Source organism: Malaclemys terrapin, chromosome 23, assembly GCF_027887155.1.
Source record: "Malaclemys terrapin pileata isolate rMalTer1 chromosome 23, rMalTer1.hap1, whole genome shotgun sequence".
NCBI lineage: Eukaryota > Metazoa > Chordata > Testudines > Emydidae > Malaclemys > Malaclemys terrapin.
Window position 1 is genome coordinate 8,054,143 of NC_071527.1, and position 68,638 is coordinate 8,122,780.

General features: G+C 60.7%; 2 protein-coding genes across 2 annotated transcripts; one reads left to right on the forward strand and one right to left on the reverse strand.

Moving 5' to 3' along the window:
• Positions 1–4,269: 4,269 nt before the first annotated feature.
• Positions 4,270–8,010, reverse strand: LOC128828527 (protein mono-ADP-ribosyltransferase TIPARP-like). The gene is made up of 6 exons (XM_054013264.1): positions 7,969–8,010; positions 6,769–7,124; positions 6,347–6,518; positions 5,502–5,689; positions 5,151–5,411; positions 4,270–4,718 (listed from the first exon to the last, which is right to left on the reverse strand). The coding sequence occupies exons 1-6, from the start codon at positions 8,008–8,010 to the stop codon at positions 4,277–4,279; spliced, it is 1,461 nt and encodes a 486-aa protein (XP_053869239.1). The 3' UTR covers positions 4,270–4,276.
• A 5,392-nt stretch (positions 8,011–13,402) lies between these two features.
• Positions 13,403–31,966, forward strand: COPZ1 (COPI coat complex subunit zeta 1). Its single transcript, XM_054013201.1, has 9 exons — positions 13,403–13,537; positions 24,165–24,233; positions 25,053–25,134; positions 25,867–25,958; positions 26,687–26,742; positions 28,112–28,189; positions 29,509–29,560; positions 30,175–30,213; positions 31,818–31,966. The coding sequence occupies exons 1-9, from the start codon at positions 13,403–13,405 to the stop codon at positions 31,863–31,865; spliced, it is 651 nt and encodes a 216-aa protein (XP_053869176.1). The 3' UTR covers positions 31,866–31,966.
• Positions 31,967–68,638: the final 36,672 nt, after the last annotated feature.

Genomic DNA, 68,638 nt, shown 5'->3' on the forward strand with positions numbered 1-68,638 from the left:
AGGCAAAGGCACAAAATGAGCTCAAACTAGCTACGGGAATAAAAGGAAACAAGAAGACTTTTTATCAATACATTAGAAGCAAGAGGAAGACCAAAGACAGGGTAGGCCCACTGCTTAGTGAAGAGGGAGAAACAGTAACAGGAAACTTGGAAATGGCAGAGATGCTTAATGACTTCTTTGTTTCGGTCTTCACCGAGAAGTCTGAAGGAATGCCTAACATAGTGAATGCTAATGGGAAGGGGGTAGGTTTAGCGGATAAAATAAAAAAACGAACAAGTTAAAAATCACTTAGAAAAGTTAGATGCCTGCAAGTCACCCGGGCCTGATGAAATGCATCCTAGAATACTCAAGGAGCTAATAGAGGAGGTATCTGAGCCTCTAGCTATTATCTTTGGAAAGTCATGGGAGACGGGAGAGATTCCAGAAGACTGGAAAAGGGCAAATATAGTGCCCATCTATAAAAAGGGAAATAAAAACAACCCAGGTAACTACAGACCAGTTAGTTTAACTTCTGTGCCAGGGAAGATAATGGAGCAAGTAATTAAGGAAATCATCTGCAAACACTTGGAAGGTGGTAAGGTGATAGGGAACAGCCATCATGGATTTGTGAAGAACAAATCATGTCAAACCAATCTGATAGCTTTCTTTGATAGGATAACGAGCCTTGTGGATAAGGGTGAAGCGGTGGATGTGGTATACCTAGACTTTAGTAAGGCATTTGATACGGTCTCGCATGATATTCTTATCGATAAACTAGGCAAATACAAATTAGATGGGGCTACTATAAGGTGGGTGCATAACTGGCTGGATAACCGTACTCAGAGAGTTGTTATTAATGGTTCCCAATCCTGCTGGAAAGGCGTAACGAGTGGGGTTCCGCAGGGGTCTGTTTTGGGACCGGCTCTGTTCAATATCTTCATCAACGACTTAGATATTGGCATAGAAAGTACGCTTATTAAGTTTGCGGATGATACCAAACTGGGAGGGATTGCAACTACTTTGGAGGACAGGGTCATAATTCAAAATGATCTGGACAAATTGGAGAAATGGGCTGAGGTAAACAGGATGAAGTTTAACAAAGACAAATGCAAAGTGCTCCACTTAGGAAGGAAAAATCAATTTCACACATACAGAATGGGAAAAGACTGTCTAGGAAGGAGTACGGCAGAAAGGGATCTAGGGGTTATAGTGGACCACAAGCTAAATATGAGTCAACAGTGTGATGCTGTTGCAAAAAAAGCAAACATGATTCTGGGATGCATTAACAGGTGTGTTGTGAGCAAGACACGAGAAGTCATTCTTCCGCTCTACTCTGCTCTGGTTAGGCCTCAGCTGGAGTATTGTGTCCAGTTCTGGGCGCCGCATTTTAAAAAAGATGTGGAGAAATTGGAAAGGGTCCAAAGAAGAGCAACAAGAATGATTAAAGGTCTTGAGAACATGACCTATGAAGGAAGGCTGAAAGAACTGGGTTTGTTTAGTTTGGAAAAGAGAAGACTGAGAGGGGACATGATAGCAGTTTTCAGGTATCTAAAAGGGTGTCATAAGGAGGAGGGAGAGAACTTGTTCACCTTAGCCTCTAAGGATAGAACCAGAAGCAATGGGTTTAAACTGCAGCAAGGGAGGTTTAGGTTGGACATTAGGAAAAAGTTCCTAACTGTCACGGTGGTTAAACACTGGAACAAATTGCCTAGGGAGGTTGTGGAATCTCCGTCTCTGGAGATATTTAAGAGTAGGTTAGATAAATGTCTATCAGGGATGGTCTAGACAGTATTTGGTCCTGCCATGCGGGCAGGGGACTGGACTCGATGACTTCTCGAGGTCCCTTCCAGTCCTATAATCTATGAATACTTGTGTTATTTGTTTATATTCATCCTTTGTAATTTGACTGAGTTTCCACTTTTTTGTAGGACGCTTTTTTGAGTTTGAGATCATTGAAGATCTCTTGGTTAAGCCAGGGTGGTCTCCTGCCATACTTCCTATCTTTCCTACGCAGTGGGATAGTTTGCTCTTGTGCCCTTAATAATGTCTCTTTGAAAACCTGCCAAAAAACCTGCTATATGAGGGTGGCAGACTGAAAGTGCTGCTCGACCCAGCCTGCTCAGGCGTACTCTATCCCGGTGCGGTGCCCATGGCATATGAGGGTGAGAGCTTGGAGGTGCTGTTTGACCCAGCCTGCTGAGTCCAGGGACATATAAGAGGTCAGCTTGGGAGTGCTGATTGACCCGGTCCTCTCAGATGTTCTCTGTTAATGTGTGTGTGTTCTCGTAAGATTCTGGGGCTGGAAGAACCGAGGTCCTGCAGGATAGCTCCATGGGGAGGGAATTTACAGCAGGGAGAAGTAGAGCTCTGTATGAGAACACAAGTGACACAAGCAGTACATTGATAGAAGTACAGAACCCCACCCCCAGAAGAATAACCCTAATAAATGAGCCTACCTCAAAGCTGGTAACAGGGGGGCGGAGCTGCCACCTGAGGGGCCCCGCCACCCGCAGGGCTCAGTCTCTGGGGCTGTTCACGCCCCACCCCCCAAGGCTGCCAGCTGGGGGTGGGGACCTGGTTAGCGCCAATTGCAGGGTGGTTTGGGGGCTGTGGGCAGTCTCTCTATGGGCAAGCCAGGCTCCAGACACCGGCAGCTCCAGTCACCCAACCTGGGGCAGCTGCTGTCAAACCTCCAGCTCCCCACTTCCTCCTCTGGGCTCCCTGTGCCCCTCTGGCAACCCCCCTGACTGATGCTCAGGAGAGGGGGAGGGATAGCTCAGTGGTTTGAGCATTGGCCTGCTAAACCCAGGGTTGTGAGTTCAATCCTTGAGGGGGCCACTTGGGCATCTGGGGCAAAATCAGTACTTGGTCCTGCTAGTGAAGGCAGGGGGCTGGACTCGATGACCTTTCAAGGTCCCTTCCAGTTCTAGGAGATGGGATATCTCCATTATATAAAAAAGATGAAGGCAGTGCTAGGAAAGGGGCTCCTCCCAGCCGTGCTGTCCCTCCTGCCCCCAATGATGTAGCCCTGAACCCTCCCCTCCCATCGACACACCAGGACCAGGGGCGCCAGCACCTGTCGCTCAGGGGGCAGGGGGATGATCTGGGCCCTGGGGAGGGGTGGGCTTTTCTGCAGGGCTTAGACAGGAAGCAGCAACACCCCAGCTGCCTGGGCCTGGGGGTAGGGGGACAACTTGGCCCTGGGCCCGGGGGTAGGGGGACAACTTGGCCCTGGGCCCATGCCCCTGATAGGAGAAGGACCCCAGAGATGTGCCCGCAAGCGGCGCTTACTTCCCACCAGGAATCTAGCAGAGGCATGGCTGATGCCCCAGTTTGTGGGGGAAGCTGGCTGGGAGGGGGCTGGGCCAGCTTCACAGGAGGTACCAGACTGACACCAGCCCATGGATTGGACCTTCTCAGCCCAGCAGTGATGTGGAGCAGTGGGCGGATGACGCCTGGAGTCTGTGACAGATCCCCCCCATCATCACACAACCCCTCCGTTCCAGACTGTGGGCTGTGCAGTGCCAGGAGCCCCATGCTGGCCTCGGGGTAAATCCCCTGTTTCTCTGGAGCTGGCAAGAAAGGAGCTGGCTGGCAAGGACCCTGGTGGCCATGGGGCACAGGAATTTGGGGAGTTCGCAGGGCCTGGGGCGGGGGGGTGCAGGACAGGAGTGACCCTGGACAATGGCTCCTCAGAGACCTTCTCCCCCTCCCTGGCGCGGGGGGAGCAGGCCGAGCCTTTCTGGACAGCAGGATCTGACAGCAGGTCTGTGTCAGGCCCATGGCTCCAATTGCCAGCTGAGAAGGGGAGGACAGTGCGATTGACCCCGCCTGGAGCGCCGGGGCCCAGACACCGAGCTCTATTCCAGTCAGTGCCGGGGGTGGGGGTGGGTATTCAGGCTCTTCCGCACACTCCCACCCCTGAGAGCAAGCTACCCTCTTCACTTGTGACTAAAGGTTGCCAACAGTCCCTTATTACAATGATTCAGTTGGGGTTGGTCCTGCTTTGAGCAGGGGGTTGGACTAGATGACTTCCCGAGGTCCCTTCCAACCCTGATATTCTATGATACAAGGGACATCCCTTATTTTTTTCCCCCCATCTCTGTACAGCAAGCCTGGGAGTCGCTGAGTGCTGCTAAAAGCAGCCAGAAATCCCCCTGGCGAATGTAGGTGAATCCTTAGTAGTAGTAATAATAATAATGATGATCTCAGGAGGAGGGGTGGGGCTAAGAAATCAGTCCCTTATTTTTGAAATACAAAGTTGGCAAGCTGACCTCGGACTCCCAGCGCTCCCCCATCACGAGTCCACGGCCACGGGCTCAGAGAGCAGCTTGTAGCGGATCAGGAAGTAGGGGTAGCACTGGCAGCTGTCAAAGATGACGAAGATCTGCGGCTTCTTAGCACGGTCCGTGCAGGAGTCGTAGAGGCGGCCGTCGTGTGCCGGGGGGGGGCGCCGGAACATGGGATTGCCCCGCACCGAGCTCCCCACAAGCACCTTGACCAGGAACATGTGGCACAGGCTAGCCTCGTCCACCTTGGCGTAAGTGTGGGAGTAGGAGGCGTCAGTGGCGAAGTAGCTGCCCTGCCCGTAAGCCTCGCCGTTCTCCCCTGACACCCGGGGATCAAAGTTCATCTCGCAGATGGGCTGCACTTTGCTGGCCCTGGTGCCGTGGAAGAGGTGTCTCTCCAGGCAGCACCGCGCCACATGGGGACGGCTTTGGGCCATGAACGTCTTCTGCCTGGAGGGTGGACAGATGGGGGGGGGGGTGTCACTGACAAGCTCGAGCCCCACCCACCCGCTTCCTTGGTGCATTGCCCCAGGCTTGGGTATGATGGGTCAGGCACCAAGAGCAGCCAGGAGTCACCCCAGTAAGAAGCCGGGATTGCCAGCTGGCTAGGGACGGGCAGGATGCCCCGGATGGTTCGTGGCTCCAGACCAGCCTCATCCATGGCCCAGAGCATGGGGACCAAGACCACAGAACACCAGCTTCTGGGCGAGTCCCATTCCTGGCCCAGGAGGAACCACGCCCCAGAATCCATGCACCAGAGTTACAATTCCAGCTACCAGCCCCGTCCTGTGGCAGCAGCCAGATGCAAGGGCACTGAGGGAAAGCCCAGAACCCACTAGCAGCCCCCCATGCCCAGCCTTGCCCTATGCCTGCCCTCCTTACCCACAGTATTTCTGCCACAGGTAGTCATTCCGGACCCGGTAGATGGCCAGCACCAATGCCTTGTCCTCTGCCAGGGTTTTGTGGAACAGCGTGCATGTAGTCTCATAGGCCCTCTCTGCTGGTGCCACTTCTGCCAGCGTGAACATGGTGCCCACTGAGGCCTTGGGGACCCAGGACGCAGGGTACGGGCCCCAGTAGGTGTCCTGGGGGTCCTCTCCAGGGACGGTGCCGGGGGAAGAGAGGGTGGTGCCCGGTCCTGTCCTGCCAAGAGAAGACAAACAAGGGCATGGCTAGTGGCGAGAGCCTCTTGGGTGCCCAGGGGCAGGGATGGCACTTGGCCAGAGCACTCACCGCAGGTGGGGCGCCAGGCGCCACGGCGGGCGGAAGATTGGGCGGTGCAGGATGCGCCGGGTGAAGCCCGTACGCACATTGCGCTGGGTCAGTTTCTTCAGGTCCACGTTGTACAGTTGGCCACGCAGCTTGAAGGCGTGGTTCCACATGCCCTTCTCGAAGGCCGCCAGCAGCTCCCACCGCACCGGCTGGGCACAGAGAGACGCCATCACGGGGCACCCCTCAGCCACGCTCCTCCCAGCCACGCACCCGTTCCCCCACAATGCTCCCCCAGCCATGCAGCGCCACCACCTTCCTCAGCTACACCACTCCTCCAGCCACACAGCCCCTCTACCAACCATGCCACTCTTCCAGCCACACAGCCCCACAGCGCCAGGCCACCCCTCCAGCCAGGCACCCCCTCCCAGCCCGTGCAGCCCCTCCTCCTTCCCAGCCACACACAGCCCCTCCCCGCTTCCCAGCCAGGCTGCTCCCCAGCCACACAGCCCCCCCCAGTCACACAAACACCCCTCCCCAGCTACTCCAGCCACCCCTCCCCCTCCTCAGCTATATCACCTCCTGCAGGCAGCCCCTCTCCCTGCACAGCCCCCCCAGCCCAACAGCCCCTCCCAGTCATGCAGTGCCACAATCCTCCTCAGCTACCCCAGCCACACAGCCCCTCCCCCAGCAACCCCTGCCCCTCCTCAGCTATGCCACCCTCCGCCACCCCTCCCGCTCCACAGCCACCCCACGTCCCCCTAGCCACACTGGTCCTCACCCCAGGCCAGGCCTTCCATTTCTCCCACCCTGCTGCCCATGCATCCCCCACACCCGCTCCTCTCTTGGAATCACCCCCCTTCCCTCACCTCCTCGTACACGAGCCACTCGCCGCACTCCTCCCAGTACACCTGCCACTCCATGGGGAAGTAGGGGTTGCGGCTGGGGTCACTGCTGTTGGAGAGGCGCCGGACACGGTCATAGAGCTGGCTGGGCTTCAGGTCCATGGAGTTCAGGTTGAGGGTCCAGGATGAGCCGGCCCTGGAAGGGGGGCAGCAGAGACGTCACCAAGGGGCAGGGGCCACAGGCAACGCCCCCCTCATGCTGGCAGTGAGTAGCTGGGCAATGCACCTGCGAGCAGGTTTGCCTCCATCTCTCCCTTTATCCTCAGCCAATGCTCTCCTGGTGGGAGGGGTTGGGACTGGAGCAGCTGAGAGCTCCCCCCACAGCCAGTGCTCCCGCCCTGCCCCCATAGCGCCCCCTGCTGGGCCATGTCCAATCAGCCACGTACTTGTCCATGAGCTGCACGTTGTCACGGCTGGTGCTGCAGTAGAGGTTCTCCAGGTGCTGTTGGGCCAATGTGCCAATACTCAGCCACACCCCGTCTGCCGTGCGCCGCATCTGCCAGTGGAAGGGGTTGGGGGTGTGGTGGCGCAGGCAACGCTCCCCCTCCAGACACTGCCCCAGCAGGAAGTTGTCGCAGATCAGGATGCCGTCTTTCTGGTGGACGTGGACCTCCTCTGGGCCAGCCAACTCCAGGACCTGTCCACCCAGGCCACGCCCCTCAGGCTCCAGCGTGAGCAACAGGGGGTACTGGGCCAATCCCAGATGTGGGCGCTTGGGCTTCTCTGCCATCTTGATCAGGCCCTAAGGAGGTGTGGGGGGGAGGGAAGTCAGGGCAGAGATGGGACCTGATGGGAAGCCAGGCCAGGGCTGGGGACAGACTGGGCCTGGGATTTGGGATATTGGGGGGCCTCTGGGTGCCATTGGCTGGAGGGGCACTAGTGCTGGAAGGAAGAGCAAGGATCTTAAAAGGGATGCTGCCCCTGGGGTCAGGAAATCACCTGGGGGGGGGCGGTCAGTGTTGGCAATAGCCGGCCCCAGCTCTAGAGCAGCCCGGGGCTGATCATGGGAGGCCTCCCATAGGACCCCAGCATCAGGGGCAGGGGTGTCATCCCCAGTCTACAGATGGGGAAACTGAGGCTCTGGGCCAATGCAGGGACTTGCCTAGCAGGTCAGTGGCAGAGCTGGGAGAGGAACCCAGGTGTCCTGAGTGCCAGCCCACTGGACTGGCCTCAATACTTTGGCCTGCTGCAGTCCCACCAGTTTGCAATGGGAGCTGCCGCACCCCCTACCCCCACTGCTCCCCTTATTATATTGGAGAACTACCCCGAGTCTCCAATCAGCAGCCCCTCCCCCCAAGCTGAGTCCCCCAGAGACCTAGGGAGCCCCTGCACATCCCAACTGGGCCCACAGAAGGGAGGCCAGGGGGTACACAGCCACAGAGGCAGCCCTGTCCAGATGTCAGGCTCCTAAGGGAGACAGAGCGCCCCATCCCTCCCAGCAGCCTCATGGCATTGGCCCTGGGGGTGGGATGTGGGCCTGGGTCCCCAAGGCAGATAGAACATCTCCTCCTCCCCCCTCAGGGTGCACTGATCCCCCAGCCTCACCTCTCACCTCCGCTGCTGGAGTGTTGTAGCTGCAGACTTACTTTTGTTTTTGCTTTTGGCTGAGTCACAGGGCTCTCTCCCATCAACCCCTCAGCATGCCACCGGCATGCACGGAAAAGAGGGAGCTAGGGCTTCCCAGGCTGGGGTTTCCCTCTGGCTCCTACACTAGCTCCTGTTCTAAGGCTCTCCCTGTCGCTGGATTTCAGTGATAGAAGTAGCCCAGGGCCTGGCCCAAAGCCCCACCACTAGGATTGTCAACTTTCTAATCACACAAAACTGAACACCACGCCTGCCCTGCCCCGCCCCTTCTCTGAGGCCCCGCCCCTGAGTGCTCCATCTCCCCCACCCTTACTCACTTTCACCAGGCTGGAGCAGGGGATTGGGGTGCTGCAGGGGGGTGAGGGCTCCAGCTGGGGAGCAGGCTCTGGGGTGAGGCAGGGAATGAGGGGTTTCGGGTGCATGAGAGCGCTCCGGGCTGGGGCAGTGGGTTGGGGGGTATGGACTCTGGGCTGGGGGTATGGGCTCCAGCTGGGGCTAGAAATGAGGGGTTCAGGATGCAGGAGAGGGCTCCAGGATGGGGAAGGAGCACAGGGGAGGTGAGGGCTTTGGCTGGGGGTATGGGCTCTGGGGTGGGGCCAGGGATGAAGGGTTTGGGGTGCAGGAAGGATCTCTGGGCTGGGGCTGAGGGGTTCAGAGTGTGGGAGGGGGTGTGGGCTAAGGCTGGGAGTGTGGGCTCTGGGGTGGGGTCAGGGCTGAGGGGTTTGGAGTGCGGGAGGGGGTGTAGGCTCTGGGGTGGGGTTGGGGATGAGGGGTTTGGGGTGCAGGAGGGAGCTCTGGGCTGGGGCTGAGGGGTTTGGAGTATTTGGGGGTGTGCAGGCTCCGGCTGCTCTTCTGACTGGACTTTTACGGCCCGGTCGGCAGTGCTGACAAGAGCCACCAGGGTCTCTTTTCACCCCGGTGTTCTGGTCAAAAACTGGATGCCTGGCAACCCTACTCACAGCAGGTCAGGGGGCAGCACTGGGAGTGGAACCCTTAGTACATATGAACTGATGAACACCTAGTGAGTCAGTGGTAAAGTAGGTAAATGAACCCAAGAATCCTGATTCCCAGCCCCCCCTTCCCCATTCTAACCCACTAGATCCCACACCCTACCCAGAGCCATCGATAGAACCCAGGAGTCCTGCTTCCCCCTCCCCCACTCTCAGCACTCCCTTAAAGGAGTAAACATTTTTACCACCAGGATTTGCATTGGGGTGGCTCCAGGCACCAGCGCAGCAAGCGCGTGCCTGGGGCAGCAAGCTGCTGGAGGCGACGTGCCGGTCGCGTGCCTGCGGGAGGTCCACCAGTCCCGTAGCAATTCGGTGGCAATTCGGCAGCGGGTAGCCAAAGGCACGGGACCGGCAGTTCACCCACAAAAACGCCGCCCAATGGTGGGCAGGACGAGCTCTTGGCTACTGCAAACTATGGCAACCTCCTTTGGGGAACATTGTGTGGGAGTTTGTTCTTCCCAGGTGTTTAACTATGGTGTGGCTTGATCTCTCACCACCCCGCACCTGCTGTGATCAGAGCATGCGTAGGCAGGCATCCCTAGCCTGGCCTAAGCCAGGTGCGAGTTGGGTTTCCAGGTGCAGGTGACAGATCTCCCAGCATGCAGGTGCATCTCAATTTCATACCTCGCCTCTGGATGAGGCCTGAGGTTTCTTCTTTGTGGATCATGCACAGAGCAGGCTGGGGATCCTCCACCAACGAGAGTCCTAGCCCTGGGTTTGTAGCTGTGGGCAGCGCGGTTCTCCTGATTGCACAGCTGGACCCGCTACCTTCCCTTGCCAGTTTGCAATTGAGAGCCCCTGTTAGAAATCAGCTAGGCCCTGCCCCAGCTCCCACTCCCAACTCAGCGGCTTCCTCTTTCAATGAACTGAGGGCCATCTGCCTTCCTATGGATCCGAGTGGTGAGAGCAGAAGTGTCTACTCTCTCCATCTGCAGGCGCCTTGTCAGCCAGTCTCTTTGTCCTTGGCAACTGTTACATGTGTCCATCCTGTGGTGGGGAGGGTTGCCTTGAAAGAAGAAGGGCAAAGTGGCTAGTGGAGCAAGGCCTGGGTGCTCATTTGCAGTAAGGCCGACCCCAGATTGGCCTAAAACCCATAAGATTTTCTTTAAAGGGGATATTCTGGTTTTGACCCCAGAGGGTTTGCTGACAAAGATCCAAGATGCTGCCATTCTTCTCAAGCTCTGAACACTCCATGTTATGGCAACTCTACAGAGACTGGGCAATCATGACTGAGAGCAGATCTGAGGGGACTGCATTTCTGTGTGTGTGTTGAAGTATAGAAGTGCAGACGTTCTGTTGAAACCTTGCATTTACATACATGCAACTGCAACAAAGGGCTGGAGGTCTATGTGAGGCTTCCTACCTATTAGCTTTTGTATTAAAACTTTTCTAGTACTGTAAACACCGTTTACAATGCATTTGTGTGTAGTAGATGTTTGTTTACTATGAAATTATCTAAGATTCTCTCTTTGAACAGCTGCATTTGGAGTGACCAGGCCTACTGTGAGGACAGGCAGAGGCAAACCAACACAATGGAGATAGCCTTCATTTTTTAAACTTTAAGAAGGAAAACCCCCAAAATTGGCAAGAACGTAAATAATATGAAGCAACATCAAATACTTGCTTAGGAAAAAAACCCTAAAAATTACCATCATCACACTAAAAGAAATTTCTACAGAACAGTGTGGCCCCGAGACAGAGCTGGCTTTAGGAAGTGCGGGGCCCGATTCAAACAGTTTTGACAGGGCCCCGGCAGGGATGACTGAAAATAAAAAAAAACACGTAAAAAAACATGTGGGGCTTGTTCTCACCGGGCGGCACTCGTAGTCTTTGGCGGTTTGTCCTTCACTCGCTCCGGGTCTTTGGTGGCACTGAAGGACCTGCTGCCGAAGACCCAGAGTGAGTGAAGGACCCGCCGCTGAAGTGCCACCGAAGACCCGGAGCGCTGCCGGGTGAGTAAAAATTAAAAAGGAGCCTCTAGCCAGGGAAGGGATTCTCGGCCACTTGCCCCCACCCCGGTGGCCCTGCCACTGGGCGCGGGGCCCGATTCGGGGGAATTGGTGGAATTGGCCTAAAGCCGGCCCTGCCCCGAGAAGCTCCTCCTCCCCCTGCTGCAAAATCTAGTTTCCCCCTCTCTCTGCTTTGCACTGCTCCTTTTATTCAACACTGCGATGCCCGCACCTCTTTCAAACAGGTTCACCCGTGATCATGATCGACATCTCCTGAGCGAGAGACTGAGCCACACTTGTTGACTCAGGCACCCAAATCGTATTCCCTCTCTCAGTGTCCCAAGAGTCAGCTTCACCGGTCATACGCTCTTTGCCCCTCGCACGGCTCTTCAAACTCCAGCTTCCTCTAGCACAGCTCTTTTTACCCAGGGCCATGTCTTTTTACTTCCTTTTCTATCCAGCTTCCAACTGCCTCCTCCCCAGCAGAGGCTGAGCCTCTCAACCTCGGAGCTGCCCTCTCATTGGGTGTCTCTCTCCCCAGGCAGCATTCGATGCTGCTGCATCACAGCTGCAGGCCCTAACACTCCCACTCTTGGGCCAAACTGCAGGAGGTCCTAGGGCTGGGGTTAGCACATAGTCAGGGTTTTACACATACTCGCCCTCAGATTTAAGTAGATCATACGTCCCATTTTGGCCAGGACAGTCCGTTTTTTAAGCCCTGTCCCGGCCGTCCCAACTTTTTTGGCAAGAGTGGGCATTTGTCCCATTTGCTCTTGGCGACTTGATGAGTTGGCAAGAGCAAATGGGATAAATATCCACTTTTCTCAAAAAAAAGTGGGGTTTGGTGTGGAGGAACATGCGGAGAGGGGGAGGCAGGGCTTGAGCAAGCAGGGAGGCCAGGCTCGGGTGAGCTTTGACCCCAGCCTCAGGCAGGGGGCAGGCAGGGGGGCTTGGGCCAGCCGTGCACCATGTCCCATTTTCCCTTTGGTAGGGTTACCATACGTCCTCTTTTTCCCGGACATGTCCGGATTTTCGGCAGTCAAACCCCCGTCCGGGGGGAATTGCCAAAAAGCCGAACATGTCCGGGAAAATTGCGGCTCTGCTCCTCCCCAACTCTTCGCTCTGTTTAAGAGCCGGGCTGCCCGAGCGCTACCGGCTTCGGGCAGCCCCCGTGCCTCCAGACCCTGCGCCGCTGGAGCCTGGGAGGGGAAGTGCCCCGCTGGGGGCGCAGGGTCTGGAGGCACGGGGGCTGCCCGAAGCCGGTAGCGCTCGGGCAGCCCGGCTCTTAAACAGAGCGAAGAGTCGGGGAGGAGCAGAGCGGCGGCGGCTGGAGGCTCTGTGTAACTGACAGAGTGTCAGTTACGCAGAGCCACGGCAGCTGGAGGCTCTGCTCCTCTTCGGCTACCGGCTTCGGGCAGCCCCTGTGCCTCCGGACCCTGCGCCAGCGGAGCCCGGGAGGGGATGTGCCTGGCTGGGGGCGCAGGGTCCGGAGGCAAGGGGGCTGCCCGAAGCCCAAGCGCTACCGGCTTCATGGTTTGCCGGGCAGCCTCCAGACCCTGCGCCCCCGGCTGGGCGCTTCCCCTCCCAGGCTCCAGCTGTGCTGGGGAAGCGCCGGCTGGGGGCGCAGGGTCTGGGGGCTGCCCAGCAAACCCTGAAGCCGGTAGCACTGGGGCAGCCCTTTCCACGTGGCTGGGAGTGGGAGGGAGGAGGGGGCGGAGTTGGGGCAGGGAAGGGGTGGAGTTGGGGTGGGGCTAGGGGTGGGGAAATGGGCGGGGCCAAGGCCCCTCTCTTTTTTTATTTATGAGATATGGTAACCCTACCTTTGGGAAATATGGTCACCCTAGATTTAAGGCCGTGTAAGGGAGTGAAGCAAGGGCGTAGGAGGAAGTGGTGTTACTCACAATACGTCTTACTGGGAGTCAGTCTCATCACCCCATTGGGCAAATGGGGAAACTGAGGCACGGGGCGGGGAAGTGAGGAGTGGAGGTCGCAGCAAGGGGCCGGCTGAGGGCATGTCCCACACCCAGGAGCTGGTAGTCTGCATGGCTAGAGGTGTGGGGTTTGCAGGCCCCGCCCACCAAGGAAGCCCCATGGGAGCCAGCATGGCCCCTCCCCCTGCTCTCAAGGTCATGACCCTAGAGAGGTCAGGGTGCCTGGGTTAGGGTCATGACCCTACGGCGGCGGGGCCCACACACAGCGGATAACGACTCCTTCCGGTCATGTGACATGTAATCCCGCCAACCACAGCACAGGGCTGGAGAGACGCATTACGTCACCGCTTACCTGGTCGTCATGGGAACTATCCCGCCCTCCCACGCTAACCCCGCCGGAAGGCGGGGCCTCAGCGAGTGACCGAGAGGGGCGCCTTCGAATCACCGACCACTAACTACGAAGGCTGAGGGGCGGGGCTCTCTGGGACACGCCCAGTTATTGGAATGGAATTTCTGGTTGGCTGGATGTGATAGACGGGTTAGCCAATGAACGGTCAGAATGGGGAGGGGGCGGGGCCTGGAGCTGCGATTGGCAGGCGACCAACCAATGGCGCGCGGCCCCTGCCGCTGCTGCTCCACGTCGGCAGCATCGTTGAGGGCAAGATGGAGGCGCTGATCCTGGTAGGCGCGGGCTCCGGGCGGGGGGGCTGGGGGAGCCCTGGGGGAGAGACTGAACCCTGAGGGGAGAAGTGGGGGTCGGACAAGGGGGGTGGGCACCGCCAGTAGTGGGTTGGGCACTGCTGTTGGGACATGGGGAAAGGATGGGCACTGCCAGTGAGGGGAATGGGGGATGGGCACTGTCAGTGGGGGGGATGGGCACTGCCAGTGAGGGGAATGGGGGATGGGCACTGTCAGTGGGGGGGATGGGCACTGCCAGTGAGGGGAATGGGGGATGGGCACTGTCAGTGGGGGGGATGGGCACTGCCGGTGAGGGGAATGGGGGATGGGCACTGTCAGTGGGGGGGATGGGCACTGCCGGTGAGGGGAATGGGGGATGGGCACTGCCGGTGAGGGGAATGGGGGATGGACACTGTCAGTGGAGGGGATGGGCACTGCCGGTGAGGGGAATGGGGGATGGGCACTGTCAGTGGGGGGGGATGGGCACTGCCAGTGAGGGGAATGGGGGATGGGCACTGTCAGTGGGGGGGATGGGCACTGCCGGTGAGGGGAATGGGGGATGGACACTGTCAGTGGAGGGGATGGGCACTGCCGGTGAGGGGAATGGGGGATGGGCACTGTCAGTGGGGGGGGATGGGCACTGCCAGTGAGGGGAATGGGGGATGGGCACTGTCAGTGGGGGGGATGGGCACTGCCGGTGAGGGGAATGGGGGATGGGCACTGCCGGTGAGGGGAATGGGGGATGGACACTGTCAGTGGAGGGGATGGGCACTGCCGGTGAGGGGAATGGGGGATGAACTCCACTGTTGGGGGTTGGGTGCTGTTGGGGAAGGCGGAGGATGGGCACCGCCAGTGTGGGGGATGGGGGATGAACTCCACTGTTGGGGGATGAGGGATTGGGCACTGCTATTGGGGAGGATGGGCTCCATTGTTGGGGAGAGATGGATGTTGGGTACTGCCGGGGGGAAGATGGGCACCACCAGTGGGTTGGGCGCTGCTGTTGGGGGAGGGGAGGAATGGGCTCTGCCATTGGGAGAAGCAGGGGAGGGATGGGCCCCGCCATTGGGGAGGATGGGGGAGAAAGGTAATAGTGTCAGTGTAATGTATTTAGACTTCTGTAAGACATTTGACTTTGTACCGCATGACATTTTGATTAAAAAACTAGAATGATATAAAATCAACATGGCAGACGCCAAATGGATTAAAAACAGGCTAACTGATAGGTCGCAAAATGTAACGGTAAATGAGGAATTGTCATCGACTGGGTGTGTTTCCAGTGGGGTCGTCCTTTGTTGGTTCTTGGCCCTGTGCTATTTAACATCTTTATCAGTATCCTGAAAGAAAACATAAAATCATCGCTTATGAAGTTTGCAGATGATGCAAAGACTGGGGAAGTGGTAAATAATGAAGAGGACAGATCATTAATACAAAGTCATCTGGATGACTTGGTAAACTGGGTGCATGGAAACAGTATGCATTTTAATACAGCTAACTGTAAAGCTATGCACTTGGGAACAAAAACTGTCGGCCGTACTTACGGGATGGGGGTCTATCTTAGGAAGCAGTGACTGAAAAAGATTTGAGGGTGATGGTGGATAGTTAGCTGAATGTGAGCTCCTAGTGCAACGCTGTGGCCCCAATGGCTAATGCAACCCTGGGATACATAAACAGGGGAATCTTGAGTCGGAGCAGAGAGGTTATTTTATCTCTGTATTTGGCCCTGGTGTGACCACTGCTGGACTCCTGTGTCCAGTTCTGTGCCCACTGATCAAGAAGGATGTTGATAAATTGACAGAGAGCTCAGAGAAGAGTTATGAGAATGATTAAAGGATTAGAAAACCTGCCTTGTAGAGATAGACTCAAGGAGCTCAATCTATTTAGCTTAAGAAAGCGAAGGTTACATGGTGAGTTGATTGTAGTCTATAAATATCTACATAGGCGACAAATAATTGATAATGGGGTCTTCAGCCTAGCAGGGAAAAGTATAACACCATCCAATGGCTGGAAGTTGAAGCGGGAACTAGGGCATAAATATTTACCAGTGTGGGTAATTAACCATTGGCAAAACTTACCAAGGGTCATAGTGGATTCTTCATCACTGATAATTTTAAAGTCAAGATTGGATGTTTTTCTAGAAGATCTGCTCGAGGAAGTTCTATAGCCTGTGTTGTACAGGAGGTCAGATGAGCTGATCACAGTGGTCCCCTCTGGCCTTGGAATCTAGGAGTGGGCACTGCTATTTGGGGGAGGGGAGGAATGGGCACCACCATTGGGGATGGTAGGGGGAGAATGGGCTCCATCATTAGGTACCCCCTGCCATGCACACGGTAGCTGTGGCAAGTCCCTTTCAGCCTGGGATTGGGCTGTGTGAGGCTCTGGCAGGGGAGAGGTTGCCCCAGGCCTGGTGCTCCTGGCACGTGAGGGGGGAGGGCTGCCCTGTGTCACCTGTTGGTGTGTGGATAGCAGGGGCGTATGCTGGGTAACACTTGCTGTGTGTGTGTGTGTGCGGGGGGAGGGTTTGATTACTTCCTGCTCTGGGTGGGAGTTCCCCTTCTGTCTGGGCGGGGGGAGGGATTCCAACTTTTGTGGGGGAGGATCTGTATGATCTGGACAGGCCATTAACCCTGGGGGCTGGGTCCTGAGAGATCAGCTGTGACTGTCATGTGGGGCCCAGGGTGCTACTCTGTAACACAGGGCAGCTGGGACGGGGGTGGGGGGGGCCTCTCCTCAAAAACCAGCTGCACCATCTCTGCGTGCTCTGAGACAAGTATCTCAAAACCTCGCATTTGGGAAGAATGTGGGAAAAACTGAATAACTTAGGCCTGGGTCTGCCGAGGCCCTAGGATGCTAGCTCAGACAGGGGCAAACCAGCCCCTGTTTGGTGCATTGTGTTAACTCTGAAACCTAACAACGACAGTTTAAATGGTGGAAAATTCGCAGGCAAAATTCCTTCCTCTCCCATCCAAATTTCTGGCACCGATGACTTCTGTGACATTCTTCTGTGTGGTTGGAGCAAAACCCCACAGCGTCCTGAAAATGCAGTAGCGTGGGGCCGTGTGAAATGATCCCAGTGTCGTAAATAAGCCAGGGGTCGCTGTGCTGAATGGGGTGGTCGGCTTCGTTTCTGATTTCATAAAACTCCACCCCCCACACACACTCACCTTCCTGAAAGCCCCTGGAGCTGCAGTGTCACTTCCCCTTTGCCTCCTCTGAAATCTGGACTCTTTGCTACATACAGGCCTTAGGCCCAGTTTAGCCCCCTTGCTCCTCCCAGGACTCAGGGCCTTGACTGCAGGGAATGTTCCTGCATTGGTCCTGGGAGACGTGGGGTGTTGGAGGGAGGGGTCAGAGCAAAGCGCTTTGCAGTTCTTGGCAGGGGGTCCCTTGCACCCAGAAGCTCCTTTGACTCTGCACAGGCGGGAGGGGCTGCCCACCTGGCTCTGGTCGCAGGCATAGGGCTGGAGGTTGCGATCAGGAAGGTGTGATTTCGGTGTCTGCCTCCTTGCCCTGGGAGTTCCCAGTGTGGGTGTAGCCCTGTTTCAGGGGGAATGGGACTGATCGGTGTGACTGTGTGAATGAGCTGGGCGGGAGTCAGACACAGCCAGTGGGGGACAGAGAGCAGAGGGCCCCTTGAGCCAGCGGCCTGCCTCGCTGTTCTCTCCAAGCCTTGGCTGTGGAGGCTGCGGTATTGGCTCCTTGGCCCCCTGATTTCCCTGGTGCCTGTGTGGCAGTGCTAGCGGAGTTAGCCTCACTGGCTGCCCTGGACAACAGAAGCGGTTTAAACCCAGACTGTCCCGCTAGCCAGGCTGCCTGGCTCTGAGACCGGGGGTGGGCTTGCTCCTGGCACGCTAGCGCTCGTCTGGCTGCGGTGCGCTCTGGGCACCCTGGATTCTGGGAGGTTTCAGAAGGGCCAGCAGGGAGAGGGTTGGTTGAACTGGTGTCTTCAAGCTGGTGCCAAAGTGGTTTGGACTGGACTGGTTCCTGTCCCTCTGAGAGCCTGGTCAGCTCCAGCTAGTTCTCGTGGCACTTGCCAACCAGCCAAGGCACTTCTGTGTGTGGCACCCGGGCCTGAGTCTCTGCTACATGTTTCCGGAGTCGGAACCCGGGATGGGGAGGGGAACGGCAGCCTGAAGTCACCGTTGTGTCTCCCTCATCCTGGTCAGTTCCTGCATGGTTCCCTGCACAAAGGAGAGCAGCCCACAGGCTGTTCTAGCTCACCTGGGCCTTGCCTGGCTGCCTGGGAGCTGCTGGAAGCCCAGGACAGCCCGCGCAGTCAGTGCTCCAGTCACCCTTCCCCTGCCCCTACAGCTGGGTGGTGAGACTACCCCTCCGCCCCCCCTTTACACTGCGCCCGACCATTTCAAAACATTGTCTGTCCGTCCTAGGGGATTGGCTCTAGAGGAGGCCAGGCTGATGTTACAGCTGGCTCTGAAGCACAGGAAGGGCAAGCTAGGGCTCTGGACTTGGACTCTGGCGACCAATCACTTATTCTGCCCCCTGCCTCAGGTTCCTGTGTGTGCAATGGAGATACCCCTTCCCAGCCTCCCCAGGGAGGAGCCGGAGATGGTGCTGGGGCCAGAGGAATCCTGATCTTGGTCAGAGCATAGGGCTGTGTGAACGATTTCTTCCACGCTGAGTATCCAGCTGGGTGACCCGGAAAGCCCGGCTGCTCGCGGCATGCTTCCCTCGATTCCCTGTGGGTGGATAGAGCACTGAGCTGAGTGCCAGGACTCCTGGGTTCCATTCACTGCTCTGCCACTGGCCTGATGCTTGGTTACCTTGGGCAAGTGACGGCCCTGCCCCGTGCTTCAGTTTCTCCATCTGTAAAATAATAATGATGCTAATCTCCTTTGTAAAGCGCTTGGAGATCGACTGATGCCTGACAATACCCGGTCTAAAATGCCCTTCTGTATTGCTGCCTGCAACTCCCTGCCCCTCTCCTTTGTCTGCAGACAGGTTCGCCAGTCGCCTTTGCAAATAATAATAATAAAGCCCCACCTGTATTTCTTGGCTTCTGGCATCTCTTTTCCGGCGCTATCCCCTAGTTAGGGTCCTGGCAGCCTTAAAAGGTTTACGGTGCGGCTGCCGATACCGCGCTGACCATCTGGGCTGTTGAGCACCTACTTGAATTGATTGAAGTCTAATTTATTGAAACTTCCAAATTAAATGATCAGAATAAACTGCGCCGTAACTCTTAAAGTCTCCTTTGGATGGCCGATTGCTCGAGGCTCAAACTAAAAACCTCCAGAGAGAAATTGAGGCAGCTTCTCGGGCTCCAGGCCCTCTGACCTCCGGAAGCACTAATTATAGATTTAAAATGTGTATTTATTTGCTTTGCTCTGCGGGGCAGCGTGGCTCTAGAGAAGTGTAAATCCTCCAGGGCTCCTCTTGCATTCTCTTTGCTTCCCATTTCCCCTCTGAAGGGGGCTGGATGGAGCAGGAGCTGGGATGGGAAGCCGCAGCCGTTTTAGCTCTAGGCTGCTGGTTCTAATCCAGCACAGGGCAGCAGCTACTGTAAATGACTAGCTGGATGTAAAAGAGGCTTGTGGTTTTTCAAGCTGGTTCCTTTGGCTCATGTACACAGGCCCTCTCGGTCAAGGAGCGAATGGAGACTGGTCTCCGTTGTTAGCTCCAGAGAGGGTTGGTCCTGGTCAGGGTGAGGTGTATGTTTGGGCTGTGCATTGAGGGGAATGTAGCTCTCCAGGGCTGTCCATCCAGCTGCCCCCAGAAGAACACAGCTGAGCCCCCACGTTGGAGGGGAACCTCGGGACAGTTGCACCAATATGGGATGCAGTTAAGGGCTGGGGTTCGTTTGAGAGTTAATCCAGAATAAAGCAGGGTGTGAATGTAAATCTGATTATCTATTCCAGATTAACTCCATGTGTCAGTTAGTAGGTTAATATTAGTTTAACCCTTAATCCACTTTGGAAGTGGATTAAGCTAATTCAGAATAGGGTACTCTTATACCGGAGTAAGAGCATCCACACATGGAATTAATCTAAATTAACTTCCCATGTTGACGAGCCCTAAAGAGTTTTTTGACCTGATTCTCAGACCCACTGGCCACTTGCAGTGATGGCCATGGGAGCAGCAGGTGCTTGGCACCTCTGACAGTCGGGCCCTTAGGTTGCGCACCCACCAATCAGATCCCTTAGGGTGTCCCACAAGTGGAGATGCCCCCGAATGGCCTAGTTGCTGTTGGCAGGTTCAGCCCCACTGTCTTGGTCTCCTGGGCTGGGCGTGGGGATCAGACCAGCTTTCTGACAGGCACTTCTGGAGTCAAAGGGCTGCAGGATTGGGCCCATTCCCCGCAGGCTAGGCCATGCTTGGCTTCTGGGGGAAGTCATGTCCCGTGAAGCCAGGCTTCCTAGGGCTGTGGAGTCACCTAGCAGTTCCTGTCCTCTCCCCCTCTCTCCTAGGAGACACAAGGATGAGCTGCTATGGGGAGGGGTCCCTTGGGCTGGTGCCAGGCAGCCAGGGGGCTCTGGGGTTTCAGAAGTGGGGCAGTCCCATGCTGTGCCCAGTGGAAGCCAGTCCATGCATCACAACTGTCAGGGGCCCAATCCTGGAATGTGCTAGGCACCAGCAGCCTCCATGGAGGGCAGAGGGCGTCATGGCCGATTGGCACCGCTCGGGCTCCAGTACGGGGTTGGTCCTGGAGAGTCTCAGCTGCAGGAGAGGCAGCCGTGCCCGTCTGGGAACCGCCCTGCACTCCCCAGATCCGCAGACGGGTGGTTTTCTGCTCCGCTGCCAGGCCCCAGGCAGTACCGGGGGGCCTGTGCCCGGGACGGGGTGGGGGTGCCGGATGCAGAGCCCGCAGCATTTGAGGTGAAGTTCTGTTATACACTCAGACTGTGGCTACGTGGAGGTCAGTGCATCACAGAACTTTGTCTCGAGAGCTTTTTAGCGTCTGTCTCACTTGGGGTCCCCCAGGTCTCTGCTGCGCCACCCAAGTGCCCCCACCCCTTTTACGTGGTCTACAGCCCTGAGCTGTGGCTCTTGGCCTGCGTGGGGTTCTGCCGCAAGCTAAGCTGATTGCTTAGACCGCCTGATACGTCAACAGCAGGCTCCCCTGGCTCCCAGCCCCTTCACCGCTGTCAACTCAAGAGCCTCTCAGGGGGCCCAGCGGTGCCCGCATGCCCGGTGGTGGGTTGCAGGGAGCGATTTCCATGTGCCCCGTGCCTTGATCTGTGCAAACCCCCTTCCTTTTACTCTGGTGGGCTGAGGATCTCCTGAGCCACGGGCCGCTGCTGGGCCGCTGATGGGCTGAAGTCCTTAGATTGGGGTGGCCAACCTGTGGCTCCGGAGCCACATGTGTCTCTTCAGAGGTTAATATGCGGCTCCTTGTATAGGCACCAACTCTGGGGCTGGAGCTACAGGTGCCAACTTTCCAATGTGCTGGGGGGTTCTCACTGCTCAACCCCTGGCTTGGCCACAGGCCCTGCCCCCACTCCATCCCTTCCCGCCCCCTCCCCTGAGCCTGCCATGTCCTTGCTCCTCTCCCTCCCCCTATAGCCTCCTGCATGCCACGAAACAGCTGATTGGGAGGGAGGGGGAGGCACAGGCACTGATCGCAGGGCTGCGGGTGGGTGGGAGGTGCTGGGGGCGGGGGAGCTGATGGGGGGGCTGCTGACGTATTACTGTGGCTCTTTGGCAATGTACATTGGTAAATTCTGGCTCCTTCTCAGACGCAGGTTGGCCACCCCTGGGTTAGATCCTGCCCCAGTGCGCTGGGAGACGTCAGAATCCCAACCCAGCCATTAGCGGCTCGTGTGCCCATGGGAGCGCGGCCCCTGATCCTTCCCACAGCGCTGTCAGCCCGAGCCCCTAACAGCCCCACTAGTGCTGCTCCCCTTCCTGAACCTCTGCAGACAAACAAGCCCCATTCCAGGAACTAAACTGCTCCATCTCACGCCCCCCACGGGGGGGAACCAGTGCCCCCCTCGCACGGTGGTGCGCCCGTGTAAATCCAGGTGGGAATCCAGCTGTGCACGTGCCCGGCTCCGAGCGTGGCCTGGAGACCAGGGATGACGATGCTTGGGATGTGCCTCCTCCCGCGTGCGTCTGTGGGTGTCTGAGTGAAAGATCCCCCCGCTCTGCCGTGCTGCATGGGCAGGCTGCCGTCAGCATTCAGGGCTCAGCAGGCTGGACGCCGTGGTGATGGCACCAGCCTGGGCGGATAGAGACTTGCCGTGAGCCGGGTCTGCACAGGGCAAAGGCCATGGGGGGTGGGGAGGAACCACTGTGAGTCACCAGCACAGGGCCGTGCTTCACTAGGGTAGATGGGAGCCGTAACAAGGGGCCTGGTGGCTGGGGGACCTGGCACGTATTGGACTGTGGCCCGGTGACCTGCGGGCTGGGAGGAGGCGAGGGGAAGGGCTGTGCTACCTCCATAGCCAGGAGTGGGCACCAATCGCCCCCTCCTGGCAGTCGCATGGGGAGTGAGCTGTGGCTGGGCCGAGTGTTGGCGGAGAGCCCGTGAAGGGCCGAGCGCCCGGGGTGGTGCTGGCTGGGCAGAGGGGCTGGGGATTGGCCCACTCTGCTCTCTTAGTCAGAGGGGCAGCTCCCCCATGGCCCTTCGTTCGGGGGGCCCTGTGGGGACAGGCCTGGGGTGGGGTGGGACCTATCAGTCCTTAGAGCCTGGGGCCGAGGCCTCGTCTCAGTGGAACCTGAGCAGGGGGAGTCCCTGGAGGAGTCACAATGAGCCCTGCTGGGGGTGCTCGGCTGGGGGCTCTGCTGCTCAGCCAGTGGTTGGGACTGGGGTGGATCCTGGTGGTGACGAGGGGCTCTCATCAGTCAGGGTGACAGGCAGTGGCCCCTGAGGAGCCAGAGCTCCCATTGCCCCGGCCCCACACTGCCAGCTGGCCCACGAGAAGCCCAGAGCCCCCATTGCCCTGGCCCCACATTGCCAGCCGGCCCCCGAGGAGCCCAGAGCCCCTATTGCCCACACCCCCCCCCAGCCCTGTGCTGGCAGCTGCTGCCTCCCTTGTGCCTTCTGCATTCATGGCCTCTTAGTTCTGGGGACCCTCATCTGTCCTCTTTCCTTGCACAGAGGGGATACTGGCCCCCCACTTACCCGGTTCCCAGTGCAAACAGCACCTGCAATCTGCGTCGTCGGACACTGAGCAGCAAAGAGGGGCAAGCCGGGAATAGAACCCAGGAGTCCCGACCCGCAATCCCTTGCTCTAACCACTAGATACCACTCCCCTCCCGGAGCTAGGGGATACAACCCAGGCGTCCTGGCTTCCAGCCCACCTCTGCTCTAACCACTAGCGCCCGCTTCCTTGTCTTTGAAGCTGTCAGAGCTGCCATTGCCGCTGCGGGGCCCAGGGGGAAGCGGCTGGCCAGGATGGAGAGTGATAAACGTGGTTGCTAGAGCTGCCCCGTGCAGAGTGGAGGGGGGGTGAGCAGCAGGAAGCCGGCTTGCCTGATAGCAGCTGGTTATTTATACCACCCGCCCGTCAAAGCGCCAGCTGGGCGACCTTGGCAAGCCGTGTCTGTGGCTGCTGTGGGCCTGGAGCTCCCCCTGCTGGCCAAGGGCAGGGAGAGCACAGGGCTGGGGAGGCTGTGGCGAGGTGGGGCAGAGAGCTGGCTTGGGGGTGCTCAGCCCTGCAGGCCTGTGTGTTACTGGGCATGGGGCATTGGGCCTGTCTGCAGCTTGGGCTGGGGCCCCGGGGAGGCCTCGCTGGCACCTGGGGCAATGGGGGGGCTGCACCAGCACGTGAAGGGGTCACGCCCTGGCAGATCTGGGGGGGGGAGGCAGGCAAGAGGGGGGCAGGCCCGGGATGGGGACGGATGAACGCTGGCACTCACCCCAGAACGTCCCCCCTCCCGCGCTGGAGACACCCTGCCATTAGCCTAGGTCATGCCATGGGCTGTTGGGTTTGTATAATAATGTGGGGCCTGATTACAGCTGGAGCCTGTGGGGTGGGGGCCAGACTCCCCCCCCGATTCCGCACTCATTCTGATGCCTCTCAGCGGGGCCCTCTGGTGCCCCGTCCGTGCCCGCCATGGGGTGTGGGAGGCAGGGGCGGCTGCACCCAGAGCGCTAGTGACAGAGCTGGGCTGGTTACAGAGCACCCCCGATGCTAGCTGGGGCTGGCCCTCTGGTCTGCAAAGCACTGGGTAGGGGTGAGAGGTGCTGGGGCGGCAGCATCTCAGTTTGCAGGGCGGGGGCGTACTCCCCCCAGCACAGCCCACAGCCGGCGCCGGCGGGGGGAGGTATGTCCAGCCCTGTGTTGAGAGCCCAGCTGGGGGCGATGCACACGTCTGTTGGGCACCAGCTTGAGAACAGCCGTCGGGGTGGGGCTGATTTTCCAGCCCTGCTGACCTGGGGCAGGATCGGAGCTGGCCCCAGGAGCTGTGCCGAGATCCATGCCCCAGGGTGGTCCCTCGAGCCGGCTCTCCTCCCGCCCCCCTCCCACCCCCAGCCCACACAGGGAGCAGGTGTGGGCCTAATCCTGGTGCCATGGCACACCCCTCCCTCCCCCCCCCCCCCGGTTCTGGGCCGCGGCTGCCCCACGTGCTGCCCTGGCTGGCTGAGCTCCCTGCGGGTGTGGGGGGTGGGTGGGCTGGAGCGGCTCCGGGCCGTGGCAGGCTCTGGGCAGTGACTGGGCCTGTGTCTCTGCAGGAGCCGTCCCTGTACACGGTGAAAGCCGTCCTCATCCTGGATAACGATGGCGACCGTCTCTTTGCCAAGGTGAGTGCCCGCAGGCGGCGCGGCGTGGGGCACGCTCTGGGTCTCGGGAGCACTGTGGAATGGGCAGGGCTGTCATCAGGGGCTGCGCATTGGGTCCCAGGGGCGGCACGGTGGTGTGTGTGTGTGTGTGTGTGAGATGCCGCACTCTGGATACCAGGGACACCATTGGCGGGCGGGGGTGGGGGTCAGATGCTGCGCTCTGGGTCCCATGACCTACCCTAGGGCAGGCAGGGGCCTGGGATTCTCGTTTGTGAGTGAACTCCAGGATTGGGAACATAGGGATCGAGGGGAGCAACTCTGGAACCAGACACAGGGCAAAGCTGACTTCCCCCCACCACACCAGTGCCCCTCACTCCCGACCTGCAGCCCCTGCTACCCCAGCCCTGGGCTCCTCCCAGCTCTGCCAGTGCCTCTCACTCCCGACCCGCAGCCCCTGCTACCCAGCCCTGGGCTCCTCCCAGCTCTGCCAGTGCCTCTCAATCCCGACCTGCAGCCCCTGCTATCCCAGCTCTGGGCTCCCCCCCAGCTCTGCCAGTGCCCCTCAGTCCTGACCTGTACCCATCCCCGGTCCTACAATTTCAAGGACGTGTGCATGAAAACAAGCCCTGCTTCTCCCCCTCCGGGTCCTGTGCTGCCTGGTGCTCTCTGGCTGCGGTGGGTGTCATGGGTGCCCAGGATCCAGCCCCGAGGTGTGGTGGGAGGGCTTGATGTCCCCTTCCCGGTGCCTGGCTGCAGGCTGTGCCATCTGGACTGACCTGGTCTCCGGGCCCGGCTGGAGTTGCACAGGGCCAGGAGTAACGCCCGTGCCTCTCTCTGCAGTACTATGACGACACGTACCCCACCGTCAAGGAGCAGAAAGCCTTCGAGAAGAACATCTTCAACAAGACCCACCGGACGGACAGTATGTGCCCTGGCCTGGCGGGGTGGGGGGAAGGGACTCTGCCCCCCAACACTGCCTGTGATCTCCCTGCCTGCCCAGTTCATGGGCCCTGCAGCTCCACTCACTGCAGTGGGCAGGGGCAGATGCTGCGCTCTGGGTCCCAAGGGCACCATGGGGGGGAGGGTCAGACACCGTGCTCTGGGTCCTAGGGGCACCATGGGGGGGAGGGTCAGGCACCGTGCTCTGGGTCCTAGGGGCACCATGGGGGGGAGGGTCAAGCACCGTGCTCTGGGTCCTAGGGGCACCATCGGGGGGAGGTCAGACACTGCGCTCTGGGTCCCAGGGGAACCATGGGGAGGAGGGTCAGAAGCCACGCTCTGGGTCCCAGGGGCGCCATGGGCACCTCCATTAGGGCAAGGTGCCCGCTGCGGGTATACAGTTGCTGGGCTGTCACGCTGCGGGCACACAGGATCACAGTAGTGCTGCTCCCAGGGAGGGTGTGGGGGGTCAGGATTGGGGGCCATGGCTGGGGTACAGCCGCATTGGGGGGAATCAACAGTGAGGTGCCCCGTGCCGTCCCCCACCGATGATGCTCTGAACCAGGGTGGTCTTGGGATGCCCACCTCAAACGGAGACTGGGGCTGTCCCATGAACACTGGTTGCCCCTCCCTGCCTCACCAGCAGGGGGGGACTGGTGAGCCCACCCTAGCAAAGCCCCTCTTCCCACGAGCCGGCCTGTCCCCCCACCACCAGGCGAGATTGCCCTCCTGGAGGGGCTGACCGTGGTCTACAAGAGCAGCATCGACCTGTACTTCTACGTCATCGGCAGCTCCTACGAGAATGAGGTTCGTTCCTGCCAGGGGGACACGGGGAGGTGTTAGAGCCTCGTGTCAGGGCAGCGCGGGTGCTGGGGGACAGGATGCTCTGTGCCCGCAGGGGATTGTGGGTACAGAACTGGAGGCGGGCGCTCGCCTAGGGAAACCTGGCCCTTGCTGAGGGGCGGGGCATCGCCCGCACCCCCCATTGCTTTCCCAGCTGGTGTGCCGCTGCCTGCCCCATGCCCTCGGGTGTGGGTGATCTGGCTGCGACAGAGCGTTCTTGTAGTGCCGGGGGCAGCCTGTGGTCACCACACAGGCAGCTGACCCTGGGCACGCTGTGAGGGGGGTGGGGCAGGGCAGCGTGCCCTGGAGTCAGAGCCACACTGAGTGCCAGATCTGGAAAAGGGCTCCATGCCCAGCAGCTGCACAGAGAGTGATGGAGACACCCGCATTGGCAGCCGTGGGGAATCCCCCACCGTCCTCCACCCCCATTGTTCCTAGTGGGCGCTGGGCCCCTTTGCAAATCAAGCCCTAAAGGCTGCCCCTGCCCCACACCAGAGCAGTGATGATGCTCTGCCCCCTCGCCTGCCTGTCTCTCCTGCCAGGGGCAGCCCCCACCAGCAGATGGCCCCTCCCCAGTGCCCTATGCCCGGGGACCTGCTTGGCTGTCAGCAGCGGGCTTGACCCACAGTGTGCCAGCTGGGGGCACTTGGGGCAGGGCCTGATCTCCTGACCTGCGTCATCTCCTCTTCCAGCTGATGCTCATGGCCGTGTTGAACTGCCTCTTTGACTCGCTCAGCCAGATGCTGAGGTAAGACCCGTGGGGGGCGGCGAGGCGGGGCGTGGTGTGGGGAGGGCTCTCCCCCTGCTCGAGGGGTGGAGGGTCAGTCTAGGACCAGCTGAGGCACTGGCGCGGGAAGCCAGGGGCTCAGCATGCTCACAGTGAGCGGGGCACTGGCATCGGGGCCTCCTATTGCTGCTGATTGGACATGGCAGGCACCCAGATGCCATGGTGATGGGCTGCAGGGTAAGACCTGAGCCAGGATGAGGTGACCCGGAGTGGGGATCAGCTCTGAGTCCCCAGTCCCCTCGGGCCAGGCCTGGGCCAGGTGTGAATCAGTGAGGCTCCAGTGCCACCAGTGGAGGGGCTGATTTGTACCAGCTGAACGTTTCTGAGGAAGGGGCTGCGGGCGTGGTCTCCTGTTGGGCTCGGGAGAGAGGGCCTGTTCCATCAGACCAGCTGCAGACGGCCGGCGGGGCGCGATCCTGCCAGCACCCTCCGTTCCTGCTGATGGCTGCTCAGCACCCCAGGATCGAGGCCCTCTCCCCACTGTGCCCCTCTGAACCAGCACAGCCCTGTGTCCTGTCCAGGTGGCCCTGTGCGTTTGCTCCATGAGGGGGATCTTTCGGGGCAGTGGAGCTGAGCAGGGCTGAGTGAGCTGCCAGCCAAGGGAGCCCCGTCGGCCTAGCAGGGGGATGAACCAGCAGGGCCCCAGCTCCGCCCCTCGGTGCCCCGGTCCCTGGCGGGATCGTTGGCCACATCAAGAACAGGACAGATAAGATCAGAGTTCCCGTTGCCCAAGCCTGGAGATGGGGAGGCAGGTGCAGTCACCGGGCAGCAAGGGGGTTGGCTGATCTAGGGCAGAGCCCAGAGTGCCAGGCACTGTTGGCCAAACACTGCCCACGCGGCTGGGTCAGCGCTTCAGTGGGGTCTTGCTCCGGGCGGCGTGAACAGGACTGTGTCCTGGGTTCACTCTCCAAACCCTGCACAAACCCTGGGAGGTCGCCTTTCCCCCCCGGGTTTGGATCAGAGCAGGGGAGGGGCCTAGTGGGCCAGATCCTCTGCTGGCAGAAATTGCATTCCCGGACTCCAGTGGGTCTGAGGAACCATGTGCCTGGGATGGGGGCACGTCTGGGACACTGTCAGCCCCCTTCTCCCTCCAGCACACTGGGGCTCAGCCCACCTGGAGCCATTGCCCCCAGTCTGTATAGCCTGGCAGCCCCCCAGGGAGTGAGCGGGTCAGACCCGAGCCTCCTCCCCCTACCCCATACTGGACGTATCTGAGCCAGGCAGCCCCCTGCCAGATGGGGGGCCTGGCCCCCTGCAGGATGGCATGTGGGCTGTAGCTGGTGCCCAGGGCCTGGTGGGTCTCCCTGACTGGGCACGGGTCTCTTGGCAGGAAGAACGTGGAGAAGCGCGCCCTGCTGGAGAACATGGAGGGGCTCTTCCTGGCGGTGGATGAGATCGTGGACGGAGGGTGAGCACCAGCGTCCTCTCCTGCGCCCCCCAGGAAATGAGGCTCCCGCTCCCCCCATGGGCCCCAGGGCTGCAATGTCCTCCCTCCACCCAGCCTGTCTTGGGCCCATCTTACCAGGCCCTTGTGTCAGGGGCTTGAGTGCTGGGACATCCTGCCCAGCTTGGGGGTGGCGGTGGATGGGCATCAGCACTGGCAGCTGGGGAGTGTTCCCTGGGGAGGGCTGGAACACCCTGTTCGCCAGCCGCCCCATGCCTTGCATGTGAGAGTGGATGTGCTGGGGGGATTCCAGCTGGCTGTTGTCACGTGTGTCCAGCTGGTTGGTGCGTGGGTGTGGGCGTGTGAGGGTGTGGGTGTGTACATGTATACACTGGTTGCAGTGTGTTCCCAGCGAGGTGCCCGCTTTAAATGCCCAGCCCTGGGAAGGTGACATTTTTCTGTGAATTGAGGGAGGTTTAAGTTCTTCTGAAGGGCCTGGCTGCCCAGATACCCCCTCCCCTGCTGGCCACCATGACCCTCTGCATGTTCTCCCCCCCAGCCCCCCAGCTCCCTGGGCAGCCCCTGCTTTGTCCCAGGCTGGTCAGAGTTGCCCCGATTCTCACAGTCCGGCCGTTGGGGGTGGGGGTTTGTCACAAGCCCTAGGGGCTGCTCCCAATCCCAGGTGGCTAGAAGCTGGGCCATCGGTGTGGTGCAGCGCAGGGCGGCAGCCTGGGCATGGGGGGACCCGCAAGCAGGGGCTTCTCTCGGCACAGGGTTAACGGGCGTGTGCAGCGCAGGGCCGCAGCCTGGGCATGGGGGGGACCCGCGAGCAGGGGCTTCTCTCGGCACAGGGTTAACGGACGTGTGCAGCGCAGGGCCGCAGCCTGGGCATGGGGGGACCCGCGAGCAGGGGCTTCTCTCGGCACAGGGTTAACGGACGTGTGCAGCGCAGGGCCGCAGCCTGGGCATGGGGGGGACCCGCGAGCAGGGGCTTCTCTCGGCACAGGGTTAACGGACGTGTGCAGCGCAGGGCCGCAGCCTGGGCATGGGGGGGACCCGCGAGCAGGGGCTTCTCTCGGCACAGGGTTAACGGACGTGTGCAGCGCAGGGCCGCAGCCTGGGCATGGGGGGACCCGCGAGCAGGGGCTTCTCTCGGCACAGGGTTAACGGACGTGTGCAGCGCAGGGCCGCAGCCTGGGCATGGGGGGACCCGCGAGCAGGGGCTTCTCTCGGCACAGGGTTAACGGGCGTGTGCAGCGCAGGGCCGCAGCCTGGGCATGGGGGGACCCGTGAGCAGGGGCTTCTCTCGGCACAGGGTTAACGGGCATGTGCTCCTCCCTCAGCGTGATCCTCGAGAGCGACCCCCAGCAGGTGGTGCATCGAGTGGCCGTGCGGGTAAGTGAGCGCCACCCCTCCCCCTCCCCACTCAGAGCCCCTGGAACCCTGCTTCTGTCCCTCCCTGTCCCAGTAGGCTCCTCCTCCTCCTCGACTTGCCCGTCCCTGTGCCAACTGCCCATTCTGCCCCTGTTGGGCACCCTGAGGAGCGCTAGGGCAGGAGCCTGCCTGCCCTGGAATGGCTTTGCTCTACAGGGTGGGTGGGGAGAGGGGCAGCACAAGCCCTCAGGGCACAATCTACCCCTGCTGCGCCCCTGCCCTTCCCCAGGGCAGCCCCCCCAGGGCCAGCTCCTGCTTTCCAGCCCCCGGGGGCAGGGGTGGCTGCTAACCAGGCTGGGGCCGAGCTGGGGCCTGACTCCTTGAAGGGCCCAGCACCCAGCAGCTGCCACTGAGAGGAGTGGGGAAGGGCCTGGCAGCCTTGCCCAGCCCCCTGCATTGGGAGGAAGGGGGGAACCGTGTCCCTACAGCACTGGGGTGGGGGTGAGGGCAGTGCCCCCTGCTTTGAGTCAGGGGAAAGCCGAGCCCCAGCAGCATTGGGGGGTGGGGTTCAGGGTGGCACCTCCTGTGGCACTGGGGGGGCTGGAGGTGCTGCTCCATGATATGTGTCTTTGCAGGGCGAAGACGTCCCCCTGACAGAGCAGACAGTTTCTCAGGTATGTCCCTGTCCCCACCCATCACTCCCCCAGCTCGGGCAGGCCTGTCCCCCAGTCGGCTCCAGGGCTCTGTGACTTCCTACCCCATTCCCAGATCTCGCCAACTCCAGCCCCAGTCCCCACCCTCCCCCAGTCAGGCCCAGCCCAAGCTGCGCATGGGATCCCCCAGGGCAGACCAGCTGGAATCCTCCCCCCAGGGGCCTGGTCGTAATTTCCGGCGCCCCCTAGTGGCAATGCGGTCCATAGGGGGGGTGCCTCCTGACCGCTTCCCAGCTAATGCCCTGAAGTATGGGGTTGGATTGCAACATGCAGCAATTGTTATGTTAACCACCCCCAGCGTGCTCCATGCTGCACAAGACCCAGTGGCAGGCACAGCCTCTGCCCTGGGGAGCCCACAGCCAGTGGGGCACACAAAGGGTGGCACTAACTTAGGCTGGGTCTACACTACCCGCCTGAATCGGCGGGTAGAAATCGACCTCTCGGGGATCGAATTATTGCGTCCCGTTGGGACGTGACAATCGATCCCCGAATCGACGCTCTTACTCCACCAGCGGAGGTGGGAGTAAGCGCCGTCGACGGGAAGCCGCGGAGGTCGATTTTGCTGCCGTCCCTACAGCGGGGTAAGTCGGCTGCGATACGTCGAATTCAGCTACGCTATTCGCGTAGCTGAATTTGCGTATCTTAAATCGACCCCCCCCCTCCCCCCCCCGTAGTGTAGATGTAGCCTTAGAGTAAGGACCTAAGAAATATTGTGGGCCCCACAGTAACCCAGCTCCTGCTGGGCTGGGTTCTCTGAGCCAGGCCCTTAGATACACTGTGCCATGCAGCCTGCTGGTGGGGGCTGCCCCGGCGCTTTCCTGTCCAGGGCAGCTCTGCCTCCAGACGGGCCAGCTGCTCATTGGCCAAAGCCCTAGACGGCAGCCTGCCCGGCTGGACAGAGTGCCCTGCTGGGGCCTATCCCAGCTCAGGCTGGGCTGAGCCACAAGACAGATCTTAACCCTGGATCCGGTTTCTTGTGCCCCATTGTGAGGCAGTGCCTGGCCCAGTCATGGGGAACAGCCCGTAACTGAAACTCATGGAGTCCCCACTCCCCCACGGGATGGCGGGGGCAGATTCAGCTCAGCTGGTGCCTGCGGCTGCAGGCTGGGTTGGCAGTAGAGGGAATCCCCTGACCCAGTTGTTCTCCGGCCAGTCTCTCCTGCTGGATCCAGCTTGGCAAACCTTTGTCCTGCCGGCCTGCGGACCCTTCCCACAGCCACACCTCCCCCTGCGGAGCGGCACCCAGACAAGGCCCCAGTAGCCAAAGGGCCCAGGGTTCCTGAAAGAGCCTGACTTGCAGGCAGCACTTGCCCCACACGCAGCTCCCTCTGGGGGTGGGGGGGACAGCAGCCAACTGGGGCCCTGGATCTTGGCATCAGCCCCTGCTTATACCCAGAGAGCTGTGGGGTTTCCCATGCCCTCTGCAGGGCTTTTGAAGCCTGTGGTCACCATGGCGAAGGGGGTTGGCTCTAGCAGTGGGGCTGGCAGGTTACTGGAGGGGAGGGGAGAAGAGGATCTGCCACCCAGCCCCTCCAGCTGAGTCACCCCCTGTCTGTGCTTTTCAGGTGCTGCAGTCGGCCAAAGAACAGATCAAGTGGTCTCTGCTGCGATAGGGCACGGATCCCACCGCTGCCCCCATCTCTACTGTGTCCCACCCCCCTGTCCTGTATGACGCACTGCCTGGCACCCTAACACGCTGGAGGATTTTGCTGGATCTGCTGTCTGGCTCTTTTCTGACCCTCTGGGCGGCTGCTGCTTCCCCAGCCCTTGAACAACAGGGAACCCCACCTCAGGGTCAGCGGAGGTGGCTGCTGCCCAGCCCAGCCATTTGTCCCACCCCTGGACTCACAGGGGGTCCCCCAGACTCATTGCTGCTGAAACCAAGCCCAGGATGGGATGGGGTGGCACCCTGGATCCTGCCTCACTGCTGCCCCCTGTGGCAGCTGTGTGTCCTGGCCTAGGGCCCTCTTTGGGGTGTGATGAGGGGGCGGGGCTTCCCCACATCACCTTGCTTCCTCTGTCTCCATTGGCTGTTCCCTCCAGGGGGTGGGACCCTGTGCACTCCCTGGCATTGCAATAGCCAGTTATGATCCAGCCACTGAGGCCCTTCCTGGGGCAGGTGCTGCTGATGGGGGGGGGGGGGGGGTGTCACCTGGGCTCACGTCCTCGTGGGGGCTGCCACTTGGGTACAGCCAGTGTGCGGTGGGCTCTGGAGCCCAGCAGCTTCCCAGGCCAGGGGAGAGTCAGGGATCCAGCACAGGGGTGTGGGGAGGGGCATCTTCTCCACGCGCTGCCCAGGTGCCTTTGCTGTTAGCTGCGTTTCCCGGGGACCCAGCTTGGCAGCCCCATGGCTCTGGGCTCTCCCTGCCCTGCAATGAGGGACCAGCGTCACTGGCGCGCCTGGCCCAGCTCTGCCATGGAGCCAGTGCGGTGCCACAGGCAAAGCCACTTCCAGCCAGCCTCCAGGGTGCTCATGGGGGCCGGGGGTGTAGGGTTCCCCATCGCACGCTGGGGGGCTGGGTTCCCCATTGTGCTCAGTGATGGGGGCAGGAGGGCTCCCCCTTGCACCCAATGGGAGCTGCAGGCTGCTGAGCCTCTCCCGCTGGTTGCCCTTGGCTCTCTGGGTGCCATGGGCCTGGATCTTGGTGGGGGAGTTGGATCCAGGGGCGCTCTCCCCACTGGAGATGGGTCATGCCTGGCTCCAAAGGAGTGGGTGCTTCAGAGGGGCTGTGTCAGGCCCCGGGGTGGGGAGGGGTCGCCCAAGCCAGGCCCAGAGGGGCTGTACAGCTGGACAGAGTTGACTGCGCTGATCCAGACCCCTGCCCACAGCTGGATCCCTGCAGGGCCAGGTCACAGCTCCAGAGGTGCTGGAAATTGGGGTGCAGCCGCACCCCCTGGCTTGAAGTGGTTTCCATCACATGCAGGGTTTACAGTTGGGGTCAATGGCTGACAGCCCCCCCTGCAGCGCTCCCCTGCCCTGCCCCTATTGGCCGTGCTGCCCCCTGCTGGGCTGGGCCCTTCCAGCTCTGTGGCACACTGCCACTCCCTGCATCCCAGGGGAGAGGCCCCATGGGTAATCCCTGCCCCCAAACCGGCTTTGAGGAGAGGCTTTCGGAGCCGGGGGGTGCAGACCCTGCTGTGACCCCCCGGGCTCCTGCGGGGGGCAGGCCTGAGCATCCCTCTGCTGCCCTGGATCCTAGGAGTGAGATCTGTGGGGTGCTTGGTGCTGTTCCCCAGCTGTGGGGAGAGGCCTGAGGCCCCCTGTGCCGCTAGCTCCAGCTCCGATCGCAGCTGGCGGCTCCTGTTGGGCCCTTCCTGCGCTGCACCCTGCCACCCCGGGCAGAGTCGCTGACCTCCCTGGCTCTGGCTCCAGGCCGGTTGGTGCCTGTGCCGGTTTTCCCAAGCTGGCCCCTGGGTTGCTGTAGCTGCCCCAGGGATGTGCCCAGGGCTCAGGATCATCCCAGCTGTCCTGGGAGTTTGTACCCAGAGGTGGGCACCGTCCTCTCCGGCCGCCCCCTGGGTCTGCGCCTGCAGCGGCTTGTGCAGGAGCCTGGGAGTCTCGGCCTCCAGCTGCGTCTGATTTATGGCGGGGAGCTGCGCGCGGTCTGAGCGGCTGCACCCCTTCAACTGCTCATAAATCTCCCCTGATGAGCTCGCGCGCGCCCGGCTCTCCAGGCCCAGCGCGGCCCAGGCAGAGGGGCCTGGCGGGCAGGCACTGGGCAAGGCCATGGGCAGTCCTGGCCTCTAGCTCAGGGCTCCGGGACGGTCACAGGGCAGGGATTTGGGGCTCAGTCAGAGCTGGTTCAGCTTCTGCTCCCTGGAGGGAACGCTGCTCTGCAGGGGGCGAATGAGGGAGATGCCCCCCCAGTTGTGGGAGGGACCCTGCTCCCTGGATCTCAGTGTGGCTGGGGTGGCTGGCCCCAGAGGTGCCTCCACCAGGCACATCCTGTCTTGGCCCCTGGAGGGTTTCTTCCCCAGGGAAGGTCTGGCTGACAGGGGCACTGGGCTTGTCGCTGCAGCCAGCGGCTCACTCCAAGGCAGCTGGGCCAGAGCCCCCCACACGTGCCTCCCACAGCCCTCATCTCTGCACCAAAATGCTCCTCTGGTGGGAGGGGGGATCTGCTCCCCCCAGGGTCCCCTCTGTCTTCCCCAGGCAGCGACTGTAGTGGTGAAAATACTCCCCCAATAAAGCTCCCCTCCCTGGGAGCAGGTGGCGGGTCTCTGCAGCTGTGTGTGCCAGGGGAGGGCTGGTGTCTTTGCAGGTTGGCAGCCATGTGCCAAGGTGCCATGGGCGGGTGACCCTGTTCCCTCGCTGGGGCAGGGGCTGCGATGGCTCGTGCTGCCTCGGGGGGTCACCTCCTCTGGCCTTTATGTCCCCGTGACGCGAGTCCCCCTTTCCTTGCCTTTGCCATCCCCACGAGCAGGGGGTGTTAGCCCCAGTGCTCCCCTCCCCTCCCCAGGTATCCTGTCTCCCGACAGTGGCCAGCACCAGGTGCTGCAGAGGGATTGAACAGAACAGGGAATCAAGGGGCCTTCGCTCAAGGTGGCTGGTGAATGACACTGCCCTGCCAGTGCCAGCTCCCTCTGGAGCCAGTGCCCCCTGGATTTCACTGGACGTGTCCGCTCCCAGCCAGTGAGCGGGGGCGGCTGCTCCAATCCCTCACCCCAGCGTCCCTTGGCTCAGGTTTGCCTCTGACCCCCATCTCCGCTGCGCAGTCCTGGTCCCTGGGTCTCCACAGTGCCGGAAGACACCTGATGCCAGCTCTGAGCAGCGAGGGGGCCCTATAGGCTGCTGGCGGCAGAGGGGTGAGGGGGCTCTGGGGAGCTGAGGAACTGTCCTGTAGGGCTCTTTGTGTCGCCCTGTCAGTGGGGGGCTGGTTTGGGGCACCGCCTTGGTACTGGGGCAGGGACAGGCCCTGTGGCTGAGCCCCCCATTCCTCCTCATGGGTTGGAGGAGGAATTCCAGCCCCCTGCTCTGGGCTGTGGCTGACTGTCCCCCTTGGGAACTGCACAGTATTTTCATAGAATCATAGAATATCAGGGTTGGAAGAGACCTCAGGATGTCATCTAGTCCAACCCCCTGCTCAAAGCAGGACCAATCCCCAACTAAATCATCCCAGCCAGGGCTTTGTCAAGCCGGGCCTTAAAAACCTCCAAGGAAGGAGACTCCACCACCTCCCTAGGTAACGCATTCCAGTGCTTCACCACCCTCCTAGTGAAATAGTGTTTCCTAATATCTAACCTAAACCTCCCCCACTGCAACTTGAGACCATTGCTCCTTGTTCTGTCATCTGCCACCACTGAGAACAGCCGAACTCCATCCTCTTTGGAACCCCCCTTCAGGTAGTTGAAGGCTGCTATCAAATCCCCCCTCATTCTTCTCTTCTGGAGACTAAACAATCCCAGTTCCCTCAGCCTCTCCTCATAAGTCATGTGCTCCAGACCCCTAATCATTTTTGTTGCCCTCTGTTGGACTCTTTCCAATTTTTCCACACCCTTCTTGTAGTGTGGGGCCCAAAACTGGACACAGTATTCCAGATGAGGCCTCACCAATGTCGAATAAAGGGGAACGATCACGTTCCTCGATCTGCTGGCAATGCCCCTACTTATACAGCCCAAAATGCCGTTAGCCTTCTTGGCAACAAGAGCACACTGTTGACTCATATCCAGCTTCTCGTCCACTGTGACCCCTAGGTCCTTTTCTGCAGAACTGCTACCTAGCCATTCGGTCCCTAGTCTGTAGCAGTGCATGGGATTCTTCCGTCCTAAGTGCAGGACTCTGCACTTGTCCTTGTTGAACCTCATCAGGTTTTTTTTGGCCCAATCCTCTAATTTGTCTAGGTCCCTCTGTATCCGATCCCTACCCTCTAGTGTATCTTTCACGCCTCCTAGTTTAGTGTCATCTGCAAACTTGCTGAGAGTGCAGTCCACACCATCCTCCAGATCATTAATAAAGATATTAAACAAAACCAGCCCCAGGACTGACCCTTGGGGCACTCCGCTTGAAACCGGCTGCCAACTAGACAATTTTGCCCCCCCCCCATGGGCTGCGAGCAGCCATGCCACAGGGCCTCCAGGGGTTGCTCCCACCCTGAACCTGGTGCTGGCCCTTCTGGACAAAGGCTGGTGCCCATGGGGGGGAGGGGGGATGTGAAATGCGAGGGTCTCTCCTGCCCATGTGGGGAGAGGTAGCGGGGGCAGGAGATGCCCTGGCAGGGTGGGGCACAGTGGCTCTGACCCACTCCTCGTGCCCAGAGCTGCCTGCGTGTGAGAGCCGTGGGGGGGGGGGGGGGGAGACACGGGGGTCCCTGAGCCCCATGGAGTGTCTGCCACGTCCCCGGGGCGTTTCTCGAGCTATGGGGATGATGTTGCCATATGTTGGCCAACAGCGCCACCTGCGCTCCGTCCGCTGCCACTGCAGGCCTGGCTCGAGGAGTGGGGAAGGCGAACCCCGCTCCCCTTTGCCAGGGACCCTTGCGGTCACACCAGCGCGCTGTCCCCCAGTGCGCAGCCCTGCCAGTGGGATCAGAGTCCTGGGGGGCTCAGGAGCCAGGGAGAGGGGCTCCAGGCCAAGGAGACGCCACTGCTGACAGCACCAGAGCCAAAGCCCGGCTTAGCCAAGTGGGGCAGGCGGTGCCAGGGCTGGGCTGGTGCCACCAGCCTAGGGGAGGGGCTGAGCTCCTGCCCAATGCAGGGCGCTGGGTGCCAGCCTGGGGGCTCCAAAGGGCTTGGCAGCTCAGCGGAGGCTGTGCCGGTACTTGGGTGAGCATGCCAAGGAGAACTGAGTGGGCTGCAGGGAGAGAGGGGCTCAGCAGGGGCACTCTCCCCTGGCAGTCAGTGCTGACCCCAATGCCCCAGAGTGGCACTAGAGGGCGCTGTGCTGCAGGGAGCAGGGTGGGGATTCAGCAGGGGGTGCTGTCCCCTGGCCATCAGTGCTGGTCCCAATGCCCCAGTGCGGTACTGAGGGTCTGGGTTGCAGGGTGGGGCTGTTTTTTGGGTGAGATTTACCACCCAGAGCCTGCTCTGACACCGATTAAAGGCCCTGGGGTGCATGGGGGGAGCAGTGCTGGCACCTGGCACTATCCCAGCAGTGTTACCTGCAGGCTGCCTTCCCTCTGGTTCCCCCAGCTGGGTCTCACACTGCTCCCCGGGCCCCAGGTCTTCCTCTGCACTTGGACTGAGGAGGGCAGGACCCCCAGCCCAGCCTGCCATCAGGCTCCCCAAAGGAGCATCAAGGTCTGCGTGGGACACCCAGATCCAGCTGGTCCCGCCCTCCCAACACCTTATTGCCCTTGGAGGAGGTGGGGGGTTGGGGGAGCAGGGAGGGAGGAAGGGGACATCTCCCCCATCACTTCAACACTCCCCGCCCCCGGCGCACGTCCCATGGCAGCACCAGAGGCACCAAGCCGGGCTGGGGTGGGGCATGATGGCTGTTTATACAGGGGACCGTCACCCTTGGTGCTGAGCTGTGGCTGACTCTGGGGTGGTGCAGGGGAATCTTCCTCCTGTGGCCCCAGGAGCAGCACAGGAGCCAGTCACCCCCTGGGTGGGGCAATGGCTGTGGTGGGAGGGGGCAGGCTGGGGGCATTGGCTGGAGGCAGGAGCTCCAGAAAAAAACTGAGATTCTGGCTGTCCTTCCACCCCATGGACTGGGGGCTCCCTGCTGGGAACGGCTTCACAGCCCTCAGCAGGAGCTGGCTGGGGTGGATTGCAGGGCAGCCTCATGGCTCAACCCCAAACCCCCACATGATGCCCTGACTGTTGGGGGTGGGAGCTAAGGTGACCAAACAGCAAGTGTGAAAAATCGGGACAGGGCGTGAGGGGTAATAGAGGCCTATATAAGAAAAAGACCCCAAAATCGGGACTGTCCCTATAAAATCAGGACATCTGGTCACCCTAGGGTCAGCTTTCCTGCCTGGGGCAGGGGCTGAGTCCAGATCTTAAAGCGGGGGCATTCTTCCCTTGTGCTGCCGCAGGGGGTGCTGGGTGCTGGTGGCCCCTGATGCCCCCCTCCCCCGTGCTCCCTTCACAGACCTCCGAAGCCCATGTTACAGAAAGGGGCAGGCTCAGAATGCCCTGAGAGGGCTGAGGAAGATGGTGGGGTCTGGAGTCTGCCCCCCATACACCCAGCTTTATAACAGGCCAGCCCCCATCTCAGAGCATTAGGGCTTGGGGGCCAGCACAGTCCCCTGCTGGAGCAATGGGGGAGTGCAGACCCTTGCAGTGGGGCTGACCATGTGGGGCCAGGGGCCCAGGTGCCTCCTGCTGCTGGGCTGGGAAGTGTGTCCCTGCCCTCCCTGGGAGGCTGGGTCAAGCTGCGGAGCTATCCTGGGGTGTGGGGGTCCAGGCAGGGCAGGGGCTGGGGTCAGGCTCCTGCAGGGAGCTGCTCTCTGGAGGCTAGAGCTGGTGCAGAGAACTCAGCACGGGGTCCCCAGGAGAAAGTGATTACATACCCTGGTGCAGGGAGCGGGAGGGACTCGCCAACTGCAAGAGCCAGGGATAGAACCCAGGAGTGTGTGTGTGTGACGGGGGAGGTTACCGGGCTGAACTGGCCCCTGACTCTGTGTGTGGGCAGGGGGATCCCAGGCTTAGGGTTGCGAACTCTCCTGGTTTGGACAGGAGTCTCCCAGAATCAAGCTCCGTCTCCCAGAGGCTACTGAAGCCAATCCAGGAGATTTTAGGCTGCTAAAAGTCGGATGGCGCAGTGGGACTAAGGCAGGCTCCCTACCTGCCCTGGCTCCATGCCACTCCCGGAAGTGATGACATGTCCGGCAGCAGCTCCTAGGAGAAGGCGCGGCCAAGGGGGTCTCTGCACATTGCCCCCGCCCCGAGCACCGACTCCACAGCTCCCAGGAGGGATAGCTCAGTGGTTTGAGCATTGGCCTGCTAAACCCAGGGTTGTGAGTTCAATCCTTGAGGGGGCCACTTGGGAATCTGGGGCAAAATCAGTACTTGGTCCTGCTAGTGAAGGCAGGGGGCTGGACTCGATGACCTTTCAAGGTCCCTTCCAGTTCTAGGAGATGGGATATCTCCATTATTATATTATATTGGCCAGGAATGGGGAACTGCGGCCAATGGGAGATACGGGGGTGGTGCTTGCAGGCAGGGGCAGCGCGCAGAGCCACCTGGCTGCCCATGAGCCTAGGAACTGCTGCCGGACATGCTGCCACTTCAGGGACCCACCTGACGTAAGTGCTGACTGGACAGAGGCTGCACCCAGAACTGCCTCCAACCCCCTACTCCCCAGCCCTGAACCCCCTCCCACACCTAAACTCCCTTTCAGAGCCCACACCCCAAACACCCTGCTGCACCCCAACCCCCTGCCCCAGACCCCAAACTCCCTCCTGCACCCTAACCCCCAGCCCTGAGCCCCCTCCTGTACCCAAACTCCCTCCCAGAGCTCACACCCCAAATCCCCTCCTTCACCCCAAACCCCTGCCCCAGGTTCAACCCAGAGCCCCCTCCCACACTCCAAACTCCTTGGCCCCACCCCTCAGGCCAGAGACGGCACTCCTTCTCACACCCCAATCCCCTGCCCCAGCCCGGTGAAAATGAGTGAGGGTGGGGGAGAGTGAGCGACGGAGGGAGGGGGGCTGGAGTGAGTGGGGGGCAGGGCCCCAGAGAAGGGGTGGGGTGGGGTGGGGCAAGGCAGGGGCATGGCCTTGGGGAAGAGACAGGGCAGGGGTGAGGCAAGGCTGTTTGGGTTTGTGCCTTAGACAGTTGGCAACCCTAACCGGCCTGGACGGGCCCGTGGCTCTGTGTGTGGGCAGGGGGGGTATCGGGCCGGATGGGCCCCTGGCTCTGTGTGCGGGCAGGTACCGGGCCGGAGGGGTGTATGGCTCTGTGTGTGGGCAGGGGGGTAACAGGCTGGAGGGGCCCCTGGCTCTGTGTGTGGGCAGGGGGTACCGGGCTGGGCGAGCCCTTGGCTCTGGGGGAGACCTGGGGATACTGGGCTGGACGGGAGCCAAGCATAGGGAGGCCCTTTGTAAAGACGCTCCCCCCGCACTTCCCCCCTGCCAGTGACTGAGCCCAGCATGGAGTAGGGCCCTGGGGGTGGGGGGCTAAGACCAGAGCCTGGAAGCCCCCCATTGCCTATAGCAGGGGGCAGTGGTAAGTTCCACGGAGACCCCAGCTCTCCCCCCTTCCTCCCCCAGGACAAGCCTGGACCCTTCTCTCTCCCAGCCCCTGCTCAGCACCAGTGCTGCCTCCACCCCTGCACACCCCACCCACCCAGTGCTGGCTCCCCAGGTCCCAGCCTGTGCAGATACATAGCCCCCCTCCCACCAGGGTCTGCCCCAGTTCTGCTGGTGCCCCTCAGTCCTGACCTGCAGCCCCTGGTATTCCAGCCCTGGGCTAATGCTTCCACCCACTGTACCCCAGAACCCCACCCCTGCTGCATCCCAAATCATCCCCATGTGCTCCCTGCACTGCCCCCAGCCCCTGTGCCCCACAGCTCCCGTCCATTTTGCCCCCATGGGTGGGGTGGCTGGGGCAGTGTGGGGGCTCAAGGCGGGAAACTGGGCTGCGTGGGAGGGGGCTGGTCGTGAGGGGTGTCAGCAGCCCCATTAGTGAGTGGGGGAGTCGCAGCCCCCTGGGGGTCCCAGGTGTCCCCCCCCCACAGGCTTCTGGGGGGGCCTGGTCTATGGGGCTCCCTCCCCAGGCAGGATCCCGGATTTGGGCCACTCCTTGGGGGTCTGCAGCGCCCTTTCTCGCCACCAGGTGGCGCCCGACGCTGCCTAACGAAGCCGCCCCGTCTAGTCCGGCAGTGTCTGCCGGTGCCCCATCCCCTGAGCCCCCGAGTGAAACCATGGGGGGGGGGGATCCAACGTGCGGCGCCGCGGGGGAGGGGCAGCGATGGCATGTGGGGTGGGAGGAGCAAAGGCAAGTTATCGGGGGGGAGGGGCTTGAGGGGGGCAGGGGTGCTGGATGAGCTCCCAGATCCAACCTGGCCAAACAGGCAGAGAAGCGATGAAACACAAGAACAAAGTTCAGTTTTGGGGTCCCCCTGCACCTCCCTCCTCATGCCTCCTCCCACCCCCAGCCCCTCCAGCCTCCCTCTCTCTCACGGCCCCGGGGCATTTGACTGAAAGCTCAGGGGCTGTCCGGGTTGGTTCCCAGCCCCCTGACCCCGGGCTGACCCAGCGCTGAGGCAGGGGGGAGATGGTCTCCCTCTTAGCAGTGGTCCATGTGACTGCCCCCCACCCTGGGTACCTCTGTCCTGTCCCCCCAGGTCAGCTCCCCCATAACCAAGCGCTCCCTCACCCCGGGACGAGCCAGAACAGCCTTCCACTCTCCTCACAGGCCCAGACTCCCAGCCTGGGGCCACTTGCCCCCTCCCAAGATCCTGGCATTGGGGGTGAAGGGGACCAGCTGGGTTGGGCCTCTGCTTTGGGTCCCCAAACTGCCCTCTTCTCCAGCAACCAGGACACTCTCCCCCTCCCCCCACAAAGCCCCCTGCTCTCCAGATCTCACATGGCCCAAAAAGCATGGCTGAGCCTAGCAGCTGCCCCCCACCCGTGACCCAGAATGATGCTGGACTCCGTGACAGGCAGCCCCCCGACCTCCTCTGCATACTTGGGATCCTCACTCTGGACCTGCTCGCCCCATTGCTTCCTCATTGAAACCTCCAATAACTTGTGCCCTGTGGAACTCCCTGCCACAAGAGAGCAGCTGCTGGCACCTGCAGGTGCCAGCCAGCTCCCAGTCCTTCCTGTCTTGCCTGGAATAAAGGGGGGGGGGGGTAGTTTAGAGTTGAAAGCCAGGCTGTGGAGAAAGCAGGGATTTCTAAAAGGTTTTGCTGAACAATGTTCCTGACTCGGTTTCCCCAGCCCCTTGTACTGCTGCCCGCGGGCTGGGTGTCACAAGGGCGATCCGTTCCCCTCTCCCCATGGGCTGGGTATCACAGGGCCAATCGCTCCCGAAGGAGTGAGGTGGGGGGTGTCACTATACCAGCTGGGCCAGGCCCAGTTGCACTGTTAACAAGGGCAGGATGGGATCAGCACTGATGGCTGGGGGCCCTAAACGGGCAGCGGTGCGCCAAAGAGCAGACAGCACTCAGCCCTGGGGAAACCGAGGCAGCCGAACCGGGGAATGCGGCACCAGTCGCAGCAGGGCCCAAAGACAGGGGCCTCAAGTGACTGTTGACAGGAGCGGTCGGAGACTCAGGTCAGAGTCAGGGCCAGTGCCGGGATGGCCCCAGGAGACGCCAGGGGGCTGCTAGTGTCGATGCAGACGCTGCCTTCAGCTTGGGTTTGCAGGGCTGGCCTGCAGCCTCGCCTGTACTGGGTCCCAGACGGAGCCTTGGTTTGGTTTGAAAGGGTCGTGCATGTCGCCACAGGTCCTCGCTGGCCGTGGGTCCTTGCTAGCTGCATGTCACTAGAGTCCTCACTGGCTGGCCACGTCACCGCAAGGCCTTGCTGGCCACACGTCACCGCAGGGCCTCACTGGCTGGTCACGTAATCGCAGGGCCTCGCTGGCCACACGTCACCACAGGGCCTTGCTGGCTGGTCACGTCACCCCAAGGCTTTGCTGGCCATGTCACCACAGGGCCTTGCTGGTCACACGTCACCACAGGGCCTCGCTGGCCACGTCACCTCAGGCGGCGTCTCAGCTCAGCCCCACTTGCTGCAGAAGCTCCACCTCCTGTCAGGGAGTCGAGTCGGGAGGTGGCTGAGCTCAGGGGGGTTGGAGAAATAGGGAACTCCCGGGTGACGGGAGAAAGATCACAGTAATGAACCCCTGGAGACCTGGGGCCCTGCCCTCCCATACACACCCACTGAGCACACCCCCCATTCACACCCACACTCCTTCCATACACACCCTCTGAGCAGAAATTGACACCCAGTGAGCACACACCGCCACAGCGTATACACCCGCACTGAGCTCATAACACCCCCTAAACTCACCTAACGAGCACACACCGCCATCCCCTATACACACCCAAAGCCCATCTACACCCCCACTGAGCACACAGAGATCCCCATACACAGCCACTCCGCACAGGGACACCCCAACCCCCCTCTGGGTCTCAGAAGGGGGAGGCAGGGAGCCACAGACTCCTTCTGCCTGGCCTTTGCCCTGAGCCCAGGCAGGCTGGGCTTTGGGGCCAGGCCTGTGACCTGCGTGATGGACAGCGGGGGCCAATTCCTGGCTCTGCCCTAGGGATTTCCTGGCCAGACTGGAGCCCTGTGACCGTCTCCTCTGGCTGGCCAGCCCCACCCGAGCTCCAGCAGGGCTTTCCGAGAAACGGCCCGGCTGCAGGTCCGAAGTGCCAGGGCTGGGGACTCCACCCGAGATCGGGGGATTATTGAGACTGAGCAGTGCTGGGATTTGAACCCACAGCCTTCAGGGGATAGGAGCCTAAATCCAGCACCTTGGACCCCCCGCTACCAGCCACTGCCAGTGCTCTGTGCCTCAGTTTCCCCATCTGGGAAATGAGGTTGAGAAAAGCTCTTTTCACCAGCTCTCCAGGGCCAGCCCATGTCTCCTGCTGGGTCTGGGCAGCTCCTGGCAGGAGGCTGCTCTCAGTTGGTGAGGGCACCAGGTGCCAAGTCCTGCGGGGGGCGGAGGGGGACACCAGGAGGGACAAGGAGCTGCATTTCCCAGCTCCCTTGGGCAAAGTGAGCATGGCGGCCCCTTCTGCCACCCTGGCCCAAACCATCCTCGATCCCAGCGTGGGGTGACGGGGGTGACAGAAGCCAGACGTTGGGGCATTGCCTGGTGTGGGGGGAGATTGGCCAGTCATTTCCTGTCCCTTCACGGTTCTCACCTGTGCGCCCTCCTCCTCCGGCTCCGACTGTCTTGGGAGCTGAGCCCATCTGGGCCATTCCCAAAGGGCCAAGGGAGCAGCAGCAGCAGCAGCAACCCTGCTCCAGGGACTGGTCGGAACTGAGCGTCCCAGCCCTGCTCCAGTGACGGGTTGGAGCCGCGTGTCCCAGCCCCACACCAGGGACAGGTCGGAGCAGAATGTCCCAGCCCTACTCCAGGGATGGGTCAGAGCTGAGCATCTCAGCCCAGCCCCACACTAGGGACTGGTCGGAGCTGAGTGTCCCAGCCCCGCTCCAGGGACAGGTCGGAGACGAGTGTCCCAGCCCTGCTCCAGGGACGGGTCGGAGTCGAGTATCCCAGCCCTGCTCCAGGGACGGATCAGAGCCGAATGTCCCAGGCCTGCTCCAGGGACGAGTTGGAGCCAAGTTTCCCAGTCCGGTGCCAGCCGGGCATCCAAAGAACTGGGCCAGGTCATGGCTCTCCCCAGCCCCTGCAGCACCCAGTTCCTGGGGTGGGTGTCACAGAGCCCAGCATCTCCCCGTGGGAACAGCAGCAAGTCCCCCCCCCCCTACACCCCGGGATCCATACAGGTTCCTTCCCCCTCCAGGATGGATGGCGAGTTCCCACCCCACCCTCTAGGAAAGCTGGTCCCCTTTTTAAAAATTGGCGTTACATTAGCTATCCTCCAATCAGCTGGTACAGAGGCTTATCTCAACAAGAGGTTACACAGTACAGTTGGTAGTTCTGCAGTGTCATACATGAGTTCCTTCAGAACTCTGGGGTGACTTCCAGCTGGTCCTGGTGACTTATTACTACTTCATTTATCAGTTTGTTCCTAAACCTCCTCTACTGATACCTTAATCTGGGACTATTCCTCAGATCTGCCACTTAAAAAGAGTGGGAATTAGGTGTGGGAATCTCCCTCACATCTTCCGCATTTAGCTTTTCTGCAATGGCCTGATCTCCCTTTAGTGCTCCTTTAGCATCTCAATCACCCAGGGGCCCCACTGATTGCTTGGCAGTCTTCCTGCTTCTGATGTACTTAAAAAAAATTGCTGTTAGTTTTTGTCTTTTGCTAGTTGCTCTTCAAATTCTTTTTTTGGCCTCCCTAATTATACTTTTTACACTTGGCTTGCCACAGTTTATGCTCCTTTCTATTGCCCTCAGTAGGCTCTGACTTCCAATTTTTAAAGGATGCCTGTTTGCCTTTAACCACTTCTTTTACTCTGCTGTTTAGCCACTGTGACACTTTTTTGGTCCTCTTACTGTTTTTTAATTTGAAGGTTTCCATGTAGCTTGCAGGCATTTCACTTTTGTAACTGTAGCTTTTAATTTCCATGTAACTAGCCTCGTTTATGGGTAGTTCCTCCTTCTGAAGTTAAACGCTTCTGTGGTGGAGTTCTTTGATATTCCACCCTCCCCCACCCCCGGATGTTAAATTTAATTATATTATGACCGCCGTTACTGAGTGGTTCAGGCATATTCACCTCTTGTACCAGATCCTGTGCTCCACTTAGGACTAAATCAAGAATTGCCTCCCCCTTGTGGGTTCCAGGACTAGCTGCTCCAAGAAGCAGTCACTAATGTGTCTAGAAATTTTCTCTTTGCATCCCGTCCTGAAGTGACCTGTACCCAGTCGGGATGGGAATAGTTTAAATCCCCCATTATTATTGAGTTTTCAATTTTTATAGCCTCTCTAATCTCCTGGCGCATTTCAGAATCATGATCATCATCCTGTCAGGTGGTCGGTAATATATCCCCAGTGCTGTACTCTTACTATTCAAGTCTGGAATTTCTCTCCATAGAGAATCTATGTTTGATTCATTTAAGATTTTTACTCTATTTCACTCTACGTTTTCTTACACATATGGTGCCACTCCCACCAGCACGACCTACTCTGTCATTCCTACGTATTTTCTACCCTGGTATTACTGTGTCCCATTGATTATCATCCTTCCACCAAGTTTCTGTGATGTTTGTTATACCATTATCATTTAATACCAGGCACTGATGTTCACCCATTTTAGTATTCAGACTTCTAGCATTTGTATACAAGCACTTCTAAAACGTGTCGCTATTTAGCTGTCTGCCATTATGTGATGTAACTGAATGGGACTTGTTTTCATTTGACTCTTTCTCTTCAGTTCCAACCTGTACTTTACTAAAATCTCTCCTCTCCTCTTTACGAGGATCTAGAGAATCCCTGTTAATAAATCCGGCTGTCTCTGTCTGAATGGCGTGCTCCTCCACACCCATCAGCTTTCCCTCAGCCCTTCGTTCAGAAACTCCTCAACGACCTTTTTAAGCTTCCACGCCAGCATCTGGTTCTGTTTTGGTTTAGGTGGAGCCCGTCCTCCCTGTACAGGCTCCTCCTTTCCCAAGAGTTTCCCCAGTTCCTAATAAACCCAAATCCCTCCTCCGAATGCCATCTCTCATCCGTGCTGAGACCCTGCAGTTCTGCCTGTCTTCCTGGCCCTGCGCGAGGAACTGGCAGCCTTTCACAGCAGGCTCCCATGGCGGGACCCTGAGCAGTCTGACGCCTGCTGACCCCTGGATTCCTGGAAGGGGACTCAGAGCAGGGGCACTTGTGCTGGTTGCACAGATCAGTAACACCACCGAGTAAAGTGGCTGTGGTTAGAAATCCCCTGGCTGAACCTGTTCCTGGCTGTGGGCGAGCACACAAGCAGCCCAGGGTGTGCAACCCGGTGTGATGGGGGGCTCAGCAGTGCAGCTGGGACAGGGTGAAGCGCAGGTCCCGCTGGCAGCCCCAAAGAATCCAGGATGCTTTTTTGTTTCCTGCAAAAAAAAAAAAAAAATCTCGGCGAACTGGAACAAATCCCCTTCAGGTGAGACAAGCCCTGGTCCCTTTAGTGCAGGATTAGCGCACCCCTGGGCCGTGGGAGGGCCAGAATCGCTTTCCCACTCCCTCAGCTGAAGGGGGGAAGGGGGGTCACCGACGTGTGCCCTAGCGCCCTCTAGCTGCTGTGCTGTGGAATAGTCGCTTTCTCCTGGTGACTCATTGGAATAGGGACTAGAGCTTGTCAGGGCGCTGGCGAGGCACCGAGCTGGGGGAGGGGAGGGCAAATGGCTCGCCCCCTCGGGCAGGGACATGGCTCAGCTGGGGGTGGAGGAGGCTGATTTCGGGGCAGCTCGAGGTGCAGAATCGACGCCGCCTTTTAAAAGGTAATTAAATCTCTAGCCCCGACAGCTGCCCGGGACCTGTCCTGATGGGGCATTGCTAGGGTCCTTACCTGAGTCAGCAGGCAGCCTGAATGGGCAGCGCACAGAGCGCAGACTGTTCGGCATGGCTGGCGTTGACTCTGGGGTTTAATGATGACGTGCTGGTTTGGGGGCAGCTCTCCTGCAGCGTCCTCCTGTCCTCCTCTCTGCTGTGCCTTGTCCCCCTCTCCCAGAACTCGCCACATCTCTGCACGGGTCTCATCTGTCCCCAGCTCAGCTCCCAGGAGCCTCCAATTGACGCCGTCCCAACTCTGCGGGTTCAGCACAAACCTTGCCCGCCTCTGGAGCCGCTGCTCAGGGCCAGCGAGGGTTCAGGCAGCATTTTATAACCAGCCACGGAGCCGCAGCAAAGCTCTGGGCCCCATCACTGCCCAGACCCAGAGCAAGAGACAGCCTCTGTCCCAAAGTGCTCCTGAATGGACATAGGGCAGGAGGGGAAACTGAGGCACAGAGAGCGGACAGGATTTGGCCCAAGTTACACAGTAGGGCAGAGCCAGGAATAGACCCCAGGAGTCTCCTGCCTTCCCCAGCTCCAAACTCAATAACCCCATAGCTAGAACTAGAACCAAGGGGTCCTGATTCCTGCCCACGGGGCCGCGCTGCCACCCCTGCCCTGGAGGTCCTTCTCTGAAGCTCAGCCAGGCCTGGCCTGTAGCACGGGTCTGGGACCATGCTGGGGAAGGGGCCCGTCAGTGCGGCTGAGCAGGAGGGAGGGGCCATAGCTCTGGATTTGCCCAGGGGGTGTTGGCTCCAGGGCTCAGGGCCCAGTTGTGAAGTTCAGAGGCTGAGTCACACAGACAATCCGTCCTGTCCAAATAGGGCCAAAGACCGAGCCCTGCGCCCCTGGGCGCACTGAGAGACCTAGTACCAGGGTGCGACAGTAACCCCCATGCCCAGCCAGCGCCTTGTCTTGGCCTCACGCCTGCGGCCACGGTGGGTTTGGGCTGGATCAGGGGCTGCACAACCAGCCTGGGATTCACCACAACGCCTGCAGCACCCCCTGCTGGCTGTGTCCTGACCCTGCTCCCTGGCACCACCCCTGACCTGGACACAGCAGGGATGGGATGGGTGCACAACGTCCTGCGCAGGAACCGTCCCCAGGTCAATCCAGTTCAGAGCTCCGTCCTGTGCCGGGTCCCTCCCCAGGCTGATCCGGTTCAGAGTCCCATCCTGTGCGGGGTCTGTCCCAAGGCCGATCCGTTCAGAGCTCCGTCTTGTGTGGGATCTGTCCCAAGGCTGATCCAGTTTAATGAGCCTTCTCTTTTCTAGGATGGTGAAACTGGACCAGGTGTCCTCTTTTGAAGGTGCCCCGGTGCCCTTTCACCACTTGGCCTTTGCCTTTTGTCAGAGACCAGCCGCAGATTTTCCCTAGCGGAGGTGTGGACTTCCTCAGTTTGGGACTGGAGGGGGTGGAGCCAGTCCCTTTGCTCTGCTCCCTACATGAGGTTTGCTGGGGGCCCCAGCTCAGGCCCCCAGGGGAGGATGCAGGAGAGCCCCTCCTCTGCCCCCCATCTCCCCCTGTTCACATCCCCCCAGCCCCTTCTCTGCCCCCATCTCCCCCCATTCCCATCCCCCCACTCCCTTCTCTGCCTCCCATCTCCCCCCATTCCCATCCCGCCAGCCCCTTCTCTGCCCCCCATCTCCTCCTGTTCACATCCCCCAGCCCCTTCTCTGCCTCCCATCTCCCCCCATTCCCATCCCCCATCCCCTTCTCTGCCTCCCATCTCCCCCTGTTCACATCTCCCCAGCCCCTTCTCTGCCCCCCATCTCCCCCTGTTCACATCCACCAGCCCCTTCTCTGCCTCCCATCTCCCCCCATTCCCATCCTGCCAGCCCCTTCTCTGCCCCCCATCTGCCCCTGTTCACATCCCCCAGCCCCTTCTCTGCCCTCCAGCTCCTCCCCTGTCCTGCTTCCCCCAGCCCTTTGTCTGCTGTACAACCTCATCTTCCCCTGTTTTGGGGGGACTGGCCTGGGGAGATTGGAGTTGGGAGGGGATGAAAGCAAAGAAGGGGCAGAGAAGGGGTTGGGGGAGAAATGGGGGACAGGGAAGGTGCTGGGGAGAGATGGGGGCAGGGAAGGGGCTGGCAGCAGGGAAGGGGTTGGGGGGAGATGGGGGCAGTGAAGGTGCTGGGGGGAGAAATGGGGGACAGGGAAGGTCCCGGGGACAGATGGGGTGCAAGGAAGGGGCTAGCGGGAGATGGGGGGCAGGGAAGGGGCTGGGGGGAGATGGGGGGCAAGGAAGGAGCTGGGGGCAGTCTCCTGCCTCAGCATCTCCACATCCTGGCAGCTCCCTCAGTGTGTGTGTGCGGGGGGGGGGGAAATATGTTACCAACCCCCCCTTCCCCTTGTCCTCCCTTCCCCTTGCTGCCAGCCCCCCCTTTGATCTCCCCCTCCCCCAGCCCCCCCTTTCCAGGCTGCATCAGCTCCTGCACCGGGGGCCTCAGCACAAATCGATTCCCCCCGCAGATTTACAGCCGCCCGCTTGCCATTGGCTAGCGGGGCCGTCAGCGCTGATTTAGGGGCGCGCCCCATTGGTGGGCCCCGACAGGGTGATTTATGGGCACCCCACCATTGGCCGGGCGGCGCGGCTGGGGGTAATTTACGACCCTGCTCCTGATAGGCCGCAGTCAGGGTGTCAGGCCGCAGCTGGAATTTCTCCCTGGAGTCCCAAGGCTGCCCCCACCCCCCAGGCTCCCCCTTCCCCCTCCCGCCCGGGGCGGGACGTGACTCAGGTACCAATCGCCCCTCTCTCCCCCTCAAAGGCGCAATGCCCCCCCCAGCTGTGCCACAAGATCCCCCCATGCCTCCCTCACCCCATGGCAGCCAGTGCCCGAATCCAGGCCCCAGGCCTTGCCACACGAAGGTGTCCAAGGCCTGTCAGGAAAGCCCTCATGGGGGCAGAGAGCTGCCCCCCGCAGGTGCATTGGAGCTGGGGGGCAGGGACTCCCCCCTGACCCAGCTGTGGCAATGTGGTCTAGGGGTTAATGCTGTGGGTGGGGCCAGTCCTGCCATCCCAGCATCAGACGCCGCAGGGGCTTATCCCCCGCCAGATGAGGCCATCGCCCTGAGTGTGTCATCATCACTGTCTCCACAGCAACCTGCTGTGATGTCACAGACAGGGGAGGCGTGGCTGGGGATGGGGGTCAGAAATCCTGGCAGAACCGGGTGTGGGTCCACTAAGCCCAAGTCCCCTGTTCCAGGACTCTCCTGAAATCCAGCAGAGGCGAGGCAGGGCCCCCCCTCCTGATCACCGAGTGCGTTGGACTGTTGCTAAGTGTCTCCAGGGGAGACTCATCTTCCTAATCTAGACCCTTCCCTCCCCTGTGGCATCTATGGTTCTGTGCTGGGCCCCTCACCCCAGTATCTGGGCATGAGCAACCGTAGCCCCCCTCTGCCTTGTCCACCCAGGCTTTTACAGTGGGGCACCGGGGGCAAAGCAACTCCCACAAGGTCTCCTGACCAGTTACACCCAGGTATGAACCCAGGAGTCCTGGCTCCCAGCCCCCTCCCCCCGCAGCTTGAACCACTGATTGACCCCTACTTCCCTCCCAAAGTGGGGGATAGAACCCGGGAGTCTGGCTCCCAGCTGCCCCCCCCCCAGCTCGAACCACTGACTGAACCCTACTTCACTCCCAAAGTGGGGGATGGAATCCAGGAGTCCTGGCTCCCAGCCGCCTCACCCCACCCCGCTCTAACCACTAGGCCACACCATATCCTGTAAGGGAGCCTAATTCACAGGAACAGACAAAGCCAGCCTGGCCTCTGATGAGCGGGCTCCCCTTGGACCTGAGACCACAGATCCACGCCCCATGGCTGTTCAGTGGGGCTGAACCCCAGGCCCCGACTGCTGGGATGAAAGCCGAGAAGCGGGGTGGGTGCAGAGCCCCCCAGGAGAAGGGCGGAGAGCCCGGCTGTCCCCCCGCGCCAGGGCCGGCTCCTTCCAGCCTAGGGAGATGGATTTAGCAGGTTAGAACGAATGGAAACAGATTGCGCCAGGCTGCAAACAAAGAGGGGAAGATTTATGGCGATCCCTGGGTGCCGGCGCAAGTGGAAAAGCAGCTCCACTCCCGCCATGTGGCTCCAGCGACTGCGCGGAGCCGGGTGGGGGGGTCGCTCTGCCAGGAATGTACTTTGTGCTGCTAATTTATGGGTGGGAGCGGGGTTGGGGGTGCAGGGGAGAGTGAGCGTGTGTGAAAGGGAGTTGGTTCCACCCCACAACTTGGGATTCCATAGGGTTTCTCTGGGGGGTCAGCCTGGGTCCCCCTTTGCCAGTGGGTTTTGAATTGGTGTTTATGGGTGTAAAGTGGCATTTACACACCTGCCAGGACCCAGTGGCACCCCCTCGCCTGGCAATCGGGGTGATCCTGAGTCCCATTATTGGGGGAAGGGGAATGTGTTTGTGATGTCACTACGATGAGGGGGTTCCCGACAATTACAAATAATTTCCTCCCCCTCAGCCCCTGGGAACTCTGCTTCCGAATGCAGACAAGAGACACATTGCGTTCTTCACCTGGCACGCACATTGGCTTGTTATTGTAGGGTCTCGCCTTATGGCTGGGTGTTTTTGTAGGGTCTCTTGCCGGTGTGTTATTGCAGGGTCTCTCGTTAGGAGTAGTGTGGTATTGCAGAGTATCTCACTGGTGTCTTATTGTAAGGTCTCTGGTTAGCGCTGGTACGTAATCGTAGGGTCTCTCGTTACCACTGGTGTGTTATTGTAGCGTCTCTCATTAGTGCTGGTGTGTTACTGTAGGGTCACTCGTTAGCATTGCTGTGTTACTGTGGGGTCTCTTGTTAGTGCTGGTGCGTTATTGTAGGGACTCTTGTTAGCATTGGTGTGTTATTGGAGGTTCTCTCGTTAGCGCTGGTATGTTACTGTAGGGTCTCTCGTTAGCCCTGGTGCATTATTGTAGGGTCTCTTGTTAGCCCTGGTGTGTTACTGTAGAGTCTCTTGTCAGTGCTGGTGTGTTATTGTAGGATCTCTCGTTAGCATTGGTGTGTTACTGTAGGGTCTCTTGTTTGTAGGGTCTCTTGTTAGCGCTGGTGTGTTATTGTAGGGTCTCTAATTAGCGTTGGTGTGTTACTGTAGGGTCTCCCGTTAGCGCTGGTGTGTTATTGTAGGGTCTCTCATTAGCCCTGGTGTGTTACTGTAGGGTCTCCCGTTTGTAGGGTCACTCATTAGTGCTGGTGTGTTACGGTAGGGTCTCTCATTTGTAGGGTCTCTCGTTAGCGCTGGTGTGTTACTGTAGGGTCTCTCATTAGCGCTGGTGTGTTACTGTAGGGTCTCTCGTTACCATCAGTGTGTTGTTGTAGGGTCTCTCATTAGCGCTGGGGTGTTATTGTAGGGCCTCCCGTTAGCCCTGGTGTTACTGTAGGGTCTCTCATTAGCACTGGTGTGTTATTGTGGGGTCTCTCGTTAGCGCTTGTGCGTTATTGTAGGGTCTCCCTTTAGCACTGGTGCATTATTGTAGGGTCTTTTGTTAGCCCTGGTGTGTTATTGTAGGTTTCTCGTTAGTGCTGGTGTGTTATTGTGGGTTTTCTCGTTAGCCCTGGTGTTACTGTAGGGTCTCTCGTTAGCGCTGGTGCGTTATTGTAGGGTCTCTCGTTAGCGCTGGTGTTACTGTGGGCTGGGGGGCTAGTGCCGGGCGCTATCGCTGCTGCTGAGCAAGCCGTGCCAGAGCAGGCCCCTCGGGCCCCTCTGGGGAAATTGACTCTGCAAGGAGCCAAGGACGGGACGTCGCTGCCCCTTCGTGTCCACGCCCGTGCTGGGCGGTGCCGTGAGGGTGGAACCACCAGCGCTCAGGTCACAGGCCTCGCTGCACCCACCACGCACCCAGCTGCCCACCCACGCCCATGGACCTACGGGCACACGAGTGCACACGCACCCCCCACACACGCTATCACAAGCGCCTGCCGCCCCTCCACACCCGCCATCGTCACCCAGGATGTTCAGGGGCCAGGATTTCGCTTCCCTCTCTGTCCCCCAATCGACCATGCGTGGGGGAGGAGCTGTTCCCCCCCCTCTCCTGATGAAGATTGGAAGCTGCTGATTGTCTTGGTCCTGTGATATCATTGGTGAAGGCAGGATGACATCGCAAGGGCAGACACCCACTCCTCCCCCATTTTGCAGAGCCTCCCTCCCCCGCCCCTGCTCTGGGCCAGACTCATGGAGTGAAGGGGGGGGTGCACTTTCCGTGGGGTCTGCGGGGTGCTCCCAGCACATGGGGCTCTCAGCCCTTGAACCCCCAGAGCAGCAGACTTGTGCCAGGAGCCCAAGTGGGTGCGTCTCTGCTCTAGTAGCTGGTCCACACACAGGATAACAACCTACTGCTGCTGGCTAGCAGTCACTCAACAGAGCCCCTGCTGGGGGATTGGCCGGGAGCAGCCTCAGAGTGCACCTGGGGGATTCCTTTTCATCCCAGCTGCACTGCACACCCAGCTGGAGACCCCCAGGCGGCTAGGCCAGCACTTCCCAGCCAGGAAGAACTGCGTAGAGAACCCAGGAGTCCTGGATCCCAATCCCCTGATCCTGTCGTTAGATCCCACTCCCTTCTCACACGTGGGAAGAGTATGCAGCCACCCTTGTATTCTGTGCCCCTGCTCTAAACACTAGACCCCCTCCTTCCCCAGACCTGGGGATTGAACCCAGGAATCCTGGCTCCCTCGCTCTAACCACCGGCCCCCACTCCCTGAACACCTTGACCTTTGCCCTCCCCCATCTCTGCTCTAACCCCGGCCCATAGTATTGTCCAAGCAGCCCAGACCCACTGCAGCCGCTGAAAACAAACCGAATGAAAGAACCTGAACCAGCTGCCCTAACAAATCTACGATGGAAAGTCCAATCAATTTTGCTGGAGTAAATTGACCCCCTAGGAGAAGGCGCGAAGTGGCCTGTATATTTCGTTAGTGTGTCGCTCCCAGATGAATAGCAGCTGCTCTGTAAGAGACCCTCATAAAAGCTGGATTACTGGGGTGGGGTATTGATTTTTCCTCCGCTCGTCCATAAAATCACAGCCGATTGCGGGTCGGTGAGAAGGAGAAATGGCTGCAGCTCTGCCTCATGCTAGTAGGGAACGCACAGGCCAGGCCGGCTCTGCGGTACGGGGATGGGGCCCCGGGCTGGGTTCGAATGCGGGATTCAGGCCGGGAGGGTTAGATCTCAGCTTCCACCTGGCCTGAGCAGGGCGGGGCTGGGATTTTATCCCCGAGATGGATGGATGCCAGGAGGGGATTTGCTGAGCTGTGTGTCCCAGCTGGGTCATGGTGCCGGTGTAAATCTGGAGTCACTCCAGATTCACCCCCTGGCCGAGCTCTCTGAGTCAGGTCCAAAGGGAATGAGCCCTTTATACCTGCTGCCACTCTTGTCCTGTGGTGCCCAAAGAGCCTGATTCTGGACTCCCACTGGAAAGAACCTGGGTATAGTGACTCTGGGTGGACCCTGGGGTGTAAGGCCCAGACCCACCTCCATGGGGAGATTCCCACTGATTTCACTGGGCTTTTGACCAGGCTCTGACTGGGGTCAAGGATTGGGCCCCCTGCACTCAGTGGAGGCATTCTGGGTTTACATGGCTGTCCTGGGATATATGTGCCAAGTGAGGGATTGGGGGTGGAGTTTAAAGACATGGTTCTGCCCAGACCCCACCTGAGCCCCACCCACTCCTGGAAGAAGGCATCAGGGATGGTGTGTGTGTCCCAGCGCCTTCCCCTGCCCAGAGTCTGCTCTCAGTCCTGTCACTTGGAATTAGGGTGACCAGACAGCAAGTGTAAAAAATCAGCATGGGGTGGGGGGTAATAGGAGTCTATATAAGAAAAAGCCCCCAAAATCGGGACTGTTCCTATAAAATCGGGACATCTGGTCACCCTACTTGGAATCCAGAGTCACTCCAGATTTACAGGCACCCCAGCTGCATCTCTGGGGGCATGTCCTAGCCTGTGTGGCTCAGTGCGTGGGGCTCTATCTCCCTCTAGTGGTGGCCTCAGCAAGACAAAGAGCTGGTCACGTCCTGGCTCAGCACTGCCCCAGCGTCCAAGTGCTGGGCCGGGGGGCTCCGGGCCCACCCTGTTGGGATGGTGGTGTCTGTGTCTGGGCTGCATTGGGGCTGTCAGGTGTGGTGTCGAAAGGCTGGGCATCTAGCTGGATTGGGGGGAGGGAGGAACTGCCTCCAGAGAATTTGTGTGCAATGGCACAGCATGGCCCAATGGGGGGAGCAGTGGTTGGCAGTCCAGACTCCTGGGTTCCATTCCCAGCTTTGCCTGTGGTGTAACGTTAGGTAAGTCCCTTTCCCTCTCCGTGCCTCCGTTTCCCCTCCCATCCTGCATCTGCTCAGACTGTGAGCTCTATGTCCATGCAGTGCCCGGCCCGAAAGGGCCCCCTTGGTGCTACCGTAATGCTCCTAATAAAGCACATCTTCATGGGAGAAGGAAGTGCGACGTTGGTGAATATGACTCATGGAGACCGGCTCTGGGGACCCAACCCCGCTGGGAGCAGCCGGCTGGGCAGAATGCCGGCACTGAGGTGCGATGCCCACCCAACTGCCGAGCGCCGGCCTGACGCCTCCACGTGGGAGAGAGATGGACCCCGCCTGCAGCTCCAAGGCAGAGCTGCCCCCCCACGGCACAGCTCCTTGGGGCCAGGATCTGCCCCAGGGTCCAACAGCTGCCCGGTGCCAGGATTGGACTCAGGCCTCTGACCCAGGACCAAGCTAGTGAGGGGAGGGGGCGTGCTGGGTCTGTTCTGAGCCCCCTGCCCCACTACTTCCAGCCAGCCACTCCCAGCAGCTGTGATGAACCCTCCTGCCCCAGTCAGCTGCCAAGGGCTGGCCCCTCGTGCTGCCAATAGCACTGAGGAGAGCAGGGCCGGCTCCAGGGTTTTGGCCGCCCCAAGCAGCCAAACAAACAAACAAACAAACAAGCCGCGATCGCGATCTGCGGCAGCAATTCGGCGGAAGGTCCTTCGCTCCGAGCAGGAGTGAGGGACCGTCTGCCGAACAGCTGGACGTGCCATCCCTCTCTGAAGTGGCCGCCCCAAGCACCTGCTTGGTAAGCTGGTGCCTGGAGCTGGCCCTGGAGGGGGGGACGCTGCCCAGAGCCCCACGGGCTCAGCTGGGCCGGAGAATCGGTGCGGGAGGGGGAAGCTGGGGTCACATCTCTCTGCAGGGTGAGGGAGGGAGTGCCCCGAGGGAGGGGACTGGGGAGAAGAGAAGCGAGCCCGGTGCAGGGGAGGGAGATACTGGTGCCCCCATCTGGGCCCCGTTCCTCCTCAGTCCAGATTTATCAGCCCTGCGCTGCCCGGGGGTGAACCCCACACCTAGGTGGAGAGTCAGGCCCCATGAGAGCTCTCCCCCTGCAGCACTGGGTCCCAGCCCCAGGCCGATGGTGTGGAAGGAACCGGCCACTGAAATCCCCGGCCTGAGGGGCAGAGTTCAACTCCAACCTCCCTGACTTGATCCCCTGGCCTGAGCATCTCCTCAGCGGCATTGTGCCCTGAGGCGTGAGATCAGGGCGGGGGCTGGGGCATGGGGCCCAGGAGAGTGTCCTGGGGGCAGGGAGAGCCCCCATCACCCCTAGCATGGTGCCAGCTGCTTGGCTGTCTCTTGCAGCCTCATCTGTATGTCCCTCCTCCCTTCCCCCCACACCTGCATTCGGGGATTCTCCATTGGAAAGTGGGGTCACCTGCAGTGGGAGCCCCCACTCTCCGCTTCCCCCCAGGCTAAAAATCCCAAACAAATACAGGGCACCGGAAAGTTCAAAGGTGGCAAATTAACTCTGTCAGTGCCCCTCATTCTCAACCTGAAACCCCCTGCTATCCCAGTCCTGGGCTGCCCCCCATCTCTGCTGGTGCCCCTCAATCCCAACCCGCAGCCCCCTTCTACCCCAGCCCTGGGCTCCCCCCAGCTCTGCTGGTGCCCCTCAATCCCAACCCACAGTCCCCTGCTATCCCAGTCCTTTCATCTTTTAACTGGTTTGTTTGTGTATTGGGAAAGGAGCGAAGGACCTGCCGCCAATTGCGGCTTTTTTTTTTTTCCCCCCAATTGCCGCCGCCGGTCACGATTGCAATCGCGGGTTTTTGTTTGTTTGTTTTTTGCTTGGGGTGGAGAAATGCTGGAGCTGGCCCTGGAGGCAAGGAGACACAGACGGTGAGGACAGGAGTGGGAATTACCCCGATGAATTCACTTCCCTCCCCGGAGCCGGTTCTGGATTCATTGGTTCCATGAGGGGAAGCGTCTCCCATGGCTGGCCCTCACATTCCCCTGGCCACTGTCTCCCCGCCCCCCGCTGCTCTCTTCTTCCCCTGCAGGCCCCCCTCATACACCCTCCCCAGGCATCCCCCAAAGTTCATGTTTTCATAAACTCTCCTCTGGCCCAGTAAGTTTCACTCCCTTGTAAACCCTGAGTGAAATTTACGAGCCGTCCCTGCCATAATTAACGCGCCATCAGGCGGCGCCAGCAACACCAGTTCCCAACCTGTAATAAGGGACATAAATAAAAGGGTCCTGACACCCTCCCCCCAGCAGAGCCCCCCCGGCCCCTCCCCATGTGCATACTTCTGAGGGCAACTCGTTTCCCCCAAACATGGCTGGTTCCCAGGCCAGGACCCCTCAGTGCTCCCCTCCCCCTGAGCTGGGCCAGGATCGGACCTGGGCTCTGCAGCAGGGAACAGGCCGGGGTGTGTGTGGGGAATTCGTGTGGCTGGCAAAGCCCCATGATGGGCTCACAGCCTGGGGGGGGGGGTGCAGGGACCTCCTACCTTCCCCCCACATCCTTCCTGCTGCCTTCCCCAGGAGCCCACCCACCCCATCCAGGTCCTGATATTAGCCAGTGCTGGGGACACACGGGCATGCTCCACTAACCCCCCCCACCTCCAGCCTCCCCCGAAGATGTGAAGGGAGCCTCGGGATGGACGTGCGGAGACATGGGGTCCCCTGCAGGCCTCACATGGCAGCACGTTGGGGGAGAGCAGCCCCCTGGCATCTCTCACACACACACAACTGCACACCCGCATGTGTAACCATACACACACTCCCACCTCCGCTCCCCTGCGGCTCCCGGCTCTGTGACCCACCTGGCAGGGCTGGATTTCTCTCCATGCTGCCAGAGACCCTCTCCCCCCAGACTCTCCCAGCTGGCATTGCCCCTGCCCAGCTCTCCCTTAGGGCCAGCCACACCCCCAAGATCAGGGGAGGGGAGACAGCTGAACCCATCCGGCCAAGCCAAGGCTGAGGGGGCCAGAGCGTGGTCAGGGCAGTCCAGGCAGGTTTGGGGGGTGACTAGAGGGGAGGGAGCAGAGGAAATGGGGGAATGTCCAGGGACACCCCACCCCCACCCCCAGGAGCGTCTCCTATGGGTGAGAGCAACTCAGACCAACAGGCTGCTCCTTGCGGGGGCGGGGGGTCCATCAGAGAGGGAAAGTGAGCAAATGAGTTCACAGAGCTGGCAGGGAGCCCAGGGCTGGGGTAGCAGGGGTCTGTGGGTCAGGATTGAGGGGCATCAGCAGAGCTTGGGGGGGGAGCATGGGGGAAGAGCTTGGGAGTGGGGGGCACAGACACAGCCAGGGAGATCTGGGGGGTAGAAGGGAGAGCAAACAGAGCCAGGGGGGAGCTGGGAGTGGAGGAGAAGACAAAGTTGGGGGAGACCTAGAGGCAAAGAGGGGAGCAGCTGCAGCTGGGGAAGAGCTGGGGGCAGAGTGGGCAGCAGATGGATCAGAGGAGGGACTGGGGGATGTAGGGAGCAGAGAACGGACAGAGGGAGCAGCAGACAGGTGGAGGGGGGAGCTGGGGAATGGAAGGGGCTGAGGATGGGTGGACAGAGTTGGGGGGCAGAGGGGGCAGAAGACGGGGCAGAGGAGGAAGCTGGGGAGCAGAGGAGACAGCAGATGGGTGGAGATGGGAGCTGGAGGGCAGAGGGGGCAGCAGATGGGCAGAGGTGGGAGCTGGGGGACAGAGGGGATGGCAGACGGGTGGAGGCAGGAGCTGGGGGGTGGAGGGGGCAGCAGATGGGCAGAGGGGGAGGAAGATGGGCAGAGGAGGGAGCTGGGGGCCGGAGGGGGCAGCAGACGGGTGGAGGTGGGAGCTGGGGGGCAGAGAAGGCAGCAGACGGGTGGAGGCGGGAGCTGGGGGGCGGAAGACGGGTGGAGGCGGGAGCTGGGGGGCGGAGGGGCAAGCAGACGGGTGGAGGCGGGAGCTGGGGGGCAGAGGGGGCGGCAGACGGGTGCAGGCGGGAGCTGGGGGGCGGAGGGGGCAGCAGCCTGTGGCCGCAGGAGAGAAGATTGCCAAGGGGCAGTGCCCCAGGGATAGGGGAGGTCCCAGCCCTTGGGCAGAGCAGCAGACATGCATCCTAGAACTGAATGCGGCTTGGAGCCAGCAGCAGTCAAGGCCCGGGTGGGGCAGGCTCTGGGTGGGGCAGGGGGTAGCTCGCTGCATGCAGCCTTTGCCGGGATGAGGGGTGGGGATCAGCCAAGGCTACTGGCCCAAACCTCTAACATGCCATGAGAGGGCTCAGCTGCCCCACCCCCCATGCCGCAGGCCTCCTGCTCCAGGCTGGGATTGACAGAGAGCCTGGGGGGGCCGTGACCCCTGGGAGCTGGGGCCCCGCTGGGCTGAGGCTTGTGGTTCCACATGGGTCACCCACGGCTCTCACTGAGCCACGGGAGCAGCATGGAGCTCTGGGGCATGCTGGGAATTTTAATGAAGACAGGACACCCCCCCGCCCCGCTCTCTCCTGGTTGCATGCCCCCTGCTGGAGATTCCTACCCATCAGCAGGGCTGCGGGGCTTTGTGATGGCTGGGGGGGGGGGGGCACTGTGCTCCGTCCAGGCCTGAGTCCCAGCACCCTTTTGTCCAGGGCCGGGGGGATAGAGGCCCCGTTAATCTTGAGGTGTCTGGCGGGGGGGAGGGGGGAGCCATGTTGCCAAGTGCTGGGCACGCCACGGGGGAGGGGGACGGTCGCTTTAAGAGCAGCTCAGGGTGACCCCCCCCTGCCCCAGGCAGGTGCTGATGTAAGAAGATTAACGAGCTGCCCTGATGCTAATGGGGCAGTGCGGCTAAGTGCCTGTCTTGGGGAATGGGAGCCGGGTCGGCTCAGAGGGCAGCGCCGCGGGGAATCTGTCATTGTTACGGCCCTGCCAGCTCCTGCCTGGTGATCAGCCCCCCAACGGCCCCACCTGCCGCCCAGGCCGGGTTGGGGCGCTGCCTGTGCCGGGGACCAGCAGGAGCCCTCACCCGGATTGGGGCCTCCGGCACCACGTCCCCCTGTTGCTGCCCCAGCCCCTGCGCAGAGCAGGAGTGAAATGGGCCCTGGGGCTACAGGAGAGTCGGGCGCAGGCCCCCCCCCGGGGGAGTCTCGATCCAAACAGACAGCGGGTCAGAGCCAGGATAGAATCCAAGAGTCCTGACTCCCAGTCCCCCTCCCCTGCTCTCACCACTAGTCCCCCTCTCCTCCCACAGCAAGCATAGAACCCAGGAGTCCTGACTCCCAGCCCCTCCCCCCACAATAGAACACAGGAGTCCTGACTCCCAGCCCCCTTCCCCTGCTCTCACCATTAGCCCCCACTCCTCTCCCAGAGCAAGGATAGAACCAGCCCCTCCCCTCCACAACAGAACCCAGGAGTCCGGACTCAGCCCCTGCCCCCCCACTCTCACCACTAGCCCCCACTCCCTTCTCAGAGCCAGGATAGGACCCAGGAGTCCTGACTCCCAGCTCCCCACAACCCCACTCTCACCACTGACCCCCAGATGCGTGGTCCATTCCCGCTGCTCAGACCTCGCAGTGAAGGTAGGTGGGAGTTGAGGGTCCTGACCTGAATGTGACCCCCCCCCCAAAGCTGTGGGGGGAGGGATTGGATTTGGGGTGCCGGTTTCCCCATGGGGCTGGGAGCAGGTTCCGTTACCCAAACTGCTCAGAATCCTTCCCCCAATGAGAGCGGAGCCAGAGCACCAGATCCACATGGGCCCCCCACTGTGCAGCATGAGCCCTGGCCCCCCCATGTGCCTCATCCCCACCCCAGGGTAAGAGCCTCCTATAGCTACCTGCCAGGGGAGTGCCTCCTCCAGCTCCAGCTGGTGCTTTTAACCCTGCAGGGGCCAAGCTCCAACCCTGCCCAAGTGGGGGGCGAACTGGCCTCTGTCACCTGGGCCCAAACAGAGTTGGGGCGAGGCTCCTCGGGGCAGGGGGAAGGAAGTGTCTCCCACAGCATTGGACATTCCTGTTAGCCCCCCCACACCTTTCCAGGGGCTCCTGCCCCTTTTCAGCCAGATCCAGAGACTCCAAGGCCAGAAGGATCCTTCAGGCCAACTTGCTTGTGGCCTGAGTGGGGATGGTGCTGAAATGCAGCCACCTCTAGGGTGGGGCAGGCAGTGGCCCGCTGCACCCAGACCCTGTGGGTGGGGGGGTTAGCCGAGGGGCCCTGCCTGCCTGGGGAGCTGGCGGGGGATGATCCAAGGGCTGGGACACCTACCTCCCAGCCACAGCCCCAGGACGGCCTCTGGGCAGCAGGCGAAGTGGGGACATGATCGGGAGAATGGAGCCCTGGAACACCCCAGCCGGGTCAGAGCAGAGCCTCCAGGACCTGGGGCCATTCAGTCTGGATCCAAGGGCTCTTTCGAAGAGTTCTGCCCCGGGGAAGCCCGGGGCGACCCCACTGCAGCCGGGGTAGGGGCTTGGGGGTGGGCTAGAGTTGCCAACCCCCCAGGATGGTCCTGGAGTCTCCAGGAATTAAAAGATGAATCTTTAATTAAAGATTATGTCATGTGATGAAACCTCCAGGAATACACCCACCCGAGGGTGGGCACCCCAAAGGGACGGGTCTGTGCCACTCAGACAGGGCCTCTCCACCTGAGCCAGCCCCGCCCCCCCCCGCAGCATTGCTTGGGCGCTTGGCTGCAGAGCGAACTCCAACCCCTGACCAGGCCAATAAACGAGGACAGATTTACGGCTGGGGGCGCGCTTGGTGCCTCTCAGAGTCATGGCCCCGGCCAGGGGACCAGCTCACGGGACTCTCAGCTAAATGAGATGGTTGTCGGCGCATGCCTGGGTCAGCCCCCTGCACCTCCCCCCCCCCACCGGACGCTGGGAGCAGGTCACCTCGGCACCCCCCCATCCCTGACGCTGGGAGCTGCCCCCGGCAGAGTGGAGCCGGGGAGGCCTGGTCTGGTGTTCTGACCATGCTCCCTGGGGGGAACCCCGCCGCCCTACTGTGCCCACCGCAGCTCCCTGGAGGGGGGGATCCTGACTGTCCCATTCAGACCCACCAAGGTGCTCCAAGCGCTCCGCAGGTGAGTGCAATGATCTGCAGAGCCCCAGCCAAGGGGGAGCAGCACCCTTAGCTCTGCCTTACAGAAGGGAAACTGAGGCACAGAGCAGGGAGGGGCTCGCTCCAGATTATAGCAAGACAGTGACACAGCCGGGAACAGAACCCAGGCATCCTGGCTCCCAACCCCCCTGCTCTCACAGGGCACACTGCCTTTTGGGTCTGTGTTTCTACAGCCCCAGCATTGGGGGCGGGGGGAGGGGTGTACATCCGGAGCCTAGTTGCTACCATCATACAAAAAAAAATAATAATAATTCCTGAGACAGGAATAGAACCCAGGAATCCTGACGCCCAACCCCCACTCCTCTAACCACTAGACCCCATTATCCAACCAGAGCTGGGGATAGAACCCAGGAGTCCTGATGCCCAACCCCCACTCCTCTAACCACTAGACCCCACTATCCAACCAGAGCTAGGGATAGAACCCAGGAGTCCTGACGCCCAACCCCCACTTCTCTAACCACTAGACCCCACTATCCAACCAGAGCTAGGGATAGAACCCAGCAGTCCTGACGCCCAACCCCCACTCCTCTAACCACTAGACCCCACAATCCAACCAGAGCTAGGGATAGAACCCAGGAGTCCTGACGCCCAACCCCCACTTCTCTAACCACTAGACCCCACTATCCAACCAGAACTGGGGATAGAACCCAGGAGTCCTGGCTTTCAGCCACCCCCCCCCCCCCATGCTCTAGCCACTAGACCCTACTCCCCTCTTGAGTTGGGGGATAGAACCCAGGTGTCCTAAAACCACATTCTCCTCCCCCAGTCATGTATCACAGGATCCAAAATGCCCCCTCCCCCCAGTCCCTTCTCATCATGTTGATGGATGCGGGAGTTTGGGTGATTTGATGGGGTGGGGGGGAGGCGAGCCTGAGGGACAGAGCCCTGGGGAATCCAGGGAGAGAGATGAGCTGGGCCAGGAAGGGCCAAGACCCCCTCCCCAAACCATGGGGATTCCTCTCCCCCCACAGCTGCCCCATCAGGCCAAACCCTGGGGCCCAGCATCCAAGGACTCAGGGTGGGGGCACCAAGGGCCCGGGCCGGGGGGTGCCCTGCCATGCTCCAGGGGGGCCTCAGCTGGACACCTACCGCCGGGAGGGGGAGAAGCAACTTAACCCCAGCTCCTGTGGCCCGCAGTGGGTGTCTCCCTGGCAGCGCCCCCTGCAAGCCGCAGCCCTGCTGATGGGGGAGGCTGCCCCAGGTCCCACCTGCTTGGGGGCTGGGAAGACGGGGACGCAGGACTCGAACCCAGCCCAGACGCCACCCATCACCCATCGCAGGGCAGGGGGAGGCCAGGCTGGGACGCAGGCCCCACGGGAGAGTCAGCTTCGCTGGGGGGGAACTAGCCCTGCACTCTGCCTCAGGGGGCCTCGTCTCCTACGGCCCCGCCCCTCACTGACCTTTAGGGTCCCCCCGTTTGTCCACCAGCCCCGGGAATGGGTTACTGGGAGTGGGTGGAGCTGGGAAAGAGGCCCGACGACCCCCGCAGCTAGCCCCACCCCAGCCAGCCTACCCCCCAGACATACAGCCAGCCAGCTCCCCATACCAGCCAGCCTGACCCCCCCCACAGCCTGCCTCCCCCCACAGCCAGCTTGCTCCCCCAACACACAGCCAGCCTGACCCCTAGACAGACAGCCTCTCCCAACACAGTCAACTTGCTCCCCCACAGCCAGCCCCCCAACACACAGCCAGCCTGCCCCCCCACAGCCAGCCTGACCCCCCAACACACAGCCAGCCTGACCCCCAGACAGCCAGCCTCCCCCAACACACAGCCAACTTGCTTCCCCACAACCTGCTTCCCCCCCACACAGCCAGCCCCCCCACATGGCCAGCCCCAACACACAGCCAGCCTGCCCCCTCAGCAGCCCGCAATCTCCCAAACTTTCAGTCCCTCCCCTTTGTGCCCCTCTCCTTCGTCCCCTCTCGCTAGTACCCCCCTGCTTTGGGGGTGCAGCCTGTGCCCTGGCCCCTGTGGCTCTGCCACGTCTCCTTGCAGGGTATTCCACGGCCCCCCAAATCCAGCTCGAACCCCATCCCTGCACCATGGAGGAGGCTCCTGGTGCCTCGATTCCTCCCCCTGCAATGTCTGGGCTTCGGGATCCCCTTGGGGGTGGGAGCCCAGATGGCTTCTGACTGGTATCCAGCCTGCCCCCTCCCCATCCCTAAAGGGCCGGTGACACTAGGTCTGACTGCGCCTGGGGTGTTGGGGGCTCATCTGGGCAGCAGGCCTGTCTCTATGCTACCCCTCTGTTGTGCCTCACTCCTCTAACCACTAGACTCCACTATCCAACCAGAGCACCAAGCACCGAAACCAGGAAAGGTCAGAATCCCTGGCCCCGCTTGGGCAGGCTCACACCCTCGGCCTCCCCCGGGTCATTCATCAACCGGGCCTCAATCCAGGCGCTGCCTCACTGCCCAGAGCTCTGCCATTGGAATGCACAGAACTCGCCCGTTTCACCGCAGTGGGGCTCTTCTCTGACCCCCAGGGCCCGTAGGGGGCGGATCTTCTCTGGCTCTTCTCTGACCCCCAGGGCCCGTAGGGGGCGGATCTTCTCTGGCTCTTCTCTGACCCCCAGGGCCCGTAGGGGGAGGATCTTCTCTGACCCCCAGGGCCCATAGGGGACGGATCTTCTCTGGCTCTTCTCTGACCCCCAGGGCCCGTAGGGGGCGGATCTTCTCTGGCTCTTCTCTGACCCCCAGGGCCCGTAGGGGGAGGATCTTCTCTGGCTCTTCTCTGACCCCCAGGGCCGTAGGGGGCGGATCTTCTCTGGCTCTTCTCTGACCCCCAGGGCCCGTAGGGGGAGGATCTTCTCTGGCTCTTCTCTGACCCCCAGGGCCCATAGGGGGCGGATCTTCTCTGGCTCTTCTCTGACCCCCAGGGCCCGTAGGGGGCGGATCTTCTCTGGCTCTTCTCTGACCCCCAGGGCCCTTAGGGGGCGGATCTTCTCTGGCTCTTCTCTGACCCCCGGGGCCCGTAGGGGGAGGATCTTCTCTGGCTCTTCTCTGACCCCCAGGGCCCACAGGGGGCGGATCTTCTCTGGCTCTTCTCTGACCCCCAGCGGATCTTCTCTGGCTCTTCTCTGACCCCCGGGGCCCGTAGAGGGAGGATCTTCTCTGGCTCTTCTCTGACCCCCAGGGCCCATAGGGGGAGGATCTTCTCTGGCTCTTCTCTGACCCCCAGGGCCCATAGGGGGCGGATCTTCTCTGGCTCTTCTCTGACCCCCAGGGCCCGTAGGGGGCGGATCTTCTCTGGCTCTTCTCTGACCCCCAGGGCCCATAGGGGACGGATCTTCTCTGGCTCTTCTCTGACCCCCAGGGCCCGTAGGGGGTGGATCTTCTCTGGCTCTTCTCTGACCCCCAGGGCCCGTAGGGGGTGGATCTTCTCTGGCTCTTCTCTGACCCCCGGGGCCGTAGGGGGTGGATCAGGGGCGTGGCCGGGGTGCACTGTTCTATGCTTCCCAGGGTCCATGGGGAGGGCGCAAGGGGCTGAAAGATTTCTTTCCCTGCCCCCATGCTGGAGCAGGCACTGAGAATTGGGGCTGAATGTCCAGCCTCAGCCATCTTGTTCCCGCTCCCCAGGTCCAATGGGCTCGGCAGCATTTCCCAGCTGGAGAGGGCAGAGCCTGGTGGGGTGAACTGGGCTGATGGGCGCTGCCCACAGCTGGGCAGGGAATGGCCCTGAGACCTGCAGGAACTCCCCTACCGCCATGTTAATCACAGAGCTCCCAGCAGCCAGGCTCCGCAGCACGGTCCCGCTTAGCTCCCAGTCACCTCTCCTAGGCAGTGTCCGGACTCAGAGCCTGCAGTGGAGCCAGTCTGGCCTGGCCTGACGGGTGGCAAGTCAGCAGACGGGCTTGGCAGCCCACCTGCACCAGCCACAGCTTGACTGGTAGCTGCTCAAAAAGCATTTCCCCATGGCTGCCACAGGTTCTGTCTTGGACCCAGCCCTGCTCCAGCCTCACCTCCCTCCAGGTGACCTGGCTCGGCTCTGGAACCGACTCCTGGCTCCAGCCTCTGGTCTCTGCCTCCAGCTCTGCCCCTGGGCTCCAATTCCTGCCTCTGTCTGCTGGCTCTGATTCCTGACTCTGGCATCGGGCCTCTGGCTCTGTCCCTGGGCCCTGATTCCTGGCTCCGGCATCTGGCCTCTGACTCCGGCTCTGACCCCAGGCTCTGATTCCTGGCTACCAACTCCTGCTCCAACCCTGCCTGAGCGGTTGGTAAAAACACTTTCCATTGGAGCCAGCATCTCTGGACTGAGCCCCATAGAAGCCCCGACTCCTGTCCATCCCCTGTGCTGGACCGGGACCAGAATGGGGGATGGGCTGTGGCTCAGGACTGAGGTGCAGGGCAGAGCCAGTGGAGGGAGAGAGCCCAGGGCTGGGTTAGCAGGGGACTGCGGCTCAGGGCTGTGGTCCCTCTGCGTACTGAGATCTCAAGGTGCCTGCTCACACTTCTCGGCATCCCCTTCAACACCCCTGGCCACTTGTGCACATGCTCTATTCTCTCCACGCGTCTCGCCCCTGTGAGGAGCTGTTCTCTGGTGTAGAGCAGAAGTGGGGCTGTCCATGGGGCAGTGTGGGGTGAGCACAGCGCCAGCAGCTCCTGGAGCCAAATCTCTGCTTGGCCCCTGGCCAGCTGCTCTGCATACCCCCCCGCCCTGCCCTGGGGGGGATCCCTTCCTTCATTCCCCAGGAAGCCTGGTCACCCAAAGTGCAGGGAGACCTGTGGGCCTGGCAGGCCCTTCCCTGACCACAGTTCCCATCACCTGCTCTCCCCAGCAGGGATCAGAGCCAGCAGGCTCGACCAGGGCAGGGAATCTCCAGTATCCGGGCATCCATCAGCCCCTGGTGCACTCGGCCTGTGAGCAGCAACAGGGAACCAGGCTGCAGCCCAGAGACCACTGGTGATGGGCATCCACTGGGCACCATCTGCATCCTGAGACTGGATACCAAACTCACATGGCATTGACCTTTTCCCTTGATTGGACGGGCTATCCGGGGATCACTCCTGCCCCTGCTACCTCTGGGGTGGGGCAGGGAGGCTGTTTGTACAGGGAGCCTTTCAGCATTTGATGGGGTTGCACCACCTAGGGTTTGACAAGGACCCTCTCTGTCCCAGAATCTCTCCACCCCATGAATGTCTCCCCATTGACCACCTCCTGCTGCCGCCACTGGGCATCAGAAGAATCTGAGCCCGTGAGAATACAACTGGACGTGTGCATTGGAGCCTGCAACGGGAGCCCATCTGCCAGCCCCCCCTGCGCCCCCCAGGAGCGGGCTGTGGGCCGGCTTTCCGCCGGGAGCTCTGTCACATGACTCACTCTGGGAGTTCTGAGCTCCAGGCTGCACCCCTGCTTTGGGTTTATCCACACCCCATTTATGGGGGTCTCTCCCGATTCCCCGTTCCGGGCCCCATGCTTAGCCCTGGCCCCTTTGGGTGGCTTTTCATAGCTGGTCCCACTGCCCACAAACTGTACCGCCAGCCAGACCGTGCTATGTGGCTACGGAGGTGCTCGATTCGCTAAGCACCATTCCGGCTCGGGGGACCTGGTTCGTAGAATTACTGGCACGTGATCAGGTTGCAGTGACATCGGCCCCTAACCCCCCGTGGGGCGCTCGTCTAGCTGGGCGCCAGCCTCGACAGATGGCAGCCCTTGTTCTGCTGCAAACCCCGAAACCCTGTCCTGTCGGCCGCAGGCGTCAGCCCAGACTTGAGCAACAAGGCTCTTTCGTATGGTTCCCAGTTCCCAGGCTCGGTCCCATCCCCCTGGCCCTAGGCCTCAAGGCCCGGGGACCCAGCAAGGTAGTGAGACGCAGCCAGTCTGTAGGGGGGATTTGGTTCAGCTCACAAACCTCAGAGGTGGGGAGGGAGGCAGCTAGACCTCGCCCTCCTGGGAAGGGGCCAACAATTTAGCATCTTTGCCCCCTGTGGGTGGGCACCCCGCGGTCTCTCCCCGCTGCCTGCTCCCTCCCGTCTCTCACCGCTCCGTGTCCAGTTCCTGCTGTTTCTGCTTTTCACGAACCTCTCGTTCCCCTCCACGTGCCTCTAGTAACTCAGTCACCTGCCTCTGCTTC

Bases quoted from the DNA above. Each gene is read 5' to 3' on its own strand.
- LOC128828527 (XM_054013264.1), bottom strand. From the start codon at position 8,010: ATGGGAGAGAGCCCTGTGACTCAGCCAAAAGCAAAAACAAAA. The intron at 7,125-7,968 runs GTAAGTCTGCAG...ACACCTCCTTAG, and splicing joins AGCCAAAAGCAAAAACAAAA to GGCCTGATCAAGATGGCAGA. The intron at 4,719-5,150 runs GTAAGGAGGGCA...TCCACCCTCCAG, and splicing joins CTGTGGCAGAAATACTGTGG to GCAGAAGACGTTCATGGCCC.
- COPZ1 (XM_054013201.1), top strand. From the start codon at position 13,403: ATGAACGGTCAGAATGGGGAGGGGGCGGGGCCTGGAGCTGCGATTGGC. The intron at 25,135-25,866 runs GTATGTGCCCTG...CCCCACCACCAG, and splicing joins CAAGACCCACCGGACGGACA to GCGAGATTGCCCTCCTGGAG. The intron at 28,190-29,508 runs GTGAGCACCAGC...CTCCTCCCTCAG, and splicing joins GATGAGATCGTGGACGGAGG to CGTGATCCTCGAGAGCGACC.